This window comes from Callospermophilus lateralis, unplaced genomic scaffold, assembly GCF_048772815.1.
Source record: "Callospermophilus lateralis isolate mCalLat2 unplaced genomic scaffold, mCalLat2.hap1 Scaffold_550, whole genome shotgun sequence".
Taxonomy (NCBI): Eukaryota; Metazoa; Chordata; class Mammalia; order Rodentia; family Sciuridae; genus Callospermophilus; species Callospermophilus lateralis.
In genome coordinates this window covers 941,322-1,013,410 of record NW_027514478.1, presented here as the reverse complement: position 1 = coordinate 1,013,410, position 72,089 = coordinate 941,322, and positions in this window count along the sequence as shown.

The window sequence follows — 72,089 nt, the reverse complement described above, 5'->3', positions numbered from 1 at the left end:
CCTTTGAAGATGGGGTGCTGTTCCAGCTGAGGAGGAATCCCAGCCCTCTGTGCTCAGAATTCTCTTTGCACCCTCCAAGGACAGCTTCTCACATTCCACCTTTGTTTACAATGATGTTTTACTCACTAAGCCTACTTAACTAAAAGCTCCTTGAGGGCCAGGGCTACTTCTATTTCAATTTTACATTTTTCATGAGGCATAACAGAGTGGGCTGCATTTCTTGGGTCCTAAATAGATGCTTGTAGAATGAATAAAAGAGTAAATAAAATCCATTTTTTAAATTACTCTTAATCTCTCTCTCTCAGGGTTATTATTTTAACTTTATAGCAGGCTAATTTTATTGTGCTTCATTTCAAGTATTACATGAACCAATAAAGAAGAAAGTGAGTTCATCCATTGCTTTTCTTGTGTTCAGCTTGCATATTGGCTTATTGATCAGGATGCTAAAGTCTTATCCCAAACCCACTGTTTATTAGTTCTTATAAGATCTAGCTAAAAACATCCTGTGAGCCATTATCTTGTCATTTTTTATTGAGATTTTAACACTTCAGTGGGTCTGTTATATAATATACCATGTCTGCTCAAGGCATTGAGGAGACAATGCTTATGAGAAATGATTCTTCAGCAATAGAAACCGGTAGATTCTAATCTAATCAAATGTGGAAGATAATGATAACAAGACAAGGATTAAACAGAGTTAGGAGTTAGCACTAAGAAAGAAATGCAACTATAAAATGAGTGCTCCATCCATTTCCGGGTGGGGGATATGTTTTTTTCTTTTCAAAGAAATTTCACTTCCCATGTAGTTTTTCAGAATGAAATATAACTTCACAAATGCTCCAATCTTCATTCTTCCTCTGGTAATGGTGCTGCAAATAAAAACAAATAAAAAAGTGTCTTGTCTATGACAGTGTTTGCAGGAGACTACTTCCTGTCCAAAGGCAAATGTATAAAACCAATTGAATGTAGAAGAAATTAGTTAGCTTTGCCCCACTCCAAGATAGATGACTGCCTACCCTAATCACCAGGGAAACTGAGAGGAAAACATTTTTTCTGTGGATGCTAACTATGTTCATTTGTCTTAAAAGTAGACTGGTGTCCTTTCTTATGATGCTGTATGAACTGTGAATATTTAGCATCTCATACAATAGCCCTGTTAATATGCTTATTCATTCAAGTGTTCTTGAAATCAGTTTAGATATTGCATGTCTGTGGTGAGCAAAGGAATAAAATTTAAAATCCATACTGACTCCTGAAAACTCTTACTCAGGTTGGGCACAGAAACATGTTAACAAAATACCACAGCATAATATAATAACATAAGGGCTATCATACAGCAATATACAAGATACCTAGGACAACCAGAGAAAAGGAACACAAACAAGACTACTAGAAGGAGATGATAACTAAAGTAGATTTTGTGGGTTAAGTAGGAGTCTTCTATATAGACACAGATAGGAAAGACAATACCAAAAGAGGAAAGAATATGAATGATAATAGAAGAATAAATGAAAATGACATCTTGGTTATTGGCCCAGCTGGATTAAAATTGTTAGTTGTATCCATGTGGATTTTTTAAAACTCATAATGGAATGTGCAAAATAGGAGGGTATCCATTTAATTGTGATCATTTATCCCTAATCACATTTAGTGACTGGGTGTTTATGAGGTCAATTGCCAGGAATACTATAAGAATGATAGTTGGCATATTCTAAAGTAGGTATATTAGTCATGCAGAACAAAAGCTGGTGAACCCTCTGGAAAGAGAAGGCAGGGATTTACTTTTCTTGGAGCTGATCGAGGGGTCCAGTCTCTCACTTCCAAATTCTTTGCTGTGTTCTGAACTCTTGCTCTCTGAAGTCAGGAAAATCACTTTTAGCTCTATACTGGATTACTATTTATTTAAATATCATTAATATGTGAATGTATAATACTTATTCCAGCAATATATTTAACATCAAGAGAGACTGGCCAAGGACTAAGAGAAATCAGCACCTTAACATCTTTGAAATTAATGCTTTTAAGAATCAAAATATGGCATGAAGGTTTTGTAAGGCTGCACCTGGTGGTATACACACGTATTCCCAGTGATTCAGGAGGCTGAGCCGGGAGGATACCAAGTTCAAGTCAGACTCAGCAATTTGCCAGAGATTTAAACAAATTAGGGAGACCTTGTTTCTAAGTAAAAAATAACAAGAAGTGGGGGTATGCCTCAGTTGTAGATCCCCTGGGTTCAATTCCCAGTGGCAAAGGGGGGAAATAAAAGAAAATATGCTATGATGTTCAAAATGATTAATAATTATTTCTAAAGACATCTGAACCATTCAAATAAGTTTAACAGCTTCCTGTTCAACATCCCATCTATATCTTTATTTTTAGACTCAATAATTAATAACTTCAAATGCTGAAAATAGGAAACAATTAAGTATAAATACCTGCTGTCCCACCACCTTCTTGGAACAGAAATCACAGTCCTGTTACAGTCAGGCACCTATTTTCCTTAGCTAAATAGTTGACAGTACAATGATAAAAACCAGGAACTGTATTGGTACAATACAATTAACTATATGGCACATCTTATTCCAGTTCTATATTTTCCCCACTAGTATTCCTTTTCCAGAACCCAATCCTGGAACCTGGTACTCTAAGAGAGACACAATACAATAAAATTAACGATGCAAATACAATTCTAATGTGACTAATTATAAGTTTATTTTGATTTACTTTTTAAAAGATAATTTGCATATTTACTCTCCAAAAATTCTTCCTGAACCCTCTGGCAATTTGCATCTGTGTTTGTCCTTTGCAGCTGGACAACAGTTTATCCCATACTTCTGCTAGATCTAACCTTTACTCAGTAAATCCTTTGACCTTCTAAGATCTTGGTTGTCAATCTTCGGTTCTTGGGTTCTTACCCAGAAGTGTCATGTATATGCCCTCACTGTACCTGATCTCTACAGCGCAGGTGCCAGCTCAGTGGTAATCTTTTGTTGATTTTTTTCATTGGCTTGGTTGTCATTCTGTACTGTTATCTTGGGAGCAAGCCCATAGGGATATATGTGTCTCCTTAGGAGTTATACACTAAATCTTTGGTAAATGCAAGCAGTCATAATTGCAAATGCATACTTTAAAAATTAATCACTCACTATCACTGGACAACTTGAACCAAAGCAGCAAATAAAGAGTTTTGCTATTGTGGTAGCTTAAACGTGATAGAATAAAGTAAAAAAGAAAAAAAAAAACTAATATCTTTTGATTTTTTGTCATTCTGTAGGTTGCCTTTTCTTCTAGATTAAGCCCATTTCCTAATTAGAAAACTGAAATTAGTTAATTTTTTATTTTTTTAAAGAATTTTAAATGTTAAAAACTAAGATAAAAACTAAGCTATTACTCTTTAAAAAAGCTACTGGGTGATGGCATACAAAGTTCATTCTATTAATTCAGAGAGTACATTCTCAACTATGAGTATTCCAGTGACCTAAACACAGCCCAAAGGCTGTTTATTCATTCTCTAAAGCAAAATTTGAAGTCAGCACTTTATCCTTGAAATAAAACATATACTTCTTAGCATAGCATGGAAGTCTGAGAGATCACCAGAAGTATGTAATAAGTAAACATATTGCTAAATTTTTTCCATCTTTTTTCTTGCCTGTCCCTCTCTCAATCCATTCTTCAAGATTTACTAAATCACCTACAACTTCCAGAAAATTCCAAATGTCCTTTATCTTGTCCCTTACACAAGCCCCTAGTCCATTCCTGTCTATTTTCATAGCCGATTCCCTTTTCTCCTTGAGATTATTGCATAGACCTCCTTTTGCCCAAAATTCTTGGAGAACCCTTACCTAAGAGTCTGTACCAAGTTCTCATCCCACGGGATTGCTTCTCACCCATGACTTACCTTACCAAGTCATGTGTCTGGAAAAGTGCCCTAAACATCAAGGCACCAGTCAGACACCTGACCTGATGAATGAACAAAGGAACCTTCAAACACAGGGAGTTCTAAAATTCCCCTAAACAAGCATTAGACTCACCTGCTTCTGCGTCACATCTGTAGCCTGCATAATGTAGCGAGGTGGCAGCCCATGGCTCCTGGCTAGAATGATGGCTTGCTCCAGTGTTTCTCTCATGGTGCACCTGTGTGCCGAGGAAAGAGGAAGTGAGAACACACTGGTTTCTAAAACACTCTTCCAGACAGTGTGAACTATTGATTACAAGATCGGAAATCCACCAAAATCAAAGGGCTAGACAATGAATCACTGATTTCTTTCTCCAGAATCAAAGGGCTAGACCATGAACTACTGATTTCTCTATCCAGAATACCTGAAAACAGGTTATAGAGTCAAAACTAAGAATTCAAAATTGAAACAAACCTATAATGAGTTGGTTGCAAAAGAGCTCCTCCAAAGGCATTTAAATAACTTTTATAATTAACTATTATTTTTATTGATATTTTATGAAACTTAGAAGAAATGAATTTGTAATGTTTATCATTCATTTCTACATATTGATAGTTATTGCATTTAAATGCATGCACAAATATCTTAGAAAAATAAGCAGTGAAATCCACTGTTTCACTAAGTTCAAGTTTGATTTTAAAAAATTATTTTTGGACCCAATCTAAAACATTATTTGTAAAAATTTTAAAAGAAATTTAAATTAGTTATATGGAAATATAATGCAAGAATAGCCCTGAGAAATGTGTTTTAACCAGAAGTGAGGGGACTTGTCAGCCTTTGTTCTTTTCCTTCCACTTAAGCCTTTTTTTTAAACCTTTCCACCTTTTCTCCACAGCACCCATTAAAGCCCATGTTTATTTGTTACTATTTTCAGGTACTGGCCTCTGGATTGTTTAGGGTTATTTTTGTACACACTTTCAAAAACAAATGCTCATTATGTTGAGATGTTTTCCCTAAAATTTGTATTAGTGGATTAGTGGATTTTAATTCCTTTCTTGACTTGTTGATAGTTTGATTACAGTCTTTTCTCCACTCTGGCACTGACCCCTGTATGGTTTGGTATCCTACTCATGTATTTTTTTCCAGATCAGTCCAGTATTTTCTTCTATAAAGAACAGTAATAAGCAACAAACAAATAACAGTGGAATTGCTTCTGTGTAAGGAATATCTAACTCCTGATCCTTGGTTATGAGGCTGTAGCACAAAAAGTCCAATACGTTTGGTAGATTGATACTGATGAGTTGAGAAAAAGAGAGATTTAAAACATTACTGTTTAAATAATAGAATTTGACAAAATATGAAAAAAAAAAATATATATATATATATATATATATATATATATATATATATATATATAAAACATAAATTATATATATATGGAGAATTCTTTGGAAAACCTTAAATAATGAACTTTTTGTTGTACACGATGTTCACGAATATTTAGTGTATGAGTCTTATAGGAATGCATATTGTTTTCTGTGCAAATTCTGCAGAAGAATCCATGCTGATGAAGGCCAAGCAGAGTAACTGACAGTTCAAGTTTAAGAAATCAATTTTCTACAAAGCTTTCAATTGCCTCCCTACTCAACAGACCATAACCTTTTTCTCCTCTGTAAGGTCTCTTCTACTGTAACTTTAAATCTTTATTGATCCTAACATTTTAATCAATAATGCTCATTACACTAGCTGAATGACACTAAGGAAAAAAATCTTTACCTTTTTCTAATCATACTGAAACACGACTGCTTTCCTGGTAAAACTCTACTTTTGAAAAACACACACTATCAGGGTATTTTAACAGGCAGCCTATAATTTTTATCCTTTATCTTAATCCTTTCAAACTGAACTATTCCTCCCTTCCTCAAGCTGCAGTGAACAGCAGTACAGCAGCAAATTATCTGCCAGAGACTAAAAAGATTTTACTATGGCTGGGGATGTGGCTCTAGCGGTAGCGCTCTCGCCTGGCATGCGTGCAGCCCGGGTTCGATCCTCAGCACCACATACCAACAAAGATGTTGTGTCCACCAAATACTTAAAAAAATATATTAAAATTCTCTCTCTCTCTCCCTCTCTCTCACTCTCTCTTTAAAAAAAAAAAGATTTTACTATGATCAGAAAATCAATATGGCCAGTAACATGGTCCTTGACAGGGTACCTCAAAGTTTTCACTGCTTTAGAACCAAAGCACATCACCTCCCAGAAAAATCCACCATCAAACGGATACACATATTTTCCTTCCAAAATATCCAAAATGAATAGCTGCACCTACATTTGTCCTTTCATATTGAATACTGTGTATATCCAATTAGGTCCCAAGATTGTCTTGAAGTTTTTAAAAATATGTGAAAGTGACAAACATGTAAATGGTGGAAATATTTTCTGTATTTGATGCAGGATTGCCTGGTATTTTCACTCACAGCATCACAAAAATTCTGTCATCTTAAATTAAGCACACATATAAAAGCCTAGCAATATTCCGCAACTTTGCTGTCAATAGATCATTATTTGCCTCATAACCTTTTATCTTCTTTCAACTATATCCATCTGAATGCCTAGAAGAAGAAAAAAATCAGCTTTTGCAAGACATATTTTGATTCTGGTATTCTCTAAAAGCCTCTAGACCCAGAAAATGGCACATGGCTTTTCAATGGCACTTAAATGTATACACAAGAATCTGGTTTTATAAGGCATTTTTTGATTTTATAGGTTCTTTAAATTACCAGAGAGTGTGATATGGTAACCATGGGGAAGAGTGTGAAAGGAACATTCTGAAGACCAAGAACTCTAAGCAAATCCCATTCAATATGAAGTTTGTTACCTGACCAGCCAATTTCCTTTCTATTTTTATCCCTAGTTTCATATTAGTTAAATTAAAATTCATGTAAAGTTATATTTTTATATCATCTGGAAAACATGGACCTTCAAATTTTTCAGCTCCCTCTAACTGCTATGTCAGTAAAAAATTTTGGAAAACTCCTTTCCTAGATGTTGCAAAAATAATAGAATAAATGTCACAGACTAGCATTTATTCTTCCTAAAAAGACATACATATTCACTGAGAAAATTTTTCCCATAACGTCAGTAATAAGACATTCTAAGTACTGGCTCTGCCCTGCACTTGTGAGGAAGTGCACTTGATGGAATGATAAAATTGCACAGAAATTGTTCATTTCCCCACATAAAGGAAAAGAGTCAATGTAATTGTGCTTCTCATTAATATATTTTCTTGACATAATTTATATTGAGAATAGAGCCCAAATCACTCAGAGTTAACATAGTTCAATATGATAGATGAAACCTAGAGTTAATGGGTCCAATTAAATTTTATGTGCATGTATAAATATGTAACAATGGCACCATTGTGTATAATTGTAATGCATAAATAAAAAATAAAAGAAAGATGTTTAAATTATGAGAAAATGGGGTCAGAAGAACCTAAAATATTCTCTGAAATTTATACAATTTAAATAATCATTATAGTATAATTAGTTTTCATTTGCTATTCTTTTTCTTTTCTTCACAATTTTTTCTTCATTAGTGTGTGTTTGTGTGTGTGTGTGTGTGTGTGTGTGTGTGTGGTGGTTTTTTTTTTTTTGTGTGTGTGTGTGTGTGTTTTGCTGGGAATGAAACCCAGGGCCTCTACCATTGAGCTCCATCCCCAGCACCCTTTTCCTACATTTTAAAAGAAAATATTTATATGTTTATGTCTGACTTAAAGATATCATATGGACTTTCTCTGATGAACCACAGTAAAATATCCAGGTTTGAATTCTTTAGCTATCACAGAGACAGGAAGTCGCATTTGCCCATGCCTGCCTTCTTGAACAACATCTAGCAATCATCTGACACCTCCCTCGACTTCCTCCCTCTCCTAGAACTTGAAGTTCTTAGTCGTATTTCTTAGAATTAGTTTTCCTTTCTCTTTGCAAATGTCTCTAAGATCTTGATTTGAAAAAAAAATTCTCTATGCCCTATGTGCCGTATTCTTGACCTCCCTTTATCCAAACCCTAATCATACCTTTTCATACCATTACCAATGCAAATGACTGGCACAGGAACTTAGAATAGAACCACAGTCACATTGAAGGTCCTGACGGAGCATCCCACAGGGACCACCTTATCTATGGGGAACTCATGCCCTCTGCACCCCCTCACCTTCACAGTTTCTTCTGTTACATTCTTGTCCACTTTTGCTGCAGCACACTGGCTCATTATATGTAAGAATGCCTGCATGAAACAAGAAAAGATGTTATGAAGGGAACAGAAGGTTCATAAAAATGACTGCCTGTTGATCAAGATTCAATTCATTTTTTACAAAAAAAACAAAGCTCAAAAATCCAATAGTTGAGTAAAATGCTGTCCACTAAGCTTTGATGGGTGCCAAAAACAGTTTTGTTACCATATGTCAAATCCTGGTGTCTTGCTCTCTACCTGAGAATCAAACTCGTTTTATGATGTTGAACAGAGCCAAAAATGATCAAATCTATATGAATTAAATTTATCCATCATTCTTTCTAAGTTCTGAAGTAAATATTTAGGGCCAGGTGTTTCCTAAATGTATAAGCATTGCAAAGTACAAAGAGACCAAAATCTAATAAAAAAATAGTAATTCTGATAAAAAAAAGAGACAGGAATTCTGAGGTGATTCCCTTAGAACTTAGAGAGTCAGAAATAGATACACACACACACACACACACACACACACACACACACACACACACATACATCCTTTCTAATAACTATTTTCAGGTTCTAAATGGAATGAAAGAATTTCCTTTCCTCACTTCCACCCCATACAACACACTTTTAGGAAGCCAGAATTTAAATATCTGGGTTCAGATCAGAGCTCTTCATTTCCCTGTTGTTGATAGATGAGCACAATAGTATTTCAAAGATCCAGGCTCAAGCTCAGGATGTATCTCAGAGGTAGACAGCTTGACTAGCATGCTCAAGGGCCTGGCTTCCATCCCCAGATTGTGGAAGGGAGGGGATAGAGACTTCTCAGTGGCCATTAAGCTTTGACTGATACCTAAATAGAGCATAATGATTGATTGATATTGAGCTTTAAAAAACAAAGTTTTAAAAGACAAGTAAAAGGAGACATTCCATTTTGCAAATCTGGTTTATACCCTCAAAACACCATTTATTAACTATATAGTGACCAGGTAAGATCATCAAGAGCCTGGGAATGTTGCTTAGTGGTAAAGCATAAGCAAGAGTCCCTGGGTCCAATCCCAGAACCACCACCAAAATAAAATTCATTCCTTCCCTTGTCTAAGAAGTTTGCCACCACCCGCAAGTCAGGACAGGACAGGACTGTACAGGACATCAACTACTAGGGTGATACAGAAGCATAGGAGAACCTCAGGCTATCTCATCAAACAAACAAAAACCTAAGGCAAGAATCATACCTTTAGTAGGTTATATTTACTAAGATTTAGGAGATTAATAAAAACTTACAAAGACTTAAGAGATTAACACAGCCAACAATTGATCATAATGTTCCAAAATTATCATTGCTACATATTTCTAAGGACAATTTGAATATATCTTAAAGGGTTTTGTTTTGTTTTTCTTTTTCTTTCTTTTTAGGATGTAGGCATTGAACCCAGGGCTTTGTGCATGCTGAGCAAGCACTTTACTAATGAGGCACATCCCCAGCCCTTTCTCAAAAATTTAAAAGGGCATTTTTTAAATCTAGAAATCCTACTTCTATAAATTTATCCTAAAAATATTCAGACAATGGGTTTCAGAGCCTGGCATGGTGGCGCTCACCTACAATCCATTAGTTCATGATGCTGAGACAGGAGGATCACCAGTTCAAAGCCAGCTTCAGCAATGCTAAGGAGCTATGCAACTTAGTGAGACCCTGTGTCTAAATAAAATACAAAATAGGGCTGGAGATGTGGTTCAGTGGTTGAGTGCACCTGAGTTCAATTCCTACTACCAAAAAACAAAAGCAGGGTATGAGATGAGGGGTCAGAACATTGATTAGAAAAGGAGAAATACTGTAAACTATTGAAAGGTCTATCAATAAGGGAATCATTAAATACACTACAGTATATACAAATGATACTTTTGTAGTTATGACAAAAGTACAACCATAAATGGAATGTGAAGGGGCTGAGGATGTAGCTCAGTTGGTAGGGTGCTTGCCTTGCATGCACAAGGCCTTGGATTCAATCCCAGCACCATTAAAAAAAATGAAATGTGAAGAAAACTACATGTAAACACATATGCAAATGTGTATATAGGACAGATATTCTTAAAATATTTTCTGGTGAAACCCATGTATTAAGTAGCACACCTAATATATATGTATATCTACACACATGTATAATGTGTCTATTCATATTGAAAAAAATAGGTAGCATATATACCAAAATGAAAACAACAGTTACCTACATGTGGTAGGAAGGTGGCCTTTGTGCACCTTATTTTCAAAATATTCAGCATAACATGTGTTTTGTTAGAAAAAAAAACATTAAAAAAGAAATCAAACCAATGAGCCCTCAAGAACTCAATTCTAGCATAAGCATCAACACCATCCATATTTCTGATTCTACCAATTCATCTTTCAGATTCTATAACTATAAAGACATATCAAAACTAGTTGCCCCAGTCTATAATCCCAACAACTTGGGAGATTGACACAGGAGGATACCAAGTTCAAATCATCTCAGCAACTTAGCTCGACCTTATCTCAAAATAAAAAAAAAATTTAAAAGGCTGGAGATGAAGCTCAGGGGGAAAGTACCCGTAGGCTCAATTCCTAGTACCTAACAAAAATAAGATGCAAAAAAACACTATTAGCCCCAACTCTTTATCATCAGCTAAATTAAATACAATGAATAAGTATTAGCTGTAACCTTTATTTTTATTGAAAATATGTGATAAAATTGTTGAACTATTATCTGAAGTTATCATAAATGACCATGGAAAATTATTCTTGAGTACCATTTTAATTGGTTTTATTCCGTTTAATTTTTAATTTTAGTTTTGCTTTTCTTGAGTATTTTCCAAGGGCTTATACCAGATATTCTCTTTAGATCTTTTTATTTGGTCTTAAAATAACATGGATGGTTTATTTGCCTAGTTTACATTTTACATTGATCACACAGACAACAGGTAACCTCTCATGCAAGTAGAATTTAAACTTCACCTCTGCAATTATAAACCCCTTCTTCATAAATAGAACTCAGTCACATTATGAACTCAAAAATTTTAAAGCTACAAAGTTGAGTCAAAATGTAAGTTAAAAGGAAACATACAAACTAATAAGGTACACCACATCTTTATCTGACAATTTTTTAAACTTCTTATCCTCCAGGACAGTATGAAATATTTTGTTAAACTGTATATATAAGGAAACCTGGAACATGCTAGCATCTCTGACCAAGCATTTATTTTTCCTAAGGGCTTCATTTTATACAACATTGAAGGCAGATTTAGATGTTTTACTGGAAATGCACAATCATTAAAACTGTTGACATTTTTTAGAAAATGTTTAAGTCTTTCTTCCTGAAAACAAAAATAAATACATGTTTTCAGAACCACCCTTTAACAACCAGTATCCACAGAGTTATTTCAGTCTCTGGCAATTGGGCATTTAATCTTCATATCAATCAAGGAAGCACTAGTAATCTAGTTAAAAAAAATATATATATATGAGGGATTTTATACACTGTTTTCTGTCTGCATTCATTTATTATCACTTGTCCACAATTTCATTAGAATTAGACAATCTTCATTTTGAAACAAGTATATTGGAAAATAAACATTGGAAAACAGCTGTTAATGCCAGTGATTCTCAAACTCTATATTGTATTTAAGACTTAGACAGTTTCTCCTAAATGTAGATTCCTAACCCTAGTCCTGGAAGGCCTGATTCAGCAGACTAGTTTACAACTCAAGAATCTGCACTATGAGCAGGACTCCTCAGTGACTTGCATGTTGGTCAAGGGACCACCTTTTGATGGACAATCTCTGATGTTTATTCTTCCAGATGGAAAAAAAACAAGGCTTAGAGGAGCACATATATGACTCTTAATGGGAAAAACAGGTCCGTTTATTTCATTCTGACTCTGAACTCAAGTAATGGTTATCTTTGTCCATCACCTTCATATTCAACCTTGTGGGGCTTTTGGGTCCCTGACCAAGGATTGCCTTCCACCCCACCCCATGAAAATTACAACTTGAACTACACACTGGTCATGGTCATCTTGGAAGGCTTGAGAAATACAGAGATAGGTGGTTGAAATATGATAGGATGTGAAATTTGGAGTAAGTGAGGCTGGCAGGTGCCACTCCAAGGACTTTTCAACCCACAGGTGTTACAGCAATACACTCAGTACTCCAGCATTCCTCTAACAGTGGCATCATTCAACAACTTCCTAGGTACCATTCCAGTCATGAGCCACCTTTTTCCCACTCAGAGAACAGATTTTTTTTCCTTTTATCATGTATTTGATAAAAGCACATGTTAAATTAACTATCCTTATCAAAATTTCATAACCCTAAAAATGTCACCAATTTGCTACCAAGAGGTCAAAAAGAGGAGGAAACCCATTAAGAAAGAAGAGGAAGATGACAGCAATCTCTTTTCTCCTTGTTTGTACATCTGCGCTGCTGCTAGTTCAATAGTAAGGCCATGACATGCAAAAATTTCATTCTCCAAATACAATTTTCTTATCATTATAATGTTCTAAATAGTCTCCCTCAATTTTGTCCTTCCCCATTCTGTATCAATCCAGCACTATCAGCCAGTTTTTCATTGCTCTGACCAAAACACCGGACATTAAAATCTTAAAGAAGTAAAGGTTTGTTATAGCTCCTGGTTTGCAACTTTTTTCCATTTATTGCTCTGAGCATGAGGTGAGGCAGATTATCATGGAGGAAGGGCATGGTAGAAGAGAGTTGCTCAGCTCACAATGGCCAGCAAGCAGAGAGAGTGGGTGGAAAAGAAAGAGTGGGGGGGAAGGGACCAGGGACAAGACATAGTCCCCAAGGGCACAAACCCAGTGATCTACTTCCCCCAACCACTACAGTTTCCACTAACTCCCAATAGTGCATTCAGTTATCAATGAATTAATCCATAGATGAGGTCAGAGCCCTCGTCATCCAATCATTTCCCAAAATCCCACCTCTGAACACTGCTGTACTGAGGACCTAGCCTTCAACACACAAGTTGTGGGGAGACACTTCTTACACAAACCATAAGAGGCACACATAACAGATCACTCTCAGAAGTCCCACAGATTTTACATTTTGGATTCTAGACACATGATGCCAATATGAATTTCACAATGTCATATAGGCACTAATCATTATTTTTCCTATACATATTCTACATTCAGAATCATCTTACCAATACCCTATCATCTAGGAAATATGGCTATTTAGTGTGGACAGAGATAACATATTATATGCAATGGCAGAAAGGGAAAATTTCAAAGGGGCTACACTGATATAGAAATTAAAAAGTACATTCATTGTAGGAAAACAAATTTAAAATAAAAATTAACTGTATTTTCCTTTTATCTTTTGAATTTAAGTTAATATCATCACATCACAGTTCTTTAAAAGATCGACTTTTTTTCCTGAGAAAAAAATAAAGTCTTAATAAGTGAAAAAACTTGCCATTGAGTTTGCCTTAATCATGTACTGCCATTTTATTGGAACGGTAAAGACTGAAACAGGAGAAGGGTTTGGGATGAGAGAATCAGAGTTCGTTGTGGCCATGTTGAGTGTGAGATGTCTACTGGACACCAATACGGAGATCCCAAGCCCGGAGTTGGCTGTTCCAATCGGAGCAGTTCTGTGGGGGAGATCAGGACTGAAGATAAAGAGTGTCACTAGCATGAACATATAACCCAGGGAAAGAGAAAAAAGAAGAGACAACCAACCCCTGTCCGCTGGAGAAAGTGTATAGATGGAAAAGATAAAGGACCCCAAGAGAGAATCTTAGGGCAATCACATTTAGAAGCCAGGGCAGAAGAAATGAAACCAAAGAAGGTAAGAACAGGCTTAATAAGAAGATGGTGTCACAAGAACCAGGAAAATAAGGAGCTTTGAGAACAAGGCAGTGGTTAACTGCTCAACAGTGGAAAAAATCCAGTGAAATAAAACATATACAGGAATTGACCACTTGAAGACTGCTTAATATATCAGAAATTAAATGTGAGGATTTTTTAAATAATTATTAATTAATTAATCCATTTATTTATTAATTTATTTTGAAGTTAATAATTAAAATTTCAATGAAAAGTATATTATTTTAAATATTTGAAAATTTCTTCAGTGCTTAGCAGAATTCTCATGAATGCTCTGATTTGATTTGTTATCATATATGCTTTTGATAGAACTATATGAAGAAAATACACCCCATTGCACAAAATAGTTCAAAAATGGAAGAGTATGTTCCTTGTTATAACTTATTCAATTATGGGTATTATTGCTCCATGCAATGCCAAAACTCAGTAAATAGCAGTTTTTTAAAAGTCACTAGTAGTATGGAATTGGAAATCATATCTGTTAAATTTTAATACAGTTACATTAAAATCCATTGGTCTATCTTGCATGTTGAAGGGATAACTTCAACCATGTGTGGCTTTTTAAAATATTTTTTTCAGCATTGATTCACTGAGAATTATAGCTATCTTCCAAATAGTGTCATACTTCATCAAATAATGAAAGAAATTTATCACATTTATTAATACCGTAGTCAGCTAATCAGAAAAGTCATTATGTAGTAGAAAGCTGTCAAGCTCACAGAGACGAACACAAATTTTCCAAACCCCAAATTCACTTAAGAGCTTGAATTCTATTATCATCAACAGTATCAGTTGTTTTCCTTGAAGTGACAGACTCTCTTTCAAAACTTTTTTTTTGAGGAAATGTCTGCCAAATACCCAAATACTCTGAAATAGTAACCATAGTTTGTCCTGCAAACTATGATTTCAAGTCAATATGATGTTCCTAGTAACTCAAGCCGACACACAGTTCTTTTCCTGGAGACCATCATCATACTTGGACAAGCAACAGAAGCACTTCTGGATACACAGGATATTAAAAACGATGTGCTCTACAGCCAAGGTTTTAATAAAACTCATCTTTACAGTTTTAGCAAGAATATTCTTAAGCAAAACTGTCTCTCCCCCTACCCCTTACAAGTGGGTGACAGTAAAGTCCACAGTAATTACTTTGAGTAAAGGTTCATTCCACTGTTTTGATTCACACTAAACCATCAGTGTTTTATGCACCATTGCCTTTGCACCATCACTGCACATGTCAGAATAATAAAAAAAGAAAAACAAGTCCACAGCATTGCTTTGAAAATGGTTTTCACCTTGTGTATCTCCTGAAACGTTTTCACAAAATGCCCAATGTCTGCAAACTACTCCTGGGGAAGCACTGGTCTAGGCATATGGGACATAATAATAAACAACATAGCCAAAAGTCCCTGCTTCTATTCTGGGGGAATAAGCCAGATATATAATAAATAGTAAATCATCTGGTATATTAGTAGGTAAGAAGGTTAGTCCAGGCACAGTGGCACATGTCTGTGATTCTAGCTACTGAGGAGACTGAGAGAAGATTGCAAGTTCAAGGCTAGCCTGGGCAAGCTAGAGAGACCCTATCTAAAAAAATAAAAATAAATGACACAGGATGCAGCTCAGTAGTAAAGCACTTGCCTAAAATATATGAGACAAAAATAAGTTAAGTGCTAAAACTGTGTAATAACTTCACTATAATAACTTGAAAAACAAAATATTTGAGAACTCTTATAGTAATTCCATATTTAATGCTCAAGATTCATCACCATAAATCTGCGCCACTCAAGGCTACCATTTAATTGAACTCAACCTTTCTCTTGCCATGTCCCAAGCATCACTTCTCACACAAGTCAGCTTCATTTGCTCTCCTTCCCTAGGTCTCTCCTAGTCTGGCCCCTGCTGTATACCTAAGACTCAGTGTGAGGGGAAGCCCTAGGCTCCCTCTCCATTTCCTGATTACCCCCAAAGAAAAGGATACCAGTATTCTTCCATCTCATTTTTGGCAAGAAAATAACAAAAATTGCAAACTCATGAAAATGGCCAACTCAAAATAGTCTTATAATTATTTTACCATAGGTTTTAGACTTCTTATTATTAACTTCTAGACTCTATTCCCATCTCCCTAAACCTTTTCTCTATGCAATTGTCATTGATCATTTTTGAAAATGTAAAGCAGCCTGACTATCCAGCATAAAATCTTCAAAGGATCCCTTCCTGCAAAGAATATAATGTAGACATCTTTCCCAGTCCCCTAAGGTCTTTCTTAGTCCAAACAAACTTCTATGACAAAACAGCTTAACTTGGGTAATTTATAAAGAATAGAAATTTGTTACTCACTGTTTTAGAGGTTGGGCAATCCAAATAATTAATTTCCCTGGTATATCATCTTCCCAAATACGCATGAGCAACTTGGAACAGGACAGCACATCATCTCCTTTTCCCCCACGTGTGGCAGCATACCTGGATCCTGACACCACTAGCATTTGGAGCTGAGTAATTTTTTTGTTGTGCAAGACTTCCCTGTGCACTCTAGGGTGGTGAGCAGTGTCTTTCCCACTCAGACACACTAAGCAGTTGTTATAAAATAATATTGGTTTGCACTCCTGCTTCCCACCAGACCACAGATCCCTACAGAACACAGGCAGCATCTTTTCATCTTTGGAAGAGTCATTCACTGGTCCTTCAGCTGTCATAACAAGGCTCCATCCATACAAACAGCAACAATGTATGGATAATAAATCACTTGTTAGTTATTCAGTAGCACTTAAGACCAGCCCTCAAGGGTATTCACCTCTCTGCAAGCCATTGAAGGATCACACTTGGGTTACTCAAATAACTGCCCACAAAAGACTGCAGGCCAAACCCAGAGTGAAAGACTCTGATGGTCATTATGATTCACAATTATAGGGACTTGTGTCACTGTTACTTTTAATATCTGCTCAATTTCCCACAAAAGATGTTTTGCTCCTTCTCAGATCAACTAAAACTCATTCATCTCAGAAGCTGGGCAAAGATAAATTTTTATCTTATCCTTTAAACTTTCTTTTTTAAAGACTCCCTTAGCCAGGATTCAAAGACAATTAAAACATTTGTAGTGTAGTCTCTTTTACCTCAATAAGACAAAAAATAAATGTAACAAAACTTCAGAAGTTTTCAGGAGAAAAAAATTCACCATTTGTCCACATGACAGGTATATTTTATATAAGACACAAATTTTAAAGACATTTAATAGATGACTGAAAAAATGAACAGTGAAGTTGGAAAAGATGAAAGAGAAATCCAAAACATTAAACAATTACAGCTATGCATGAGATTATTAAAAGTCAAAGTGAAAATTGGGAAACATTGAGATGCCTATAGTAAAATACTACAAAAATGCAAACTTTTCTTAAGTGTGTCTTTTGTTATTGTTGTTGGTTTTGTTTAACTTTTTAAAATTTGTTTTTGTTTTCTGCAAATTCAATTCCTATAAATTCATCTCACAACTCAACCTGCAAAAATATTATTTTAATAGGACATTTAACTTTCCATTGTCCTAAAACCACAAACTCTAATGTAGAGGTCAAAAACAATGGAGGTATTTCTAAACATAGCACAATGCAATTAAAATATTGACTTAACTGCTACCATTTAAACTGGAGGGGAGGTAAGCATTCACAAAGAGTCATAATAACAGTCTCTGAACTTTCAAACACCTAGAGAAACCCAGGATGGGGCTTATCTATAAGCCTCAACGGTAGCAGGCTAGAGCTAAGGGGGTAACATATTCACTTTAGTTTGCCACAGTCACCACTATTTCCTATTAACTCTATATCAAAGTTTAATGTTAAATGGCATGCAATCACACATTAATATTGTTTTCTTTTTCTTAATGCAAAGCCTGCTTTGATCATTTTTCTGTAATCACAATCTTGAGTCTTTGCTAAGGTTCTTTGCTCTTACAATTTTTTAGTACTGATCATTCCAGAGTTCTAAGTTTTAAAATGGCACGTAAATTTAAAGTGTTTGTGAAAAAGCACTCCCATGATGAGAGGGAAGACATTAAAAACTCAAAAATAACCTGCAAAAATCAGGGCCTATTTTACTTAACTTTTACTTTCCCAAGGAATCTAATATTAAGTGGGATGTTAACCCTTAGAAATGATATTTGGTAGAGTCATCTCTGACAGGCGTGCATATGCCTAGTTTACACAAGGATTGGAACAACTTCTTGTTCTTTATTTTAAACTGTGTTTGTAATAAGGCAACTTGTTGGCAATAACCCCTGCTTAGTATATTCATTTGAAGGATCATTTGATTCATGAAGATCCTGTGTTCCCTATATTGTCTGGGGTGATTAATGTCTCTTTCCAGAACAGCCATGGATACATGAAAGTCTAGGGAGAATTCAATGGAAGAAAGTGAAGAAGACTCTTTGGAAGCCCTTCAAAATTTACTCTACCTCTCCCCCAACACACCTGGAAATATTCACCCAACACATACATAAACACAGATGTCTCCTGGGGGTGGCAATCTGTTCTGTGGTAAGCATTTATGAAATACCAAAGGCTCTGAGTCTCAGATTCCTCACCTACTATTTCAGGTTAGTAATAATAGCTGCTTCAGAAAGATGGAGAGGATTACATGGAGGTCTTTGTAGTTGGCTCTTGGCACAGTACAAAGACACAGCCAGGGGCCCAAAAAAGTGATAGCTGGTATTTCTGCTCCTGCCACTACCATCACTATCTACATCTACAGCCATATTTCTTAATCCTAACACTGAAAAGAACAAACCTACAAGGGAAATCCACTGCTTTCTCTTCTCTGCTCCTCTGTTAATACCAAATCAATCTAAGGGACTCTTACTTTTGGATAATTCCTTAATATCAAAACAAACATAATTCAGACCTCTGGTGGAAAATTTTACAAAATTTACAGAATATCCTCAATTTATGGAGGGGGTCACGTGTTGACAAACCCAATGTAAATTTGAAAATATCCTAAGTCAAAAATTATTTCGTTCACCAAACGTACAGAACATCCTTGCTTACAACAAGGTCCTTTGTACAGTATGAGTTGTTGTCCCTCATGATCAATCACAGAGGTTCATTTGGCTGCCTGGGAGCTGGGCTCAAGGTCACTGCCCAGCATGGTGAGAGGACCAGAGGGCACAGCACTACCAGGGAAATGATTCAAATTTGAAATTCAAAGTATGATTTCTATTGAATACACAATTGTTAAATAAAAAACTCCCAAATCAAACCATTCTAAATCAGAGGCTGTGTGTGGTCTAAAATATTGGATCTTTCACAATGTATTGGATTCCAACTCCCCCCCCAAATTGTGTATACATATCAATCTTTCTATTCATACATTTAATTTTTCAACATTCCATAAATTTGGAAATTCACCAAGAGTGGAAGTGAGGGGGGAAAAATCAGGATAAAACTAAAAGATCTCAGAGAGATTGAAGTCTGCCTCCTCAATCCTTGACAGGTCTTAGGGTGCAATGTACTAATAAAAATTGGGTAACATACATGAAGCACAGCTAGAGCACAGCTTTTATTTTAGTGAGATGCTACAAGGTCTAAGTTTAGATGAGAACCACATAGGCTGATTGAAGGAATATGACAGGCCAATCTCAGATGGCCTATTCAGAAAAAATGCATGACCACTAGTCTGGAAATTGCCTTTGTTCTTCTCTATTTAGCATCCAAAGAACAATGACACAGTGACAATTGCTCAGACTGGTTTACAAAAATTAAAACAAAATGTATTCCTTTATGTCTGACAAATCATTACTTTTGTAAAGGCATTTAACATTGGAAGAAAACAATAAACTTTTAATGAGGTTAAAAAAGAAAGAGAAAAAAAACACACACAAAGAAATAAAGAGATTTCAAGTACCCCATAATTATTCTGGTGGTATTTCACATAAAAGTGTGTTGCACAGTGTCAGATGGTAATCATCATGGAAGAAAATGGATATCTAAAAGTAGTTCACAAGCTTACATGGACATATTTGTGAATTGTTTTTCCTTCGTAAGACATTGGCAACACAGCCTTATATTTATTTTTACAGAAATATTCATACTGAGATGTCAGTGGACTATTGTGGCTCTGATATAATACTTTATATTGTGCTGGTCAGGAATTTACATGGATAGCAGATAAATAACACAGCACAATGAAAGAAAAGGCAAAGCAGGAAGTACGAAGTACACTATAGAGATAATATTCTCACACACAGACTTTTCTCTAGCACAGGAAATGGTTCATTTTCTAAATTTAAAGTGCAGAACACTATTCCTGTTTAAGTCCTTTTTCAAGAATTTGGTTCCCATGAAAAGGAAATGTTAGCAGAGGGGGAAGGAAAAGTATTTGATGCTGAAAAACAACCCAAAGAAATGAATCAGTAGGGCAATGTGAAGCCCTCTTTTCTCTCCCTCTACTCCAACTCATTTCCCAATCCTGTGAGGGACAGAGAGAGGATTTTCAAATGGCTTCATGATAGATGTTTGCTCCACTTAATAAAAGGACCTTTTTTATTTTTGAAATTTACTATCCACTTTGCCTCTAAGTTTTATACCTGAGAAATTTAGGTACCTACGTTACTGGTTCTTTAAAAGTGACTTCTAAAATTGCCTATCCTTTTCCTGAAAACCCACAACTATAACACAGGTCAATACCCTCTGGCTCCTTCTAACTTCATATATCCCTTCCTCACCTTTTCTCATGATCAAAGATTGTCTTTATTTTCTTCATTCAATATGCTGCCTGTTTCTTAGTCTATATTTTTGTTTCCCTTCCTTCTTAATTCTACTCATTCTCTATTCCTAAAAAGAATTAATGTATGATAATTGAAATGGTTATCTTTGGGATGATTTATATACAAAACATCAAAGGCATTAAGATGCTCTGGAAACATCCCAGGTGGTAGGGATTCAGTATTTGAAACAGAAAGCATTTCAAACCAGTAGAGAAAGAATGCCAGGTGTTGGAAAAATAAGCAATCCAATTTGTAGATCTGACTAAAATAGAACAAAAGATAAAACTGATTTTTAAAAGCTCAAACTCTGGCCAGTGTGGTGGTGCATGCCTATAAGTTCAGCAACACGAAAGGTTGAGGCAGTAGGATCCAAAGTTTGAGGCCAGCCTAAGCAACTTAGTGAGATTGTAAGCAACTTAACAAGACCCTCTCTCAAAACAAAAAATTTTAAAAGAGCTGGGGATGTGCTCATTATTAAAGTGCTCCTGGATTCAATCCCCAGTACCAAAAAAAAAAAAAAAAAAAAAAAAAAACCACTTTAGCTCTCTGGGTTCAATTCCAACTCTGCCAAATACTAGTTAACTTTACTCCTCTGAGACAGTTGCAAATTAATATGGCTTCTATCCCTATCAACTTGCTGTATGAATTAAATAAATTAATACATGTAAAGTAACTGGCATATCCAGGATCAATATATAAGTGTTTTCTGTTACTAATTCATTTGTATTTTCTTTTTATCATTAAAAACACTTGTTGGATGCTGTTTTCATTATTTTTCTTTTTTCTTTTTTTTAAACACTAAAAAATTTATTAGGAGCCTATGAAGTATTTATTTAAAAATTTATTTACTGACATATACAAGGGTACCATCTCATCTACCACCTTATAAAACTAACTACTTAGTTTGGCATAGATTAGTGATATTTTATTTTATTTATTTATTGGTGCATTATAATTAAACATAATAGTGGAATATATAATGCCATATTTATACATGCACACAACACAATTTAGCCATTATTTTCATTAATGACACAATCTCTGAAGTAATACTTTCAAGGAGAATCATGATTTTGTACAATATCCACACAGCAAGTCATCATCAATAGCATTAATCTCCAACTAAGAGGAACAGGTATTGAGCATGCATCAATATGTAAATTATGTTTTATCTGTTTTAAAGACATTCATAATTTATTATTCATAATTTGCTTTCTAAAAACTATACAAACAACCTATAGAAGGTCATTGCTTATGGATTCGGGAAATACATAGCTCATGTCTGAACATAGCCACAAAGATACAACAGATTTGCTTAACTGCTGCAAAAAAGCAAATATCTCCTAGCAGCAATAGTTTCTTGTCTAAATGGGACCTGAAAAATTTTAAGTTCACAAGCAGCAGCCATTTGGGGATGCAAATGAAATGGTCCCTAGGCTGAGTATGATCATTAAACTGGTTTAGGGCAATTATCTTCAGAGTCTGAAACCTGTAAATGCACATAATATGTAATAGAATATGGTAAACTGAAGCCTAATCTGAACAAGACTCAATCTTTGGGAGTGTGGACTGGAGGCCCTAAGCACCTCTGAAAATAGACTCCAGGAAATAGTAATAGTACTCTATTCAGGGAGAAAGAAGCAGATTGCATCTGGTCACTGGGCTGATGTTGACAGGAATTACATGCTTGCTTGAAGAAGAATGAAGGTAAGATGGGTGTGAACAAGGGGTTAATAGCTAATAGGATATTATTAATAGTATTATTAGTATTATCTTTTCCCAATGCAGACTGACTAAGGTTTGAGGCCCTGATCTGCTCTTAAGAGCTAGAATAAAACATTGGGTGAGGGTAGAATCTAATTTTAGAGACCAGATGGACACTATAGAGACAGATTGGTGGCTTACAGCTCAGTGGTGAAATTGGGACCTCTTCCCATCCCAGGATACCTGATGTTCCAGGATGGCAAAACTAATTTCAGATCCTTGCCTGCTAGATGAGGCTCCTCTTACCCTCTGCATGGGAGTAAGCTGTTCACACAAGAGCTTACAGGACCTGAAAACTGCTCATGAGCTGTTCCCTCCATGTCCACTGAAAAATCATATATTCTGATCAAAAGGATTATGGAATAAATTGATTACAAAATATATATGCAATAATATATCCTCGGATATATTAGAAGTGAGTGACTACAGATATATCAGGACTAATGCATATGTCCTGAAGTATCTGAACCATTTTACCCCTTGTCATAGATCAAAAGGAGCAATACTCTCATTGTTTAAGGCAGTCATTGTGTATTCATTCTTTCTATGCCAGGCTCTGTCTGGGAACTGGTAAGTGATGATGGAAAGTCCAGTTACCTGCCCTCAAGGAGCATGCAAAAGATGTATAAATTGTGGAGCACAGTGGTACACATTTGTAAGCCTAGTGGCTCAGGAGGCTGAGGCAGGAGGATCATGAGTTCAAAGCCAGCCTCAGAAACTCAGCAAGGTCCTCAGCAACTCAGCAAGATCCTGTCATAAAATAATAAATAAAAGGGGCTGGGGATGTACTCAGGTGTTAAACGCCCCTGGGTTCAATCACTGGTATAAAAAAATAAATCACTAAATGGAGGATGTAAGATTAGGTGGTGGTAAACATTTGGAAAAAATAAATAAAGCAAGTTAATGGGGAAGGATGAGGATCTGACAGCTGGAGAAGCTTTCTCTAAAGAATTATCACTTGAGAAGAGACATTGAAGGGAATTACAGGAATAGTGGACAAAGGTACCAGCAACTGAAGTGAAGGAAGGAAGGGCATGTGCAGACACCAAGTATGGAAGGCATGACTCAAGAGAGGAGGAGAGAATTGGTAAAAGCAACTAACAGTTAGACAAGGACAACTGACAGAGGGCTGAAGGGGTCACGGTAAGGACTTGGCATTTTATTCTCAGTGTGATGAGAAGCCATTGAAGGGCTGTAAGCAGAGGAGTTGGTCAAAAGACTATTCCCACTACTGAATAGAGACTGACCATGGAGGAGACCAACTGGGTTTCAATTGAAATAAGACAAGTAGAGATGATGCTGTGTGTGGCTTAAATGATAAGTGGTCTGCATGTGTTTTGAAGTTATTGTTGGAAGAATTTGCAGGTAGACTCATGTAGACTTGTAAGGGAAAGAGAAAAAGCAAGGTTGCCTCCTAAATTTTTGGTCTGAGCAACTTAGTGAAAACTGGAGCCATTTACTGGGAAGGACAGGGGATGGCAGAGTTGGAGGGAAAAACATCAACAGATCTAATCTTGCCAAAGCAGTACCTGAATCAGCAGGGAAAACTCAATCCACTCAAAAATAATATCAATTAATAAGCACTTATTCAAGGAATGTCTTTTCTATTTCTAAAAATTATTTTTTAAAACACCAACTACTGAACAGATGCATAGCTATTTCATTTGTTTTGTTTCTTATCTCATTAAAATACCCTTCTGTTCTACATACCAAATTAAGGGAAGTCATCAAAACATATTACTAGTAAATAGCATTAATAGTAATAGTAAATAGCAATTCATTTCTTATTTTCTACATGTAAATTGAGAATGAGATGTGATCATGCTTGGTTTAGAATTCTTATTCCGAAGTGACATAAATAAATGAAACCTCCTGATACCAAAAGTCCATGCTTGAGGGTATATGAATTCAGAAATGAAAAACATTGTGTATATTTTTATGAAATTACTAATATTAAAGAGAATATTAAAACTTATTTTCATCAAGAAATTGTTTCATCACTATGAAGTTGCAAATCTAAACTAATAGAATAGTTCAAATAAGTTGACATGGTCCTTTTATTAGTGGCCAAAAACAAAGAATTTTGAATTTTCAACAGACACAGTCAGTAAGGAAGGGTAGAGTGGATTCACACACAATCGCTAAACAGGCAAATGAAAACACATAAATGGGGGCTGAGATCATGGCTCAGTGGTACAGCGCTCGCATAGTATGAGTGGGACCTGGGTTCCATCCTCAGCACCACATTAAAATAAAGGCATTGTGTTGTGTCCATCTACACCTAAAAAAAATAAATATTTTTTTTTAAAAAGAAAACACATAAATGAATGGCCCAGAAATAACTACCCATATTGAATATCAGATGATACCCCATTAATATGAAAAATTTTATGATTTTTATCTATCAATTTTTTTTGTAAAAATTAGACTGAGGATTTATCTCAGTAGTACAGTGCTTACAGTGCTGGGATCTATCCCCAGCACCCCCAAAATAATTAAATAAATAAATAAATAAGCAAGCCCCAGCCTTATTAGATGAATAGAAAAAGCAAGAAAAGCAGCTACAGAAAATTTAAGTAATTAATAAAATAAAATTAATAGTAAGTTGACTATTCCAACTTACTCTAACATAATTAGCCATAGTAAAGATTACAATGTGCTCATTTCTTTACCAGCTATACAAACTATCTCAATTAATCCTCAATAATCCGGTGAAGGTGGAAGTCATTTTACCTCCTTTTTAGCAATGAAGAAACTGAGTCTCACAGAGGTTAAGTAACTCCTCCAATGTGAAATAACCAGGAAATGAGTCAAACAGCCGGGATTCGATGCCTGCCTGAGGCAGCAGAGAAATTTTTAAAAATTCTTCTGTAAGACTAACAAGACTGGTTGAACTGACTTTCTCATTAAAAAAAAAAATACAGAATTTGAGTAACCTTGTGTTTCTGAAACAGAGTGTTGCTTATAGAAGAAAATTCTCCAGAAATCCTTTCCTCTCATCTTAATTACAGCATGTAAGTTAAGAAGATTACTTTAAAAAACACAATGCCATTGAGCACCTACTTCTACTTAATAAGTTCCAGCCATTACCAAGGGCTGGCTAAAGTTTTCCTGGTTAACATACTACTCACTAGTTTCACCAGGAAAGGTGTCCCCTCCCCACCTCAATGATCTTATGTCTTTTGAGGAATTTAGATTTTAAAAAGTCACAATTTTAATCAGAAATTACCATATTAAGAAATTCTGGGGGGAGGGGATTCTCCATGTTACTTATTTATTATTATTATTTATTCTAATTTGTTATATATAACAGCAGAATACATTGTGATTCATATTATACATATAGAGCACAAATTTTCATAGCTCTGGTTGTACACAAAGTCACACCATTCATGTTTTCATACATGTACTTAGGGTAATAATGTCCATCTTATTTCACGTCTTTCCTACCCCCATACCTCCTCCCCTCCTCCCCCCATTTACTCTATCGAAAGTTTGTCTAATCCTTCCATGCTCCCCCCCCCAATCCCATTATGAATCAACATCCTTATGTCAGAGAAAACATTTCATATTGGTTTGGGGGGATTGGCTAACTTCACTTAGCATTACATTCTCCAAAACAATCTATTTACCTGCAAATGCCATGGTTTAATTCTCTTTTAATGCAGAATAGTATTCCATTGTGTGAATTAAGAAATTTTTACAGAGAAATATAGGAGCATAAAAAGAGTTTACTATATAGGTAGGATAAACCTCAAACCATGAAAAGAGTCTTTAAAAGTCTTAAAAACAATGTATGAGTTAATTAAAAATAATATAAAACTCTTTTTTGAAACAGACTAATGAAGTCAATGATACAAATTAATCATAATTAGCCAAGCATAGTTTTATATGCCTGTAATCCCAGCAGCTCAGGAGGCTAAGGCAGGAGGATCACAAGTTCAATCAACTCAGCAAATTGGGTTTCAAAATAAAACATACACAATGCCATTTTTTTTTTACTAAAGCTTTATAGTATAGAGTAAGGTCTGGTATTGTCATACCTCCTGCTGCACTCTCCTTGCTTTAGCTATTCTGGGTCTCTTATCTTTCCAATAAATTTCATGATTGCTCTTTCTATTTCTATAAGGAATGACCTCAGGATTTTAATTGGAATCACATCGAATCTGTAAAGCGCTTTGGGTAGTACAGACATTTTGATAATATTAATGTTGCCTATCCAAGAGCATGGGAGATCTTTCCATCTTCTAAGGTCTTCAATTTCCTTCCTTATTGTTCTGTAGTTTTAATTGTAGAAGTCTTTCACCTCTTCTGTTAAGTTGATTCACAAACCACTCTTTGGTCTATACCCAAAAAAACTTAAAATCAGCATACTACAGTAATGCAGCCACATCAATGTTCATAGCAGCTCAATTCACAAAAGCTAAACTGTGGAAGCAACCTAGATGCCCTTCGATAGTCGAATGGATAAAGAAACTGTGGTATATATACACAATGGAATATTACACAGCATTAAGAGAATAAAATTATAACATTTGCAGGTAAATGGATGAAGTTGCAGAATATCATGCTAAGTGAAGTAAGCCAATCCCAAAAAACCAAAGGCCGAATGTTCTATCTGATATGTGGATGCTGATCCATTATGGGGATGGGGGAGGTATGGGGAAAATGGAGAAACTTTGGGCAAAGGGGAGGGAGGGGAGCGAGAATGTGTGGTGGCAGGAAAGATATTGGAAAGAGAAGGATATCATTATCTTAGGTATATGTATGACTGCACATAAGGTGTGACACTACATCGTGTACAACCATAGAAATGTAAAGTGTAACTGAAATTGTGTATAATGAATCAAAATGCATTCTTCTGTCATATATACCTAATTAAAATAAATAAAGAAATTTTAAAAAATAAATACAACATAAAATGGGCTGACGCTGTGGTTCAGTGGTTGAGTGAACCTGGGTTCAATTCCTGGCAACACCCCCAAAATTAATCATAATTATCATAGTAATCATCTATCTTCTGGAGAGCTATTTGTTCCCTGTACAATGTTAAAATGTGAGTTCCTTAAACAACACACTCTACCTACTAGCACTTCTTTGAAATTCATAAGTTGAACAGTCATGTAACTAGATTTACTGACTCATCAAACTATGTAATATCTTCCACTTTTCACAAGCCAAGCATTAAACAAATTGTTTTCTACCATGCAACTGGCATTATGCTTTCAAATCTCTTAAATTTGGGAAGTTCTACATACATTTTGCAGCACATTTTTAGGAAATGCTGCTCACAAAAAAGAACAAAGAAAATGGAGTTGGATGGGGTGTAAAAGTCCACCTAAGGCTGGACACAGTGTTGCACACCTATAATCCCAGCAATTCAGGAGGCTCAGGAAGGAGGATAGAAAGTTCAAAGACAGTCTCAGCAACTTAGTGAGGCCCTAGGCAACTTAGCGAGACACAGTTTCAAAATAAAAAATAAGAAGTGCTGGGATGTAGTTCTACTAAACATTCAGGTTTAAGTCCCCAGTACAAAAAAAATCCACCTAAGAATGCTATCTAAATTTCTTGAGTTCACATATTACAAATATATTACCAATAAGCTCACATATTACAAGCAATGCACCAAATACTTTTACCAAGACAGGGACAAATGTATTAAGAAAATTAGTTTCTTCTCTGTGCATCTTAAGTGAATATTTTTTAAAACTTTACATTACACTTCCATATTTCAGTACATTCACAGATTTTTCAGAGAGCTAAATGATGCAAAGACACTTGAATTGAATGCATTCTAGAAAGTGATGCACCCTGACTAAGTACACATAGAGCTATAGCTGCTCTCATACCTGGAGACACAACAAGAGGAATAAGAACGTGCTATAGCTCAGGCTCAGGGTAATCAGCTACATGATTAAGGGACTTTTATAGGCTTCATCTAAAATTGGAATCCCAAGGAGTACTAGTCACAGGTTGATTTCCACAAGCCTTCACCAAGTGCTGAAGTGTGTTGCAGGCAGAGCAGCCCAATTGAGAAAGACCTACAGAGCCTTCTCCACTGCAAGGCAGGCACCTACTTAAAGCAGGGGATGGGGCAGATGAGCGGAGAGGAACCCTTCTGAAATCCTTCAGTTCTTCACAGGTACCATGCAGTAGCCCTCAGAATGTCAGACTCAGGAGTATTTGGACATAAAGAGAACTGCTAAGGTGCAGAAGCCAGCTGAGGGACTAACACACTACATAATAAACTGACAACAGGACTGCAGAGCATGCTGAACTCTCCCAGGCTGGCGGCTGGACTGAAAAATACAAAGGGATCTTCTGATCCTCACTCAATAGCACACCAAAGCCCAAGCCCAGCAGAAGAGGAAATCCTGACCCACATTCAAAACATTTAAAGATAGTAGTGAAAAATGAGTATAAGGTACAGCTTCTTTTAAATATCATTAATAAAAAGCTTAAAATAGGGGGTGAGGATGTAGCTCAGTGGTAAAGTGCTTGCCTCCTATAACTGAGGCACTGGGTTGAATCCTCAGCATCACATAAAAATAAATAAAGATACTGTGTGTTCATCTACAACTAAATAAATTTTAAAAAACTTAAAAAATAATGTTATAGTTTAAATTAAAGCAAAATCAAGCTATTGCAAATAATCTAAAGAGAGAAGTGAAAGATCTCTACATTGAAAATTATAAAACACAGCTAAAAGACATAGAAAATATACAAATGAATGGAGAGACAGCCAATGTTCACAGATAAGAGACCTATTTTTAAGAGTAAGATATCAATTTTCCCCAAAGATTTTTAAAATATTTATTTTTTAGTTGCACACAATAACTTTATTTTATTTATTTATTTTTTATGTGGTGCTGAGGCTTGGACCCAGGGCCTCGCACATGCTAGGCAAGCACTCTATCCCTGAGCTACAACCCCAGCCCTCAATCTTCCCAAAATTGACCTATAGATTCACCACAAACTCAATCAAAATTTTTGTAGGTTATTTTTTTAATTGACAAGCATTTCCAAATTTTATTGGAAAAACAGAAGCTCTAGAATGGTCAAAACAATATTTACAAAATTAGGAACTTAGAAAACATTATTTCAAGAATTATTGCAGAGGTACTATAATCAAAACAACGTAGCAAGCGCATAGAATAGACAAATCTATAGAACAGAATATCTGTCAAATGCAAACTAGATGATTCCTGGGCTTGAAAATGTCACTTTAATACACGTTGTCAGAGCTGTGTATATTCATATGTGGAAAATAAAATACTCCTCAACTCCTGCTTCATTCCTTACTAAAAATCATAGTGTTATCACAGACCTAAATAAATAAGGTGAAAATATAGAATTTAGAGAATAAGAAAAAGTAAAAAAATATAACGTGATCTTGGGATAGGCAAATATTTTTAGGACAAACATGTGCAACAGCTTTTATCATAATTGAAAACTTTTGTCATGAAAAACAACCCTTTGGGCCACAGATTGCATTACAGTATCATCAGTATCATTCATATATACATATATATGCGCATGCACACACACATGCACACACACACACACACACACACACACACACACACATATACATACATAAACACACACACATTTCCTTATGTACAATATATTTAAAATACTAAAAGTCAATACTAGAAAAAGAAAGCTACCCAATTTATAAATGTAAGAACAAGATAGAAATTAGTATATGAAAGGATGCTTCAGATGACTGGTTATCAAAAGTGCAAATGAAAATTAGAATAAGACACCACTAAATAAATACCATGAACTAAAATTATAAACACTGACATAACAAGCATTGGCAAGGATATGGAACAAATAGAACTCACACACATTGTTGCTGAGAAGGTAAAATAGTAAGCATGACCTCTTTAAAGAAACTGCTTCTTAAAAAGTTTAATATATAGTTACTGTATGACCCATCCATTTCACTCTTTGGAATTCACCTAAGAAAACTAGAAATATACATCAAAGCAAAGATTCATGTTGGAACATTCATAGAAGCCTTAATTCATAATAGATAAGAATTGGAAACAACATAAACATCTGTCAAATAGCGAATGAATAAGTAAATTATGTTTTATTATGTGCTATAAACATGAGTGAGCATGTCAATTTTTATCATAAATTGTATCCACTAAGATATATTTAAGTTATTAATGATTAAGTAAATATTTACATATCTAATGAAACAACTCAATAGTTTTTCACTCATGTTGACTCTGAAAGTTTTCCACATAAATAAAGTTTTCTCTAAATAGGTTCAGCATGGATAATGAAACACAGTGAAATAACAACCTAATTTGATCTGTTGTGCAAAAATAACTATCTTCAAATTGCAGTATTACATAATCAAGTGCATATGGCTTTTTTTAGAATACAAAAATAAGTTAAAGGGACAATCATCAATTATCTTCAAATCAGGGCCTTATATTCTGTTTGTGATTCATATTAATGAAAATAAAAACTTAAAACTAGTAATAAAAGGGCTTATAAAAAGAAAATATTAGTCATTGTATTCAACATAAAGAACATAATAATGAAATGCCATGTAAATTCTATTTGGCTTTACATAATTCTAAATGTATACTTTCATTATTCATAAAACATTTCTTAGGCATCCCTATGTTTGGAGAGCAGTAGACATAAAGACTTCATCAAGTAATCAGTCTTAAAATGGGAAATAAGAGAAGACTGTAGAAGGAAGAAAAAGAGAAATAAAAAGAAAATAAATAAATAAAAGGAAACAAAGTGGCTGGGGACATAGCTCACTTGGTAGAGTGCTTGCTTCACATGTATAGAGCCCTGGGTTCAATCCCGAGCACCACATACACACACACACACACACACACACACACACAAAGGAAATAAAGCCCCTCCCCTCATCATGCTTAAAATTCAGTTTTAGGTAGAGCTATACACATGTGGAATTATCTAAAATCTCATAGAACTGTTAGTATAAAATGTCTTCTGGGAACTAACCCCTAGGAAATCTACAGAGAAACTTCCTATTTCTGTTGTTATGTTTTCTTTTTTTTTGTTGTTTTCATTTTCATAGTTTATTTCTTTATTTTTTTTTAATTACCCCTAAATTTGACTGTGCCTGGAACATAGCATTTACCTGTGCTAACTCACTGCCTCCACCTTATGGTGAAGTTGTCTCCCTGAAAATGTAGTCAGGAATGCTAGGTTATTGATAAAATTCAAGACCAACATTAAATCTATTTCTCTGATTTGTCTACAGAATCTAGCACAACACTAGATAATAAAATCAAATGCTTAACACAGGCACGCTAAATTTACAGTATGCAAATATTTTCTTTCTCTAAGGTTTCTTTCTGAATTGATCTTTCCAACAATTTTTAATGCACTATTAATGTGACAATAGTTCATAACCAGCCTTATCTTCTTTAAGTATAGAAAGATACTTCATTCTATATATACGGAAACCAACTAGTTGAAATATAAAGTCTGCAATCAATGAATCTCCTCTGTTCTCTACCCTCCTCTTATAACTCTACCCTGCCAAATTTAAAATAACACATCCAGTAATAATTTAAGGTGATTACAACAACTGAACTTTTGTTTTTCTATCCACGCCAGGGTGCAATGTCTGCCAAATGCAAACAAGATGACCTGGACTAACACAGGCTTTCTTCTTTAACGGAATAGTGGTGATCACGCCACTTCACCTGCAGAGGCATGTTTCTGAGGCAGTTAAGTGTTGTCTATCATCTTGGACCAGAGCAAACACGTCCATTAGAAATATGCTTTATCAATGGAATCACCCAGAACCAGTTGACAATTACTGATTAATACTCATTTTAAAGATAAATACAATTGCTATGCACAATTTCTACAGTACTTAATTTGCCTTCTCAAACATTATCTATTACCTAATTTAATATTATCTTTAAATTACTTTCCTACAGTCACTCTAATCACTTCTGCCTTCAATCGTCATCATCAGTGTTACAGAATATTCTGAAATTTTCTTTGAAACATAATCCAACAATATTTTCAAGTGGCTCAAGTTATGAAATAAACCATTCAAATTCTTCAAATATCTATTTTATTCAAGTTAAACACTGATTAACAAATGCATCCACTTGTCTATATACCATTCAACCCATCCCTGAATCCCTAAGTCAAAGACCAGTTTCTCCATGAATATTTCTCCTAATTCCTTAACCCAGACATTTTTCTCTTAATTAGTTCACTGATAGAACATATTAGATAAAATGCTTATTTATCATTTAATATTCCATTGCTCCCATGGTGATTTGGCACTGTATAAAATATTCAATAAACAGCTACTGAAGTGAAGTAACAGTCTAAAATGTCAAAAAAATAATTGCAAGAGGTAGTATTCTAAGAAACTGCAAATTGAAACATTTAATTACAAATTAAATATATCATTCTCAGTCATAAATTCTTTTTTTTAATTTTTTTTCTCAGTCATAAATTCTAAAGGCATCCTGGCATAGGTGGATGATCCAATAAAACAGGTTGTGAATATTAGAAAATACAGCCAAAGCAAGGTTTTAATTTGAGAAACTATTTGTATTTAAAGATGCAGATTTGTACAGAATTATTAGTTATAACATTAATCTATAAATACTTAAAAATCCATAACCACTTTAAATCATTGTTTTTTCATTACTAAAAAAAATCCAGAACATTCTGAAATTTTCTTCTAAGCATAATCCACACTATTTTCAAATGGCTCAAGTTCTGAAATAAGCCATTCATATTCTTCAAGTATGTATTTTCCTTCAAGTTAAAAACTGCAATTTTTAATTACCTTAGAATTTTCAACTGAAATGTGTTTATCTGAAGTTCCTCCTTAAGAATAACTAATTACATTGCATCTGTTTTTGTAGGGTACCAGTTATGACCCCCTATATCCCCTGAAAGAATAAAGTTTGGTTCTGCTAACAAGAAGACAGCTACTATTATGTTCAGATGAATAACCCAAACTAAAGGAATCTGGACCATTGCTATAGCGGTTATGGAAATAAGCTTTTGTCCTCTTCAACATCAAAGTGCCAACATTCAGATCCTGTAGTTATATAGCCACTTATGATGTATTTGTTGCAACATACTGACTGTTTTTAAAAAATACCTAATGCATTATAATGAAAAAGATATGAATGTCTTAAAATTTGCTTTTGACACTCTTTAGTCTGAAATTCTTTTTATAAAAAGGCTCAAAATCTACTTCAGGAGACACTGTCTCCAAAAAATGGCTAGGAATGCAGTTCACTGGTAGAACACTTTCCTTGCATATAGTACCACTAGCTAGGTTCAATTCCCAGTACCCAGGGGAAAAAAGAAAAGGTCCACATCTGATCAAGTCAGATTTTAAGCAATGCCCCATGAAATTACAAATGCTATATTTCTCCAAGTTCTAAAATGCTTCTCAGCCTACATGCTTACTGAATTAATACGTGCTAGAGAAACATTAGTCATTCTTCTCAGCCATGCCTAATTAATATACACAAATTAGAAAATGATACAAGAAAATAGAGCAAAATCTATGCTCTGCAGTAAATTGATTAGAGGGTTGTATCTTTTTTTCTTTTTTGTTTGCTTTGTGTGTGTGAGTGTGTATGTGTGTTTGTGTGTGAATGTGCATGTGTGTGTGTCTGTTTCCATATCTACAACATTCTTGGTACTTGAGTTAAAATCCAGGACATCACACGTGTGAGGCAAATGCTCTACCACCAAGTATACCCCGAAACTTATTTTATTTGGGACAGCGTCTCTCACTAAGTTTCCCAGGTGACCTCGAATTTGTGATCCTCCTGTCTCAGCCACCCAAGTAGCTGGGATTACAGTTCTGCATCACTAGCCTGGCTAAAGGTTTATATCTTAACACCTGTCTATGACATTATAATATTCTCATCCTTGCTGACCATAGAGATGGCAAGGAAACTGGGCCTTGACCTTGACATCATAACCTTCAGAACATAATGGTTTTTCAGTATTCATAGCTCGACTTTGACTTCCCAGAACACTTGTCTATAGCAATTCCAGAGAAAGAAAGATAAAGAGCAAGTATAGGTCAGTATAGACCCTGTCTATGGGAAATATCTATCCCTCACCAAGAAAGTACAAAGCTTAATGTATTATTTGTGCTATCATTCAGCACCTCTGTCTTGGCTAGAGCTTTATTTAGCAAGAATGAAAAATAATGAAGAGAATGTAGTCTGTAATAAAGGTTGAATGGCTTGTTTTAAAGTTGTAAAATATTCATGCTTAAAATTTCAAACTCTTTATACTGTTTCCTAGAAAATGAGATGTCTCATCTATACTGGGGATCACGTCCAGGCCTGGTAACAACTGGCCAGAGCTGAGTGGCAATGAGCCTCTGCATTCCCCAGACCCCACTACTTCCTAAAGTCCAACCTTCATTTCTGCTCCCTGTCTTATATCAAGAATATCCTTAGTGGGTTCCCTTGGTGTGAAGGTGAATTATGTAAATGCTGCAGTCAGACTTGCTTTGGTTTAAATTCTACCATCTACTAGTTGTGTAAGCTTGAACATATTTCTTTCTTTGTTCATTCTGCCCTTTTGTTTTCTCCTTATAAAATTATAATTCTAACTACTTTGTAGGGTTTTTGGGAGAATTAAACATGATTCTGACAGCAAGTATATAGCTCAGTACCTCAATAAATTACCTGCTATTAAAGAAAACACAAATAAGTTTAGATGAAATTCCCTGTACTGCCATCTCTTGGAGATAACCTTGGGCCAAGGTGTAGGACTCAGAGCCTGGAAGCTTCGTCTTGTCTATGTCTGCTGCTGGGGTCTGGGGAGAAGTGAGCTGAGTGTTAAAAATCAAAAGACATTGAGTCTGTTTGCTAACATTCTCCTCCAAGGCTGATGATAGTTTTTACCCATGGATGCAAATTAAAACCACCTGGGTAACAGTTTAAAAACTAGCAATTCTCAGTCCTTACCCCATACCCTGTAAATCAGGATCTATTGAAATGTACCTAGATTTTTGTTAAGGTCCCACTGTGATTCTAATTCACAGATAGGCTTCAGAACCACTGAACCATGGCACAAAAAGCAGGAGGCCTATCCAGCAAGATTCATGAAGAGGTCTACATTCTTTCTTTTTTTTTAATTATAGATGGACACAACACATTTATTTCATTTGTGTATTATTATATGGTGCTGTGGATTGAACTCCGTGCCTCATGCATGCTAGGCAAGCGCTCTGCTCACTGAGCCACAATCCCGGACCCGAGCTCTACATTCTTAAAACAAGCAGCTTAGGAAGCTTCACAACTCAGAAATTCCTTGTTCATCTAGCAGAAAATACTGTTCTAAACATGCCTGCCCTGCGGTTACAACAGTTGCATATTTAGAAAAATATGAAGACAAATGTTTATGGAATGTGTTTGTGTTTTTTACAATACTGGGGATTGAATCCATGGTTGTTCCACCACTGAGCTACCCCTGTAGACCCTTTCTTAACTGTTTATTTTAAAACCAAGTCTCATTAAGTTGCTGAGGCTGGCCTCAAATTCAAAACCCTGCTTCAGCAGGATTTAAATTCTACCCTTTTGACCTTGACATGACCTGTGAGTCAGGCTCACAGTAGCTGGGATTACATGGGTGCACCACCACACTCCATGGTATACGGTATTTCTTAAAGTGTGTTCCCATGGGGGTTATTTTAAATACCGGTTCAGGCGCATTTACATAGATTCAGGAATAATAATTTTTAAACTTCAAAACATCACTGAATTTAGCAATACCATACTGAGTAAACAAGAAATAACAGATAAGGCTATTTGTATTTTATACTGAGGTAACTTTAAATTGCTGTAGTAAAGTCCTAAGCTTTCTACTTAAAAATGGCAAAATCATCAATAGTTTTCCATGAAATGTAAAGCAACATTCTTAAAACAACACTCATATATAAGTTAACTTCTACTCCAATTTTGCTAATATTTATTAAACTACAGTAACATATCTAGGATGGCAAAAAAAAAAAAAACACTAGTAGTTCAAGCAATTTTATGTCAATAAATAAAATGTTATTTTAATTCTTAAGTAACTAATATGCAAATTAACTCAGAATATTTAAGTTTAAAAAACATTGTTAAGCACAATTTAGGCAGAGAGATAACTAATTTTGGAAAGGGGGCTATTTTAAGAACAGGTCCATATTTTTTCAGGTCACTAAATTAGAATTCTGTTTGTATTTAAATGTAAATTTAGATGTGCTCTACTTATTTTAGCATGATTTTTTTAAGGAAAGAATATATTGGGATCACATAAACAAACCAAAAAAAATTACATAAGAAAACATAATGTAACAATTTTTGTAAGTACCTAACATGAGCATGTGCTTAACATCTAAAAACAAAAGGTACAATATTGGTACATTGGAGATATATATATATATATATATATATATATATATATATATATATATATATATATATATGACAAGGGTGCATTAGAGAAGTTTCTAATATAAAACATTTAAAACATGGAGAATACTTGATTTTAAAATACAGAAAATAAATGTTAAGATAGGCACACCCACAATTCTTACAAAAACATGCTTGAAAAGATAAAATTCATCTGAGCACTCATTTCTCAGATATACAAAAGCTATGAAATCAATCAATGAATATTGCCTCCTGCTTTTGCACTGTTTCACCACTGATTGGTATCAATTCTGAATACACAATTACTGTTGTTTTTCATCTTTCTGCCATGTTCTATATAGAATGCATCTACCTAAAATGAGTAGAACTTAAAACATCAACATTATTTGTATTACAGTCACTTCCGTCACTTCCTTATGTTATTTTTAAAAGGCACTATATTTAAAAAATAATATTACAACAAATAGTGCTTTGGAAGATCTGAAATTCCAAATCAATGTGTTCCATCAATCATAAGTAGAGTTAAGAAGCCCTAACTTAAATTATATATATATATATAAAGTTGATGGATTTAAAGATTATAAAATTGGTTTATTGTAAAAGCAATTCAAGAATAACCAGTTAAAACCTTATCCCCCTACTACCCAAACAACCAAAAAGCGTTAAACACTTTTACATTAGGAACAAGAACATAAAACAAGAAAGACCACATCAAAGCTATGATTCAAACTCAAAAAGAGAAAGGACTCTTAAATCTCTTCCAGATCACTACAATGGTATGATAAGATCAAAGCACTATGTCAGGTACACAGCACTGCTACAACACTGAGGTATAACTGGGCAAATTAAATTTGGGAGAAAACGAAGACTATGTATGTGCAATCCTGTATGTGCTCTGATATGTCCTATAAAGAATAGATCTTTTCTGTCCCAGATTAGACATTGTATAGTGAAAAACAAAGAGAAAACAGTAGAGGAAGGGGAAATCCTACCAACATCTTCAAGGGATAATATAGCATTAACTATATACTGACTATCAGAAAATAAATTAAATACAGAATCTTTAAACATCACAAAATCTTGTAATACTGCATTAAGCTCTACCTTTTGAGCTGATTGTTTGGGTACTGAAAATGTAAAAGTTTGATCAGGGGTAACTACTACTGCTGTACCATTTTTTGACCCATCAGTGAATATATTTGGAGCATTCATGATAGGTGTTTTTCTTGTCATTTTTGGAAAAACTATAGGATGGGAAGACGAAAAAGACAATAAAGGATTAGATGGTAAGTGGTTATCAAATTAAATATTAGATTTACAAATGATTATTGCCCAAGTATTTCACTCATTAGCTAACTCAACAATTTGATCCATAGTATATGGAGTAATAATTTTATTGGGAGAAATTCCAAACACTCCCTTTGCTGCTTTTTATTCCTACAGCCTCAGGATACCTAATAAGAATTGTGTTAGGAGAATAAGATAAATGTATCCACAATAATGGACCTTCTTGCCAAAATACTTCTGTAGGAATATTTTTTTGTTGGTGTTACAATAAATAATAAAGGCAAACTTATATCAATTCTATCCAAATGCATATTTTAAATGTATGTTTCAATGATTTTTAATGCCTCTCTTGCTTCAGGCGTTAACATGCAGGGTGAATTTGGATCTGATGGACCTTTTAGGATAGCAAATAAAGGTCCCAACTCTCCTGTTGGTATGCCTGGATAAGGTCTTATTCAATTTATGTCTTCTAATAATTTTTGAAAGTCATTCAGTGATTTGAGTTGATCTACTTGTATTTGAATTTTTGGTGAATGCACCATGGTTGAAGATAATAGAACTCCTAAATAATTAATTGGAAAATTTAATTGTACTTTATCTATTGCTATCTCTAGATTATAATTTTTTACTAAATTTGTAAGTGTAGCATAATATTCTAGCAGCGTGTTTTTAAGTTTATGTGCTAATAATAAATCATCCATATAGTGAAATATTTGTAGTTCAGGATTTTGATTTCTAAGTGGCTGGATTGATTTGTTAACAAAAATTTGACACATAGTTGGGCTGTTAGCCATCCCTTGAGAGAGTACTTTCCATTCATAACTCTGATCAGGAACTTCATGATTTAGTGCAGGGATAGTAAATGCAAAACGTGGACTATCCTCAGGATGAATTGGAATTGAAAAAAAAAACAATCTTTAATATCTATAGCTAAAACATAGCAGGTTTTTGGCAAAGCAGACTATTGGGGAATCCCTGATTGAGCAGGTCCCATAATAAGCATCTCATTATTAATTGCTCTTAAATCTTGCAATAATCTCCATTTACCAGATTTCTTTTTAATGACAAAAATGGGAGTATTATAGGGAGATATGGAAGGTTGTATATGTCCCTCTGTTAATTGTTGTTTGACCAGGTCATGGGCTGCTTGTATCTTTTCTTTAATCAGGGGCCACTGAGAAACCCATACTGGTCTTTCTGAATTCCAAGTAATTTTTATTGTCTCAGTGACCCCTTCTGAAAACCCAATCCATGTCTATTTATTCCTTGATCTATTTGAATTGGTGCTGCTATACCTTGTTCTTGTTCTCCTAATCTTTTTTCTTTCCTAAAATCTTGTCTAGCCCTAATAGTGGGCACATTTGGATTGCTATTATTTGTTAATTGCAAGCCTAATTGATCTAGGACATCTCGTCCCCATAAATTTATACGAAGATGATCCAATAAATATGGCTGTATAGTTCCTTCACATCCTTCAGGATCCTTCCAATCTAACACCATTGCATTTCTCTGGGGATTAGTTGCCACTCCTAGGCCTCAAAGTGTTTGACTGGCTTGTTGTAATGGTCAATGTTTTGACCATTCTTGATGAGATATGATGCTAAGGTCTGCATGTGACCAGTAGCCCATTAAATTCATATCCTTGAATATTTAGTTTTAGCATTGGGTGAGAATCTAAATTTAAAGACAGCAGAGACCAATCTACAACTGTGGAGCCTAATCCCCTGAAACCTCTTTCTATTGTACTACTGGAAATTTTATCATGTAGGCTGGGTATTATTAATAACTGTGCTATTCTGTCTCCTGGTGAAATTACTGATATACCCTTTGGAGCACTAGCTATAATTTTTATTTCACCTTCATAATCGGGATCAATTACCCTTTTGTAGTAGAAGAACTGTGTCCCAATAATAAGCCTACTGTTCCTTGGGGAAGAGGTCCTTTTACTCCTGTGGGAATGATTTGAACTCCCATCTCTGGTGTTAGTACTGTGCTGGTGGAGGTGCAGATGTCCAACCCTGTGCTCCCTCTGGTTTGTCTGATGAGAGATCTGATGGATAATGTGTCCTGGGCACTACCCTGATGGTGTTGCTGGGTTCCTCCATGGTGTTTCTGGGTTCCTCCAGTGACCCATATATTTGAGGTTGTGGGCTTTGTACTTTATAAAGAAAAGAGGTTTATATATTACAGTTTGGGAAGCTGAAAAAATCAAAATCAGATGTTCTTATTAATTCAGCCTCTGATGAGGGTTCCTTGTTTGGCTATATAACATCATGGAAGATCGCATTGTTGCAGGAATACAAGCAAAAGGAGAGATCACATGATGAGCTAGGAAGCCAGAGACTGTGGAGAAGTCTTACTCTTTCATAATGACTCTCAAGATGCAAGAACTAACCAGAGTCTCTTCTAAGGGCAGCATCTTCAGGTCTCCCTTTCTGAGCGCAGTGTCCTCAGTGACCTACCACTAGCTCCACCTCTTCAAGGTTTCACCATCCCCCATATCACCACACTCAGGAGCAAGCTTCCAACACAGGAACCCTGGGTGGACAAACCACAGGTAAACTAAGCACTTGGTTACTGTGCTTAGTTTAGCTGTGCACTGAAGCTTTGCACTCAGCGCACAAAACTCTCACAGTGGGGAGAAAAATCTGGAACTTCTGCAGAAGCCCAGAAGATTGGAGAGGAATCAACATCCTATAAGCATCCAGAAAGTAAAAGGGAAAGAATTAAGCTTTAAGATGATAATAGTAGTTTTCAATTAATTTATTTGGCAATGATAACCAAACACCTTGCTGGCTTAACTTTTACAGAGGAGCAGGGGAGGTTGGCTGCCTGTACATGGTTCCAGAAAAAGGAAAACATTAATGATAAAGAGGGAGAGCAACCAAACACACCAGAAATGAGTGCTTTTCTTTTTTAAAATCATCTTTTAGCTTTGATTTCAGTGAACCCTAAACAATGATCCAAGACATTACCTCTGTTCATCCTGATAAGAGCTGACAAGAGTCATGGAGACCACTTGAAGCCCTCTGCCTTCCTGTTCCACTCTGATCCAGGTTGATGACATGGAGATCTGCAAATGGATACAGATCCTAAATGGCAGGCATCAAGCAGGGTGCCAGGACACAGAATAGAACCCTTCCCTCCAGGAGGCTGCTGGAAGTGATGAAATGCAATTGATGACTTACACCCAATGGGACACTGCTTCACAGAATGCCATAGAGCTCAGGAACATATCCAGCCATACTATCTAGACCCTCCCTGCATGTCCAGGTAATGCAGTATACTGGCCACAACCAGAGACTGTGTCACAAGACTGCAGTTCAAATCTTAGCTCTGCCATTTACCATCTGGGTGATCTGGGCGGCTCCTCAATCTATCCACATCTCAGATGATGTCTACCCTCTGACATTATAGTGGGAAGTAAAAGAATCTGTACATACAAAAGTAGCTCATATTGTGCCCTGGATATGTAACCACGTTCATCAATCTAACCCAATTAGCCCAATGTATAAAAGCACATTCATCTTTGCCCCATTTATCCTATCTCCAGCCAAGAGAAACGTTATGAAAATGAACTTTTCCCTCAAACTTTTTTGCCAACTGAGTGAAACTAACCTTTAACTTCCACCTCCCAAGGGATGGCTGGTCTGAGATCTTTCCACCACTATGTGGATTTCTATTCACAGAGTTTCCTTACAACCTCTTAGGGAGGTGTGATCCCAGCTAGAAGCCTCATGGTCCTGATAATAAAATTAAAAGGTCATCACTCTGGACAGCTCTGGTGGGTGACAACAGGCTGCTTTTGTGGATGAAGCAGCCACTGTCCACAGGAAAACAGCTGCCCCACGTCCACCTGCACCCAAAAGTCCTACCTAGAACACCGCCCAACAATTCCCTGCAAATCTGTCTGACCATGCAGAGAAGAAGTGTAAATCGGAATGTCAGCACACATGAAGAGTCAGTCACAACAAGGCACTTAGGGAAATAGATATCAATAAAGATGTTAGGAGATCAGGCAAAGTACAAAATGATCAGGGATAATTTCAACAGGGGGATAGTTGAACACAGTATCCTTGAAAGAATCAAGTGTATACTCACCATAGGATTGAAATTTGAAAACAATAGGCAATGCAGACGTAGATGATTTTAGAAATCCATGCTCTCGTTAAAATGAGGCTTTGGGAGAAGAATAAGATAAGTGTGAGTTTTGCATTCTATGTCCAGAACATGATGTGATAAAGGAATATATGGAGCAAGTGACATGCGTATTTCTTCCACCATTTCTGAAAGCATGTTTTGAAACCCTATCATTTAGAGTTTGGGAATAAAAATAGGTGTACCCTGAGTTTATGTATATAGAGATGATGCATGAATAGACCATATGGTAAATAAAAAATATAACAGGTTACTATTTTAAATAATGGATTGAATTTATATTTTAAAAAATACATAAAGTCTGGTATTCACATACAAACATTCAATCCAAGTGGTTATACATGTAGTGGTAATATTAGGGTTACTAATTATAACCAACTGTGTTTGAGTTTTGCTTCGAAAATGATGATGGAATTCAAAAGTTATGTGATATAAAAGAAATCTCATGAAAAAGCAAGAAAAGCAACATGGAGAAATACATGGGATCTGATACAGGGAGTGAATGAAAGTGAATCATATGCATATCAATTTGTGAATTGTGGATGAAATGATACATCCTATGATGTACATATACTTAAGAAATAGAAATATAACAATTTTGAATAAAAATTTAATTCAAAATACACATCATGTCCCATATGAATATACTTCCATTGATCTTAACCTGGGTCACTTACTGTAGAAATATTAGGGTTAGTACTCAATATTCACTGAAGTTCATTTTGAGCATTCCAAAATGAATATGTATGTCAATAAAATGAATATTTCTGAAAAATATCTCCTGAAAAGTTGATTATAAATCCACACAGATGGACATAAAAGAATCAAGGTAGTATAAGTATATGACACATATAGTTCATGTTTGCAAATTCATACTATATATATATATATATATATATATATATATATATATATATATATATATTTAATATATTAAAATGTAATAGTATGTATGCCAATCAAAATTCATAAGGGGATATATATCCTTCACATATGTACCCAAAATATTCATTTTCCTCTACATTGTTTCATGTCTAAACTTGTTGAAGTATAAAGCTAACCACAGCTTGAAATTTCAGTTACCTCAGTGTATTGGGGGGCAGTGATCTCTTCATGAAATTCGTATTTACCAAAGTGAGAGTACTCTCAAGAATATACCTGTGAGGGCAGTAGGATTATATATATGTATATAAAAACATACATTGTGATCCAGGCGACAGAGACAGGGAGTCAGGAAGTTACATATTTGTTAATTTTGAAAATTCATGGAGAAGTAAAATGAGAAAAATGTGTCACAGGTTTTATAATATGTATCTCTGATGAAGCAAAGGCAAGTCCAAGTATACACCATGCGTCCTATCAAATGCCTCTACTTCTATTCCTTTAGGATTATTTTTATCGATGTTAGAATAAGTAGTCAGAGCCTAGAAGGTTATGGGTTAGTGTCAGAGATTCAATATTTCAAATGGCAAAATGGAAAATGAGTCTAATACATATGAGAACACGTGGCACATAAAAATCTTCCACTGTCATCCACCACAATGCCTGGACATTACTATCACCCCAAAGAAGACACAATGAGAGGAGAAGAGGAAAAAAATCTGTGAATACATATCTGGAATTGGAAATTCTGACGAGCTCACAAACTTGGGTGTGGCAGAAGAGATCCCAAAAGTAGAGGACAGGGTAAACATTCCACAAACATGGAACTTTGCTGGCCTAATGACTTCTTGACTATCTGCCTCTGACATTCGTCCACTAGAAATATAACTTTGTGTTTTAGCTTCCTTTGTAGTGAGATCATGAAACCTTGGTCTGAGTCTATGTGAACAGGAGGACATGGGTTCATATTTTCCAATAGGAACAGGAGGCAGCAGAGCTGAATCCTCTCTATGCAGGTAACTGTGGCCTTTGGGATATGAATGTCTCCCTAGGTGGATTGTGAAGCCTTTGGCTCACCGCCCAGTTTTAATGGCATTTCTTACAGCTTCCCTGGAAAATTGGTGTTTGTTTTTGAAATACAAAAATGTCAACCAGGACACAGTGCTGGAGGGAGCTCTGTCACGTGGGATGAGTCAGGGTCTGAAGGCAAAAACGCAAACTGGGCTGCTACCCCATATATCTTTCCCACTTGAGCGTACCAACTTGTTTCTGAGCATCGCACCAAATCCTCTCCCCACAACAACATGCCTTTATATTTTTGGGTCTCCTGGATGCACCTTGTCAGTCAAATGTCATTTGGAAGCCAATGACAGAACCACAGGGGCCCACCACAGATGTTGGATCACACACCTGCACTCCATTGCTCCAGGCCCAGTTCCCTGCTGGCTCTTACTCACTGGCATCTCTTTTCTTCACCATGGTCATGAATTCCACTCAGTCAAAAATGGCACTCTCTGGTTCAGTCATGATGAGCAACAGAAGATCTAAAGGTTCTCCAGGGATTTCTGGTCATGGGATTCTCAAAAACTTCATGGTATTGGCCTAGCCATATTTCAAGAATGAAGAAGTTGACACTGTGGGTTTTGATTCATTCAGGAGCCACTAAGTGTTGAGGAATCTCCTGTCAGTAAAAGCTCTGGATTTCACATGCAGGCAAGGTTCCCAAGGAGTGGTGAATGGTCACAGGAATCCAGGCTCATTGGGGTATAAAATATGAGGTTCCTGTGAGTTTGGGCTCTCAACTATAGCTGAGAAGGCTTTAACAGCAAAATCATGTGAAATCCTGGCTGAGATTCCCAGTGCTGTGGAGAAAGCCACCCTCGGCCTAGATCTCCGTTTCCAAAGGCTCCTCTAATGCCTGGCCTTCTAAAATCCCAACACAATTCATGGCAATAGTTCTCTGAGATCAGTTCCAGAACTCAGTCTCTAATGGCATCACACCAGAGTTCAAGCTGAGGTGGACCCAGTCATCTTTTCCAACCACCACACAAAAGACCACTATTCTAACAAAAACACTCCACATGGCCCTCATCTTCTTCCACATAGACACTCATCATAACATTCTGGCTGGGGGTTTCTATAGGGTGAGCAGTCTAGAAGGTTTGCAAACAAAGCTCTCATGCCCATCATATGCCAAATGTCATGGTGGCCTGGACACCCATCCTGAGAAACAGGATAGATAAAATGGGCCTGTAGTTAATACTGCTCTGCTTGTCAAGATAGAGGCCTCCTGCCTGCCAGGGGTAGCTTCTTTATGTGTACTGGACTCATGAAAAAACCCAAACACCTGTGTGCTAGATACTGGAGGGCTTGCAACAACTCATTTGTCCCAGAGGATCCCTGTTCTGACTTCATAGTGGTCAGGAGCCTGATCAGAGGAAGCCAAGAGACTTCATCCAATAGTACACTTCTTTTTCATCCTTTTAGATTGGGATGGACACATGGGATTTTTCTTGAGTTTCCTGGGGTGCTGAGAATGTAATTCACAGCCTCACATAGGGCCAAGAGAGTGATTCAGACACAGCTTTTACAAAGCACTTTACTTCAAAGGCACAGATTAGGCCTCTTCATTTCCATTTGAAACTGTTTTCCTGAGGAGTCCCAGAGGAGTGCCCTAAGGCAAACACCTCCCTGACATTCAGGGGAACAGAACAATAGGGAAGAAAGAAGACTGAAGAAAAACTTTTCTTTAATTGAACACTGTGTCACTGACAGCTCCTAATCATGCAACTTGGTTACTATCTAATCCAAGCAGGGATTCTCCAGAGAGATCCTTACCAGTGTTAGACCAGGACGCAAGAAAAGACCACTGACTCCAATTAAAATCAAATTAAAGCAAGCTTATTATTTCGACCGGCTGGGCTGCTTCTCCCTCCCAAAATGGCGGGAACAAGACAGAAACCCACCTTTCCTACAGCCCAGCATTATAGCCCAGAAAGTTACACAAAGGGGGGTTACAGATAACAGAACTCTGACAAGCATCACACTAATGGTAGTTTACATTTTTTGCTGGCCCCAACATCAGAATTTATGAGGACCATTAGAGCCTCAGAGAGGGTCATTGTCTGCCCAGGGAAAGCCAATATATTTGAGGTGTCAATAAGTTTCAGAGAGAGCTGCTATCTGGTCAGAGAGCCAGGCATGGGTGAGTTCAAGGCACGGGCAGGCATTCCAAGCAGGTTCAGAATTTGCAGGAATTTATAGTAAAGCCGAAATTATCTTTTCATGGCTTTGTGGCAAGAAGGCTCCCAATTTTAATAAAAGATCAGGTTGGGTCTATCAACCAGTCATGCTAATTTTTGATTTTCTGAGATGCTTGTCATGACCTTCAGCAATTCAGTCCATGGCCATGTCACAGAGCTTGAATGTGGTACACATCTTGGACACAAAACCACGAACCCCTTCAGAGAGAGGCCAAAATTCAGGAAGAATACAGGAACTTAGGATCTTGGTAGGTGTTGCCCATCTGCAAGGCAAGCAGCAGTCCATTCATAAATTGGCCATTAGGAGTTCTGCAAAGATATCCACTAGACAGGACACATTCACGGCTGCATTCTTCTCTTTACTCTCTTTAACCACAACCCAGTGGAATCCACTAACATAAAATGGCTCACTAGTAAACAGTCTATTTCAAACCAACAACAACAAGAAAAAAAAAAAACAACAAAAAAAACGTTTTTCCTTCATGTTCTCAGAACATGAGACAAAACGACAAATTGAAACACACACCCACTGAGACACACAAACCACCCCTGTATTTGGTCTGCATCTATCTACTCTGTCTTCTGAGTGGTGGGTAAAAATATGTTTCTTAGCAGTGGCCTGTCCTGTCTCAGCTCTGGTCTCCTTGGCCATCTCTGTGTAGTTGTTAGGAGCCAGCAATGAGCCAACACTTCTTTCTCAGGAAAGGCCCCTGTTGAGACCATTCAAGGCATTTGGCTATCCACACATCACTAGGTACCAAAGAAACAAAACAAAACAAAAGAAAAAGAATCTGATTTTTCAGCATATTTCCCAGAATTGAAAACAAAATAAAACCCAAAAAACTATACAGATGACATGCTATAAATGAATAATATAACTATTAAACTTGATTCAACTTATTACATTTTGTCTTTAGTACAATCTGACTACTATAACAAAATGCCATAGACTGACTAATTTATAAATAATATAAATTATTTCTTAGTGTTCTGGAAAGCAGGAAGTCCAAGATCAAGGTGCCAGCAGATAAAACGTCTGGTGAGGGCTCTCTTTCTAGTTCTCAGATTGTGCCTTCTTGCTGTGTCTTACATGGTGGAAGGGGCAAGTCAACCCTCTTTTAAGAGCACCAATACCATTCATTAAGTCTTATCCTTATAATCTGCTTATCTTCCAAAGGCTCCACCTCTTATCATGAGCACATTGGTGATTAGATTTCAATGTAGGAATATTGGGAGGGTACAAATAAACATTCAGATCACAGAACAATTAAATATAGAACATTTTATGTATTGAATAGACATGTACATATAAACAAAATATATTTAATCATTCCATAAAACTTTTACAAAAATGAATTATGTGCTTAACCAGAAAGAAACCTTTAACAAATCCAAAGAATTAGAAAGTTTATGGGTTACATTGTCATCACAGTCCAAAAAAAGTTAACAGGAAATTAAGAAACACACAGTGATTTATGTCTTGTATGAAAGAGGAAATTAAAGAAGAAATATAAAAATGTCAAGAAACGTTGTAAAATTGGACACTTTTAAAACAAGGAGGTACCATAAAAACAATGAGGCTGAGAAAAATCTGAACTCAGAAGAAAATACGTGATCTTTAATTATGAATGCAAGAAGGTGAAAATAAAGAAAGTAAGTACTTACCTTAAATTCAAGGAAAAATGACAACACCAAAACAAAAGAAATTTTGAAGAAGTATTAATAATGATAAAGCTGAAATTATTAAAGTAGATGAGATAGTAGAAAAAGATAATAAATTTAAAGACTGGTTTTCTAAAAAGATTGATAAACACCATGTGAGCTTACTAAGAAAAATAGAATGAAATTAAATTAGGCAAGATTAAATATATAAAAAGAGTAAAGAGATTAATAGAATTCTAAGTAAATTCTAGTAGTGACTTGGTATCAATATATTAACAACAACAACAACAAAAAAAAAAACAAAACAGAAAAATCGAACACTTTCCTAGGAAAATGCTCATCAGAACTGACACAGAAGCAGTGAAAACCTGCATAGACCAATTTTATAGAAGAGATTGGAGAAATGATTAATGATATACTATTGCAAAAGACTGCAGGCAGATGAATTGATAGCTGAATTTTTAATCTAACTATTAAAAATAGATAATTTCAATATTATTTAAACTATTTCTGCAATCTTTGTAATGTTTTGAATAACCAATAAAAAAATAAAATAAAATAAAATAAATAAAATAAATAAACTATTGTTAGAAAGATTGAACGTTCTTCAGTTAATTTTATGAAGTCAGAATAACTCAAAGAAGAAAGCCTAACAAGAAATCCAACAACAATTAAAAATACAGGCCAATGTCATCTTGACATAGATGACAAATATTTAAATAGCATATTACAGAATACAATGGAGGAATGAATAAAAAGAGCAATACACTACAACCAAACAGGCTTTATTAAAAGAATAAAATAGCAGTTCCATACCAGGAAGCCTAGCTACATATTGATTACATTAAAAATTAAAGGATAAAACCCCCTGAGCATTATCAACAGACTGTGAGAGGAAATCAGATAAATATCTAGTGACCAATGCTAAGTGTAACTCTTAGCAAAATATGAACAGAAAGAAGTAAACTATTTAAATAATAAAGGTAAGCGACCAGCCAACACCATTATAAATGGAAAAAATTAAACTTTTTAACTAAAATCAGGTGTCAGATTTACATTGGTGCTTCAAGCAATCATAAATGAAACAACTTGTATAAATGACAGAAAAGAAGATAAATCTCTTGATAATGATCATATACCTGTTTTCTTTGAAATCCAAGAAACTCTCATGAAAAGGCATATAAAAGCATTGGATACATTGAATGAATGCAAAATAAATTGTAGAAATCACCAGCCTCTCTCTAGTCAGGCAAAATTACTTAGAAAAGAATATAGAAATAACATTTGATTCAGAAGACAAACACTAAAATAATTTGATATAAATTTGGTAAGAAAGAAGCAGGATACAGTATATGAGCAAAACTGTAAAAATATTATTAGGAGATGTGAAACAAAATATAAACAAATGGAAAAGCTATCATATTTTTGGATAAGATGACTTAATATTATAATGCTAACTCTCAAAAATTAATGCATAAATCTATGCAGTTCTAATAGTCTTTTTTCTCTGTCATAAAATACAATATAATAACTGAAAAGGGCTTAAGTTGTCTTCAAACAACAGTATACAGTGTCTATAGCAGTAATTATTAATAATTTTAATCTTTAATTGATTTCCATATGTGTTTGTTGGGATCAACCTAACTACTATATATGACCATAAAGCTCTAAAATAAGAAAAAGTCTTTATCTTGGAGCTTTGTAAAGCCTTGTTGAGAATCACTGAAGCAACACTACAAAAAGGTTCTAAAGACTTGAATAAAAACATTTCTATTGGGGATGGAGTTGTGGTAGAGTGCTTGCCTAGCACATGCAAGGCCCTGGTTTGATCCTCAGCACCACATGTAAATAAAATAAAAGTATTGTATCCAACTACAACTAAAAAATAAATAATAAAAAACAGTTCTATACAAAAAATGTCAAATTATATATGGTAGGTTTTAAATATTCATCTCCTATTTCCTGCTCCATAAATGGTGGAGTTAAGATTAAGTCTAGGAGGCTGGATTTTTTTTTTTAGTCCACATTGCTCCTTCTCCTGTAGAGTGTAGTCAAACTTGATTGATGGATTGTGTGTTAGAGTCACCTATGGACCTTCATAAGAATATCAACTCAGGATTTCATCTGAGTTCATTCATTCAGAATCTGCAGCAAGAGTTATAGGAATCATAGGCAAAGTTTATGCTGTAATGATTACTTCTATCAAGATCACTTTTCTGATCGCAGAAATCTAGAAAAGGGCACTCAAAGTTTCCTCTAGAGGATGGTCATTTAAATCTTCTTTGTGAGAAATGGCTCATTTTCTTTTAGAAATGAGTGTTGAAAATGAATTTACAAAATATATACATATCATTTTTTTAATTAGAGAAATCTGCAATGTACACCCTGCTTTCTTATATCAGGAAGCAGTAAAACTATGTTGACAGGAACGATTTGTGTTTGAAACCATATTTGGCTCTTTTTAGTTTACCTGTTTGTAGAGAATCAGATGTGACTGTGTTACTATTACTGTCCTTGATGGAGTCTGCCTGCAAACGGGATATTCTGTCAAGGTATAGATAGGTAACAGCGGACATGCCTGCTCGCAAACGAGAGGCTCCTTCAAGGTTTAGATAAGGTAACAGCGGACATGCTTGAAAACGAGGTGTTTGCTGTCCTTGGGAGGACTTGCCTGCAAATGGGATGTTCTGCCAAGTGGGCTAGGAGGGCGCTGAGAAAATTTTTATTATCTGTTCTTAACAAAGAGCAGAGCTCAACATACTCTGGGCCGAAAGTAGATTAGCCATGAGAAGCGGGTCACTTCTGATTAGAAAGTAAAACTTCTGTAATTCATTTCTCCCCCTTATATTTTAGTAGAGGGGGTAGAGAGAGAAGAGGGAAGGGGAGGGGGGAGGGGGGATAGTAGAGGATAGGAAAGGCAGCAGAATACAACAGACACCAGAATGGCAATATGTAAATCAATTGTTGTGCAACTGATGTGATTCTGCAATCTGTATATGGGGTAAAAATGGGAGCGCATATCCCACTTGAATCAAAGTGTGAAATATGACATATCAAGAACTATGTAATGTTTTGAACAACCTACAATAAAAATTAATTAAAAAAAAAAGAAAGTAAAACTTCTGTATGCTATGTTTAATTAGCTGAAAGACCTGATTTATTGATGTTGAAAGGCTGCCTTCTTTGTTCACAATACTATAAAAAGATTGCTTGTACACAATAAAGGACTTTTTTTCTGCTGCTGCTTCGCTTGCTATGCTTCTTCTTCTTCTTTCTTTTCCCATGCTGACCTGCAAGTGAATTACAGCTACATTTGGCGTAGTCGGCAGGATCCAGCACCGAAAGGGTATGCACCCCGGGTTAAGAAAACGAAAGGGGGACTTTCGGGATTAAAAAAAAATATTGAAAGGTATCGCCCCAGGTTGAAAGAAACTTTAGGGGGACTTTCAGAACTAACAAATATCGAAAGGTATCGCCCCAAGTTGAAAGAAACTTTAGGGGGACTTTCAGAACTAACAAATATCGAAAGGTATCGCCCCAGGTTGAAAGAAACTTTAGGGGGACTTTCAGAACTAACAAATATCGAAAGGTATCGCCCCAGGTTGAAAGAAACTTTAGGGGGACTTTCAGAACTAACAAATATCGAAAGGTATCGCCCCAAGTTGAAAAAAACTTTAGGGGGACTTTCAGAACTAACAAATATCGAAAGGTATCGCCCCAAGTTGAAAGAAACTTTAGGGGGACTTTCAGAACTAACAAATATCGAAAGGTATTGCCCCAGGTTGAAAGAAACTTTAGGGGGGACTTTCAGAACTAACAAATATCAAAAGGCATCACCCCAGGTTGAAAGAAACTTTAGGGGGACTTTCAGATCTAACATGGAAAACTCCCAGTCCTTAAAGGAACAATATGTGGAGTTACTACAGGGATTATTATATTCCATAGGTGTGAAAACATCTCATAAGAGACTCAAGGAGTTATTTAAAATTATAAAATGTCATTGTCACTGGTTCCAGTATCAAACTAAAGTCCAGTTAAATTTAGGGGACTGAAAATTGGTTCAGAAAGAGCTCCGTAAACAACATCAGGCTGGAAATGTTATTTCTTTAAAGATTTGGACATTGTGTAACGCTATTACTCAGGCATTACAATTATTAGAGAGCAATACTAAAAAGGGTTCTCTATGTGAAAGTCAAGTTTATACATCAAAATCTGATAATAAGGTTAATAAAACGGAACCCAAGAAAGATATTTGTGATACTATAGATGACTCTCCTAAATAAGATCTGGGTGATAAGGAAGATTTAAAAGGTTCAGATAGTGACTCCAATATGAAAGAAATTATGGAGGTCTTTGTGGATAAAATGAAATTAAAAACAAAGGTCTTTTCTTAAACCTACTACTCCTTCTAATGCTTCTCTCTTTCCAATGACAGAGTATAGAGTTGATGAGGGTAGAGAACAACAATGTTTTTCATTTCCTCTTACTATGATATATGATGATGATGATCTTGCAGCTCCTCCTGGTTGTTTTGTTGATCCACCACAACAAAACCTTCAAAATCCTCCAATGATTGATGTTCACTATACTGCAGTGGAATACAAGTTTATATAGGATTTAAAAGCTACAGCCTTTCAATATGGCCCTCAGTCTCCTTTTGTGTTAGTTATGTTAAAATATTTGGGAACTTCTAAATTACTTATTCCTTTGGATTGGGAGACATTAGCCAAAACAGTTTTGGAGGGATCTCAGAGGTTACAATTGAGAAGTTGATGGAAAGATGAGGCACAAAAAGAAGCTGGAGAGAATGAAGCTCAAAATCCCCCAGGACCTATGGAGGATAAGTTTATGAGGGAGGGTAATTACCGTGCCTATAGAGAGCAGGTTCAATATACAGATCCAGATCTTCAACAAGTTTGACAGGTTTTCTTAAGAGCTTAGAGATGTGTGATACCCACTGGTCAGTGATATAATTTTTTTTTTAAGGGGCTACTGAACCTTACACTGATTTTCTTGCAAGACCCTGTACTTTTGTAATGAGGGCAATGAGTCAAGATCAAATAACAAAGGTATTATTGGAAACATTAGCATTTGAAAATGCAAATCCTGAATGTAAGCATATTTTGGGGCCATTAAAAGGGCAAAACACTTCATTGAGTAAATATGTGAAAGCTTGTGCTGGAATGGGAGGAATTGAACATCAAAGTTTCTGCTTTTGCTGCAGCCATGGCTGGAGCCCTTAAACCCAATAAATCAGGAACTTGTTTCAATTGTGGAAAAGCAGGTCATTTTAAAAGGGATTGTAAAAAATAATAATAATAATTAATTAATTAATTAAATATATAAATAAATAAATTTTATGATACTTTCTAATTACCGGCCGGTTATTTTTTCTAAGACTCTTGCTTTTTCCTAGATTCTGTATTTTTTGAGCTCATAATTTTGATCCTACAGACCTCAGTTAATGTTTTTCTGATCAGTTCTATTTTTGATCAATTCTGGAATATTTAAACAGTACAATGGAAATTTCACCTAAAATAGCTACAAGGCCTTTATTGTGTTATGTGTGCACCTCTGTATTATATGTTGTATGTCTGTTTGTGCGTATGTCCGTATATCATGTACATGATATAAAGATTGATATATATGTAAAGAGCGCTCATAAAATATTTTTAATTCACTGATTTTAATGGTTCAATTTAAACTGGGTAAACAGATAAAAAATAAGATGTCTTTAACATGTTAATGACTGATGTGCTTTGGTTCTAGGACTTTTCTTCAACAACAACAACAACAACAAAATGGCTAACACTATTCATTATATTTGTCTAATGTTTTGATAAAATTAGTAAATTAATTATATATAAGATTACTTGTTTATGAGTACTTTTGTTAAATATCTGATTGATTTACAAGGTTAATATGCTAAATGTTAAATATACCATTAAATGCTTTTAACTCCTTAAATTACATTAAATAACATTATTAATAATTTTTTAAGTTGGTAAATAATATAAATAAATAAATAAATAAATAAATGGTTCTTTATCATCCCTAATATTTAGACACTATATTTTCATAATATAAACAAATGTGATTAATTGTGTACTACAAATAACAAAATATCTCTTATTAAAATAAAATAATTTACATAAATTCAAAAATTTACAAGGATCATTTCAAAGTGTAAATAAAGAAGGGGTTAACAAAAAAAATTTAATAGGTTCTAAGTATGGATTTAATAAAAAAAATGTGTTTCTAAAAGTGAGTAAATAAAAGGATTTAAACAAGTGATAAGGAAGGACTATGTACGTTGGCTATATAGTTTTAAGTAAGTGATAAAAAAGGTCTGTGTACGTTGGCTATATATATATAAATTTTTGAACAAATAATCTTAAAAAAATTAAAGATTATACAAATATGGTTAAACAACAACTGTTATTTTGCAATATTCTAATATGTTATTTCTTTCAAAGCTAAATTTAATTAATATAAAAACATCAATAGTAATTATGGTACTATTACTCTTCTTTGTATATAAATGTGTTCATATTTTCCAGGTATATAAGTCATTAAGATAAAAGTTTAAAAAAAAATTATATCAAGCTGGTGTTCTCCAAAAGGTTGCGTGGTAATTTTAGGCTTAAAAAAATAACATATTGGAGATTTATTTATATCATTTAATGTTCTATAACTGGGCCTATTATCAATAAGATATATAAAGTTTTATGTTACTTTTTACACTGAGATACAATTTAAATGTATTTTTTTAAGTTAATGAGAGCCTTATCTACATAAAGGTTAATATTATACAACACAAAAATATTTTTCTATTTTTCTAAAAAAAGGCTAAAAGCTTTCAGCCTTTCTTTATTTCATATTTTAGATGTGTTATCATATTGTGTTAGTTTTTACTCAAATAAACTTAAACAATTATTTATATAAAATTTATAATATAATATTAAAAATAAATAAATAAATAAATAAACTTTAAAACTACAACACTTTACTTAAAATTTATAAAGAGCCCTACTTACCTAAAATAAGACTCTATGTCCTATCTGAGTACATGTATAAATAACAACAAAATAGGTAGGCCAAATTTCAGTATATTTTACTCATATTAGAACATATTCTAAACTGCCAGGACCATAAAAAATAAATAAATAAATAAAAATATTGATCAACTATTATTCCCCTTACAAAAGGCTCATCTAGAACATGCTTTACACCATACAAACACTAAAGGACTTTATAAAAAATACAAAATAACTGTTCATATGTGCTCCTTTTAATATTCCTTACTGTCCTCCTGGTGTTAATCCAAGGGGACTCCATCCTAATGCCCTTTGACAAATGGATGTTGTTATAATTCAGTCATTTGGAAGACTAAGATATGTACATCATACTATTGACACTCATACTCATTTTCAATGGGCCACAACATTATCTTTAAAAAAAAGCCAATGCAGTCATTTCTCATTTATTATCTTGTTTTGCTATCATGGAAATTCCTAGAGAAATTAAAACTGACAATGCACCTACATATACATCACAAAAATTACATTCATTTTTACAAAAGTATGACATTACACATACATTTGACATTCCTTACTATAGTCAGGGTCAAGCTATTATAAAAAGGGCTAATCGTACGTTAAAAATATATTTATTAAAAATAAAAAGGGGGGATATGGCTATGGCTTATTCACCTCAAAATATAATTCATAAAACTTTACTAACTTTAAATTTTTTAAATGTCTAGTCAGCTTCCAAGGTTCCTGCAGCTCAGCAACATTTCTCAACATTTAAATCTCAGCCATTATTTCTAAAATCGGAAATACCTATATGGCACAGGGATGATAATAAAGAATGGATTTCTGGGTTGTTGCACCACTTGGGAAGGGGGTTTGCTCTTATTTCTACAGGTGAAACACTTTTCTAAGTACCTTCAAGACTTATCAAAATACAGAATGAGCGACCCATTTGTCAAACAATTTCAGGATCTGGCAGAGAACTAAATGCAGAGAACTCCTATGATGCCAACGAAAACAGCAGACCCCCCAACATGGGCACTGATGAAAAAGTTGACTCAAGAAGCTGAAGAAACCCTTCAAAAGGCAAATCAGCCTTTAAATCCTGTTAATCTTTTTTTTAGCTCTGCTTGCCATTATTAATTGCCAGGTAAGTATAGTTTCTGCTCATTCTTTTGCTTATTGGGCCTATGTTCCTAACCCTCCTTTGGTGCACAGTGTTTCCTGGGGAGAACCTGAAGTTCGTGTGTGTACTAATAATACTAATTTTTTCCCCGCTCCTGTATGTGGGGGAATTAAAGATATTCCATTCCATAAAAATCTGTATAATATTTCAAATATAACTGTAGCTGTTGAAGGAGTCCCATTGTACATAGGGGCTCATTCTTTCTGTTTGCCTCTTATAGCACATAATGACACTCATTCCTATAATACTTGGGGAGTTAATTATCGTAGTTATTCTACTGCTGTTTTTACTGTCATGATATCTTCCCGAGGATTTAATACCTCTGGTGTATATGTTAATCAATCATCCCTATCATCTGAAGAATGCTTTGTCAGAACTCATCTTCCTTTATGTTCAGCTAAATATTTTGAAACCTTTTTAACTCATTTAGAGTGGGGAAAAGGCCGTGATCATCACCCTAAAACAGTAGTCAAATATCAAAATATCACTATAGTTGATTGGAGTCCTGATCATTCTGAATTTATAGAAAGTTGGTCAAATCGTACTTTAAGATGGCATCGACATTATGGGACAATAAATGCTTGGGGTAAGAGACAATTAAAATGCAACATTATGCTTTGGTCCCTCCAATGTTACAACATATAAAGTTTTCCAATATTCAAGGGGATATATGGAAATTATGGGCAGTATCTGGGAAACTCACTGTATGGACTGGAAAATTCACGTTAGATGTGTCCCGTTCCTCTCCTTTTGAAGTACATCTACATAATAATCTGACTTATTTTACTTCTACGTGTGTTAAATTCCCTTATTCTCTTATGATTGGAAACTGGGAATGAAATGTAACTTGGGGAACAATATCATATATAGACTGTTATCTTACTCAATGTGTAAATAAAGCTAATTGGGAATTAATAGAAATTAATAATTATTCTTTAGTTATTGTTAAAGCTCGCACAGAATTGTGGGTGCCTGTTAATTTGACTTGTCCTTGGTCTGATTCATTGTCTGTTACTCATTTGTACAATGCTGTTCAAGTTTTGTTACATCGCTCTCGACGATTAATAGAAATAGTTATAGCTTCAATCTTTGCAGTTGCTTCTGTAACTGCCACTGCTGCAGTAGCTGGCATTGCTTTACATCAAGGCATTCAAACTGCAAATTTCGTGAAAACATGGCATCAAGATGCTCATTTATTGTGGCAACAACAAAAGGACTTAGACTCTCAATTGGCTACAGATGTGATCAATTTACAACATACTGTTTCCTGGCTTGGTGATCAAGTGACTATCTTGGCTACCAGAAGTGTACTGAAGTGTAACTGGAATTCTTCTCGTATTTGTGTGACTCCTGTGCCATATAATACAAGTGATTCCTGAAAAACTGTTAAAAGATGGTTAAATGGACGTCAAAATTTAACTTTAGAAATTATAAATTTAGAAAAAACTATTATGGACACCTTTAGTAAGACATTACCTGAACTAACAGGATCTGACATTTTACAAAAATTGTCTTCAAGTATTGCTAATTTAAATCCTTTAAGTCATTTTTCTACCTTGTTGTCAGCTTCTATAGTTAACACTGTAATAATTCTTGTTTTGTGTTTTGTTTTGTACATAGTCTTCCAACGCTGAAAAAAGCGAAGACAACTGAAACATAAAACCTCTCTTTTCGCTTCTGATATGGCTCTTTTACAAAAACAAAAGGAGGGAGATGTAGAGAATCAGATGTGACTGTGTTACTATTACTGTCCTTGATGGAGTCTGCCTGCAAACGGGATATTCTGTCAAGGTATAGATAGGTAACAGCGGACATGCCTGCTCGCAAACGAGAGGCTCCTTCAAGGTTTAGATAAGGTAACAGCGGACATGCTTGAAAACGAGGTGTTTGCTGTCCTTGGGAGGACTTGCCTGCAAACGGGATGTTCTGCCAAGTGGGCTAGGAGGGCGCTGAGAAAATTTTTATTATCTGTTCTTAACAAAGAGCAGAGCTCAACATACTCTGGGCCGAAAGTAGATTAGCCATGAGAAGCGGGTCACTTCTGATTAGAAAGTAAAACTTCTGTATGCTATGTTTAATTAGCTGAAAGACCTGATTTATTGATGTTGGAAGGCTGCCTTCTTTGTTCACAATACTATAAAAAGATTGCTTGTACACAATAAAGGACTTTTTTTCTGCTGCTGCTTCACTTGCTATGCTTCTTCTTCTTCTTTCTTTTCCCATGCTGACCTGCAAGTGAATTACAGCTACACCTGTTCATCTATAAAATGCGCATGATAACAGTATTTACTTTGCATGATAATCACACCTAAAATGCACAAATTTTTTAGTAAGTTTTAGCTAAAAGTAGACAAGCAGAAGCGCTATTAATCTCCTAAACAAGAGTTATTTGAAATAATGTTAATCATAATACATGTCTCAACATGAGGCTAACATATAGTAGATACTTAACAAATATTCTTGAATCAAGGTTCAACATTTTATGATTTATAATGAAGTTTTATCAAAGCCATTAAGTATTCTTTTTCTGATTTATTATTGGTATCATTTCAATGAAATATTTTCCAACATCTCCAAGTCATGCTACTTTGTGAATACAAATGAATTAATATTAATACCTTAATATTAATAATTAATACCTTAATATTCAGTGTCTAAATCAAATTTAACAATCAGCTTAAGTAATAATTATTTCTCCAACCCAGGCACCCTCATACATCACAGGAAATTCTCAGCTACGTGTCTAAGGTGCTCAGGAACAATTCTACTCCTTTTCTTCACTGCTGTTGGATTCGAGTCATTTCCTTGACCTTGTATTGGTCACAGAGTCCTTCCTGAGAATATGCCCTTGCTGGGCAGAGTATTTCTTTATTGGTGTCAAGGCTGCATAGAGATCTACGGCAGACTAGTGGACACAATGGCTCTGTGCTGTTACACTTTGTCACCAGACTCATAGTAAGCAGTTAATAGACTGGAAAACTCACAAATTATATATAGTAGGTTTTAAATATCCAAAGTGTTTGTGAAAATGATTCCTCAGCTTCTGGACCTACTGTCTTTCCTTAGGGGGCTCAAAACAATTTGAAGACTCTGAGGGAGAGTAGAGACATTAGGTACCATGCAATCAGGTCCCTCCATTCTTTTTGACAGTTTTTCAAGGCTACCATCACAAAAATTCTATTGTTCCTTTATTCAGAAACATAAGTTCTAAGCATGTCACCCATAAAATAGATGGCTAAAAATGACATCAGTTCATCAGATCCATAAATGATAAGTTGTAAATCCCATCTTGGTTTTAGGTGGATCACTCAAGGCCTCATCTTCCTTCCGATACTCTATCATCCAGGATCTGACATAAGGCCCTAATTGAAAAGGCATCTTGTCAGCCCTTGCTCTGGTCATGTCATTGCCTTTGAAAGTGAAATAATGCTCATGCGGATGATGATGATCGATTGGAAAGTGTTCAGTATCCCTACCAACTCTACATTGCTCCTTCCACCAGCAGTACAGAACGACCAAGTCCAAATGGTCCAGACAGACCTTTTCAATGTCCATCCTGTGGGGTGTGATTCACCCGTATTCAGAACCTAAAACAGCACATGCTCATCCACTCAGGAATTAAACCATTTCAGTGTGACCGCTGTGGGAAAAAGTTCACCAGGGCTTACTCGCTAAAGATGCATCGCCTAAAGCATGAAGTGATTTCCTAGTACCGGACTACTTAAACCAGGAGCAAGAAGAGACCCTTGTTCAGTATGATCTTGGAGAACACGGTTTTGAAAGCAACTCCTCTGTTCAAATGCCTGTAATTTCACAGGTCTCCTCTACCCAGAATTGTGAAAGCACTTTTCCCTTGGGGTCTCTTGGTGGGCTGGCAGAAAAAGAGGAAGAAGTGCCAGAGCAGCCAAAGACCAGTGCTTGTACTGAGGCTACCAGAGATGACCCCCCAAAATCAGAGCTGTCTTCTATAACTATTGAGTAATTTTGTGATTTGGCTTCATTTTTGGTTTTTGGAAAGTGCCTGTGCTTGGTCTTGTACATTTAAAGTTAATTTAATTTTTTAAACAAGAAAGGGTTTGGGAAAGAACTTCCCTTTTCACTTTGTAAGCCCTTTGACTAATGTTTTATTTTTCATAACTGAGAGAAAGATTGCTTCTGTAAGTACACAGCAACATGATACTTAAGGAAAACCAGTTGACTTAAACTATATATCAGTTTTTCCTTCCATTGTTAAAAGTAGGCTGACAACGGATCATTAGGTAAAGAAGAAATCAGATGACTGTTGATCCTTCTGAGATGAAAGGGTACTTGAGTAATTATTAAACAGAATTTGACAAATGGCTCAAGTAGATGTTTGCTCCTATACACAGGAAGTTGTAAAGCCTATTGTTTTGGAAATATTTATGGTAAGCCTTCTTAAAAATTAAGGTAAATACTTTTGAAATCCAGCATACTTTTTTTTTAAGCTTTGTCATTTCTATTATGATTTTTCATGGTGACAATTTGGTATTAGGTAGGCATTCTCTGTACCTTTATAGTACCACTCCAAAGGTAAAGAACCATGATTAAGAAAAGTCAGGCTATCAGGAATGTAGAATGAAGCATGTAAATCCCTGCTTCATAGAAACTATTTTAATACTGCTTTTCTAACTAAAATTGATGTTTACCTGGTTTTTGAATGTTAATGCCTGGCTAACTAGGTCATTGCCCCAATCAATTTTCCCTTTGCCCCATCATCAATACTTTCTCTTGCATATACTGGTATGCTACCATATAAAGGAAAAATATTGAAGATATTCTATGTTTTATATATAGATTTATGTATTGGTGGGGATGTTTTTACTGTGCTGTTTTGGACAAAATAAAGAATTCTGTGTTGAGGCTACGTTCTTAACCCAACTAAGAGTGTTTACAAAGCCCTATATGAAAGTGATATATGCTACTTGTTCGAATATTTTTAGACATTGCCAAGTTTATTAAGAGCAATTATAGTTTTTACACAATGTAAGCAATAATGTAAAAGATGAGAAGAGGCTATAAAATAATGACGTATGACTCATAAATCGGGGAGAGGGGGATTAAATCTTAACAAAAAACTAAAAACCCTAAATAATGAATATCATCTTTTTTGCTGCTAAAAAGTGAAATTTATATGATGCTCTAGGCTGAGGTATACTTTTCATCTGGTGCCATTAAAGTATCTCTGACTGATCTGAAAAAAAAAAAAGAAAGTGAAATAAGTGCTCATGGAGAGAAGAATCACATTTCTGAGATTGAGTCATTTGGCCCATAGTTGCTGCAGCCTGGCTTCTCTGGGGACCTGGTGCTTTGTCTCCTCAGCAACATGGATCTCTGGGGATTTCTGTTGTGCTGGGATTGACGTGTGAACATTGACAATAACAGTTTAGATAATAACAATATCACACCGTACAGAAACAATTTAATCTTATTCTTGATTTGTGAAAAAGTTTTCTTGAGAAAATGTGAGAGTTGTTAGTGCCCTGTTAACCTGTTGCTTTTTTTCCTTGAAATTTTGGTAAGGTGCATGAAGAACCATGAGAGTAGGTTTGTTGTAAAACTCTTGCTCCTTTCTGGGATTGGAAGAATGAGAGCATAATATGGTTGAAGTGCAGCATAAAGTGTCATCTAGTGCATCTACTGTAAATGATCACGTAAGACTGATTAATGGGAATGCAATGGAGAACTGCTCCTCATCTCACTTGATCCTAGCAATGCATTGCTCACATTGATGTTTCAGTCTAATTCTGGGTGAAGTCCAGGCTTTTCTTTCTAATTCCTATTTCTACATCAGGGTGATGTGTACCTTAGATACACTCAAGGTCTCATCTCTCAAATTAAAACCCATTTCTCACAAGTGAAAGTTAAACAAATTCACATTAGGTGCCAATCACAGATGTGATAAGGCTTATTATGTTATCTCTCCTATAGACACTCTTGTGGAAAGGCATTAGTTGAGAAGTCCAGGCAGCAAAGTCTTCTCTCTTCCACTTACAGTCTATGAGAGTTTAACCCAGCACTACAAACTCTTGAGTCCAGTTTCCCCATGTAAGAATTAGGGAAAATGTTACCAATCTTACAGTTTTTAGAAGAATCATGAAGGGTTGAAATTGACAATACTTTCAGTACAATGTTTAGTTTATACTAGATGCTGAACTTATGTTGATTTACTCAAAATAGAACAAAACTTCAATCTTGAGAAAATTACTTTAAATTGTAAAATTTCGTATTACTTGTGATGCATTTGAAAGGGCCTCCCCCCACACTTTTATTCACGTTTTATAGGTAATTGTTAATTTTGAACTCACTTCTCTTTCTTTCTGTAAGGAAAACTGTACAATTGTATTGATCTTTGCTATGGTCTGAAATAAGCCTGTGTAAGTTTTTGGTTGCAAAAGGGGCCAGAACTACAAAAGTCCAAGAAATGTCATGTATGGGAGCTTTTCCCAGTTTCTATAAAGTTCATTTCATATTAAGGACATGATTGTCTCCCACTTCCAGACATTAATATTTAACATGGTGAACAATGAACCTAAAATATTCCTGAATTTTTTTTCCTATAACCTTTTGTAGATCTCTAAATGGAAACAGGGTCCTAATCTTATACATTCCAACTGCTGCAATTCAACATTTTGCTTAGAACTAAGTGTGATTCACAACTCTTCCTCACCTTCCTGTAGGTGCCTTGTACCTACAGGATGGGGCTGCACCTGTTTTTTATTTTCTAACTTTCAACACGATCTTGGATACCCCTTTTATTCTTTTGCTTCACAGAGATGCTTCGTTAAAGGATCTGAGGAGCACCTTCAAAAATTCGAGATGCTCCACTGTCTTGTGGTGAGCTATCTGTGCTAAGCCGCACACCAGGACCTGGTGCCACCGGGCCTCAAGGTAGAGGTGGAGGTGGCACGCAGCGCAGCACGCAGGCCAACGCCCTTTCGCATCTCCTTGGTAGGGGACACCGCCCAGGCGCTCCCTTTGCTAGGTCTTCTGTTTGCCGCCTTCTAAAGAATCCCTGAGGGCGACCAAGGCTAAAGGGGAGGCGGGGGGGGGGGGGGGGTGCCAGGAAAAGCTCGAACACTGTCTTCAGTAAACCTCGAGGAGAAGCAGCGGCTCTTCCTGTGGTCCCTCCTGTCCCCAAGCCCCCACCGCGCTGGGGGCGTCGAGCTTTCCCCTTGTTTTTGGTCGCCCCCAGCATTCGCGGGCCCTCAGCGCCCTCTGCGCCCGCGCCTCTCAGTACGATGCGCACCCCCAGTCGTGGCGGGCTAATGGTCTGGCCCGTCGGTAGCCACCACCCCCTTGGGCAGCTACAGCTGTTCCAGCAGCTCCTGGTCAAGCGCAAGAGTCCAGAGCCGTGGCTGCCTCCGGCGGTGGGCGGGCGGGGTATCACCGGACCACCAGCGAAGCTGCCCAGCAAGGGGCAGCCCCCGCTGGCCAGTGGCGGAGCGCGGGAGCCACCGAGGGACCGCCTGCAGCGGAGTGGCGAGGACCGGGGCGGGCTTCTCTCAACCCGGTGAGTACCTTCTGCCGCCATCCTCCCTGAGTCCCTCCTACCGTCCCCTAACCCCCCGGAGGTCTCGGTCCCTATCCTGCCCCCACCAGCGACCATCCCCGTACTCTGTCCTCGGCCTGAGCCGGGGGACAGAGAGCTGCTGCTGTCAGGCTAATGATTCAGCACCATTCCCGCGTAGAGGTTTGGGCAGAATGGGGGAGGGGGAAGGGGACGAGGTCAGTTGCCGGTCTCACCTCAGTTTCTAGGCTCGCTGGGCGCCCGGGTCGGGTAGGGTGAATAGAGAGGAGCTCTGCTGGCTTGTTCTGTAATTCCGTGCTTTCCCCACAAGCTAATGCAAACCTCCGTGAGTATGGGTGCATTCTGGAAAGTGTGTCAGATTAATGTCTTTTCCCCACATCCAAGTGAAGTATAGGGTCCTTGGAGGTACCTCTCAGTTTCTTTGCTTCTGTCTCCATTGGGTTCATGCCATCATTTATTTTATTTTATTTTATGCCACAGCATTCCTTCCACTAGTGTGAAAGATGTCCTATCAAAGTTGTATCGTATTCTGGGTGGGTTTGATTGGTCCTGGCACAGAAGGAAAAGATTTAAGGGAGGTAGGAAGTAATACTGTCATATCATAGGTTCTTATTTTTATATATAATATTTCACTAAGTCCTCACAACAACCCAGGAACAAATGTGGAAAGTGAGAATCAGAGATGTTGAATTACATTCTCAAGGTCACAGAATAGGAATTTAAATTCAGGTCTCCCTAAGTCCAAAATCCATTGTCCTTACTGTACTAAACAGTAGTGGGTCCAAAGTACTAAATATTTAATAGCTAGTAGTGTGTACATATATACACACTACTAGCTATTAAATATAGTGTTTTCATGAAAGTGATCTCAAACAATAGCACCAACAACCTGAAAACTTTCTGTATGTGGAACTATTGCTTTTTTAGTACAAAAGAACATTTTTCATTTTTCACATGTAAAAAAATGATTTTCTTAGAAAACATTTAGCAAAAAATAATATCTGAACAACATTGTAGAGGAAGACTAGGTCATGATGGATGTTTAGCACATTTTTGGTAGTGAAATTTGATGGGTGCCCATGGGGAAAGTCATGAAGAAATCATTAGGGCAATAAAAAGAAATCTGGATTATTTTTTTTAACTTTAGGTAACATTTTAAATAAGAGCAACCATTTGGTTCATGAGCCATGTGATATAATGACACACAATAGGGTAACAGATAAACCTAGACTCAGATCATGTGATTTGATTCATTACGGCTCTATAATTTGACAGCAATAACTCCATTTTGTAAACTAAGGAACTGAAAAACAGAATGTTAAAGAGTACTCAGTAAGTGGTGGTATGTGGACAAGGATTTACTCTTAGGTGCTATCTCTCTCAGTTAAAAAATATTATGTAGTCATAAAACAGAGTTCCTTATAGTGCAACATTGAATTGATTTGCTTTTGCCCTACCTTTCAGAGTCAACAATTATATTGACCTTGTATATGCCTTCTGTAAAAATAATGGATGTGATGTTCTTTTTTCTTTATTTGGTGGGTTATTTGATTTGCTTTCATTCATGATTATGGTGTTTCTCTTAAAATGCCCAATCTTGTTGATGTCTCAGGGAGCTTGCTATAGGACAAATGTTTATTTTCTCTAAGTATCAGCATAGCATTTGATGGTAGATAGCAACATAGTCTTTTAGTTTATCATTTCTGAAGTGTTGAGCTATTCACATTGGCAAATTCTTTCTTAAGTTAGTGGGAGATTGATAACTAAAACCCACTGCCTACATAAAGACATTAAATGAGAACACATATTCATATTTGTTGTTGAGACAAGACTGTAAGTGAGGTAGGGTCCTATATTTACTCTTAAATTTGATTCCTAGGAGGTCATTTCTTTTTGTGTTTATGTGTCCATTGGCTGTACACTGAACCTTGGTGAGGCATTTTGCAATCCAATCTCTTGAATCCCAAGGGGACAACCAAATTGATTTGAATGAATAAGCAAAAATACAGCATCACTGCTGTTCAAATAAAAAAAAGGAAAGTGCATGTCTTAGTGATGGAAGGTTAGTAGCAACACTTTAAAAGGGAGACATCATGTTTTATTTAGATAACATCACTGAAAGTATGAATGTAATATCAACCTGGCTTTAGAACTATACTTTCTGTCTTTCCCTGTATGTTTTTATCCAATTTCTGCTGTCAGCAGACCATCTAAATTCCTGACTTAAGGAAATTAAAGTCTAGTTAAGGAGATATTTACTTAACACATGAGTAATTCACAACAAAATAACTTAGAATTGGCTTATTATTGGAAAGAGGTAGTACAGAATTAAGTGTTATAGCAATATCTTAGGAAAATTAGAAATAGCAGAGGTGGGGTGATCAGAGGATCAGCAAAGTCTTCATGAATGGAAGTGTATTAAACCAACCTCAGAAGTGTTAAGCATTTCCACAGGCAGGGAGAATGGGAGACAAAGATTCAACTGAGAAGTGCTCATCTATCTTTTGGATACATGGTGACAGATTATGAAGAACCTTGAATGTCTAATGTGAGATCTGTTTCTGATCTGGTAATAATAGAGAACTAGGGTAGATTTCTAAGCAGGTCAAATTTCTCTTGCTCATGTTCTCCATATCCCTTGCCCCAAGTCTCCTTCCAGAAATCCAAATATTTCCTGATAGTAAAATAATTTGATATCAATTAAATGAAGAAAAAGTTTTTTTTTTTCAAAAAAAAAAAAAAAAGAAGAAGAGGAAGAAAAAGGAAAAAAAGCTTTCCCTTCCAAATAAATTTGCCTTAAAAAAATTCTAAAATTGGATATGGGGGCTATAAAGATGGTGGAATGTGATGGACATCATTACCCTAAGTAATGTATGACTGCACATATGATGTGATGCTATATTGTGTACAACCAGGGAAATGAAAAGTTGTGCTACAGTTGTGTACAGAGAATCAAAATGCATTCTGCTGTCATATATATACCTAATTAAAATAATTAGATTTATTATAAAAACCCAAATTATAGAATTATGAGTAATCTAAAAACTTCAAGAATATGAAAAAGGAAAAAAAATCATCATAATCTTACTATGTAAAGACAACCATGGTTAATAATTTGATTTTTTTCCATGTATAGTTTTAATCATGGTATATTAATTAATTTTTATATATATCTTAATTTGTTCTATTTAGATATATATGACAAGAGTATATTTTGACATATTATGGATACCTGGAGTATAACTTAGGAGCCTACTCTTATCATTGTACTTGATGTGATGTTTCAGTGGTTGTGTATTCTTACATGAAAATAGGAAAGTTATGTCCAAGTCTGCTGGGAGCCATCAGCCAAGTAGGTATGACAATTTCCTTGCCAGCATACCCCCATATTTCTTTAGTGGAAGGACTCATGGAAATAGGACATTTTGCAGCGACATTGCATGTAAGGTGACCTTGCTTAAGGACCAGGGCGGATCCATGTTTAGGGTGTTCCCGGTTTAGCATAATAAGAGATTAGGGCATTCCTCCTTTAGAATAGGGCATATCCTACTGCCTGAGTTCCTCTTGAGTTCTTAGGGTCAGACAGTATATTTGGGAGACAGAAGCCCATGAGTGGTGGATTTGGGCAGAGAACGTGGATTTCCCCAGAACGTGTTTGTAGAAGGTCGGTGTGAGTTCCGGAATTAAGAGTTGCTGTTTGAATCTACAAAGCTGTGAGTGGCTTGTGATTTGTGCCCAGCCAGACTGCGGCACAAGTCATTCTACTCTCATTCCTATTCCCATACTCCTCCCTTCCTTTCATTCCCCTTTGTATATATATTTTAACTTTTAACTCTATAACATTAGTTTTCACTGAATAACAATTAGGCAGTAACATTTAAAATTAATATAATCTTGCACTAGGTAGATGTACTAGAATTTCCTAATCATTCCTGTCACTATATTATTACATCTTTGTTCATAAAAATTCTTTAGGATAGTGTCTCTGGATATAGGGGTATGGATTCTTAGATTTAGACTAGTTTAAGCAAGTTTTGAAACTACTTCCATTTGCAATATATATATATATATATATATATATATATATATATATATATTGAATATAGAATATTTGTATGTTACTATTGAAGATACTCAAATATATTGAAGATACTCAAATATAGAACATTTGTATGTTACTATTGAAAATACTGTCTATAGCTCCTTAGATTATACTCTTTCAGGTAACCTCTTCTTTTGATTAGGAAGATTAACTAAATCATAGTAACTCAGAGAAAGGCGGGTAGTTGGGACTATAGAAGAGAGAAGCTGTAATTAAAGTGGGAGAACAGGTTTGGGGAAAGTGAGCAAGAATTTATAGTCTTAGAACGGGCATACATGATCATTGACTTTCTGATCCTAGGCTTGTATTTGAGGACCTTAACTTTACATCTCTACCTCCCTTGTCCCACTACACACTGTACACCATATCGGTCTCCTTCAGACTTCAGCTTCTGTCCTCTTGTATCAGATTCTCAACTCTCCAGCTTCATTATCCTAGTAATTCAACGCACAAATATGAGCTCACTCTTTTACTCTAATTTGGAGAATTCACATTGTTGATGATAAGAATTTGGGATCTCTGCTCAAATCTCAGCAGATACCCTGGGTACAAGGTACAAGGTACAAGGGTGTGTGGGAAGCACACTTGATGGACACGTGAAGATTCCTGTCCCCTTCCTTGAGCACATTTGCCCAAAATGACCTTTTTGAAAACAGTGGCATAGCGTTCCTAACATCATCCCCAAGCATCCAGATACTTCCTTCTCCTTGTTCCCAATATCTCTTCACCAGAGAAAGTTCCCCTCATGGAGGAGAGAGACTTGCCTCAATTAATCCTGTTGTAAGGACATATGGCATTTGCTCCTTATCATGAGAAGGACAGGGACCCAGTTTTGGACATGTGCTTTGGTCAGACCCCTGACTTACTCTCCCAAGTTTTCACTGAGCTGCTTTTGGGACCTGCTTCCACTTACCTAGGGCTACAAGGATGAGAATATGTTGAGGCGCATTGGCCATTCAGTATCTCTGAGTACCAGTAAAAGGGGTGTCACAGATATGAATGTACCTTGAGAGCACAACTGGGGAGCAGAGGAAGATTATTATAACATGCCATCATTCTTGGGGAAGCCTGAAAAGAAACAATGACAACAAAAACATCGTGTTATAAACCTCAAAGAGGTCATTCTCCCCCTTTATCAAGTCCCAAGAGATGATTTCTGATGGAACTGGACATTTTGTGGGCAGAGTACTTTAGATAGAATTTCTCCTGTGTTTAGTTGGGACCTATTATTAAACAATTTTCTTAAGCTCTTAGAAGGTGGTAAATCTGTTTCCATTTCCCTCATGCATTATCTGTCAAAACTGAAGTGAGATTCAGAAGTTTCCCTAGTGTTTAAAAGAAAAGTCAAATTTCAATACACTTTCCTATTTATTCTCTGCTAGTCTTTATTTCCCATTTGACATTTATCTACTAACACTTCTATTCTTAGTAAACATAGTAGTTGACAGAGCTAAGTCACTGGGATTGTTTAGGCTATCTGAAGGTGAGTGATAAATAAATTTCCTTCTTTTTTTTTTTCTTTTTACTTGAAAGTATCTGGTCATCACACACATTTCAGTGTAAATCTTTTGAAGATTTAGAGTTAAGTGGTCAAGTGCTCACTGATCTTTTCTCTGGCTGGCCCAAAGATCTCTGAGAATGCATTTCTTGATGAAAGTGATGATATTGTTGGTCCACTGGGTGTGCTGAAGTACCTACATAGTTTGCTTTTTCTAAATTGTGGCACTGGAGCTCCCAAACTTCTTTGTTATTTTTGTCCTTCTGCCTAGCCATGCGAAATGGAATGCTATATTTGACAAAGGGTTATTTTTGAACATTTCTCTTACCCACTGTTTTGTAAAGTATGAACTGGTGCCACAGCTAATTTGACAGGATGTCAGTACCTGTTTCTGTAAAAAGTTGTTCTTGTTTCTCCTTTTGTGTAGGTGCAGTGACATTATCTTTTTTAAGTAATTTGAGCATTTGTAGATTTGGATGAGAGAGCACCAGTAATCCAGGCAGCAGCTTCCAGATCATTTCTAGGCTTAGGATCAGAATATTAATGGATGCTTATGTATAACTCTTGTTTAAGGTAGTACTGTCTTTCTTTTATAAGTGAAGTAACCCTACTTAAACTTTGTGTAAAATCTGTTTTAACTGATTTGGTCCTACTATGTCATAAATGTGTGGAGTATTGGTAGAAAAAGTTAGGAACTGTAGATTTAATTTGAATTATTGCATTTGTTGGAAAATTTTCATGTGTAATTTTCTCATCATTATTATTTAAAATCTTTTTTCAAGGTATGTATCAAATAAAATCTATGCCTATGTGTAATATTCATAGTGATTGCTAAAAAATTAGGACAATAATTTCAGCACGTCTCAGTCTATATTTAGAACACTCTGCAGCTAACCAACAAATACACGATAGTTCTATGGAGAAAAATGTAGGAATTGCACACATTCTATAATCAGTTTAATATTTATGAAATGAGATGAAGGCATTTTCATTTAGCTTTAGGTTTGATCACGTCCCAGATGATATTTTGTTACCTAGCATGTCTTAATCTAGAATCCTGAAGATTGACACATACTATGTTGTCCATTTTAACAATGTGAAAAAATAGAGCTAGAGAGGAAAGAAACTGGCAAAATTAACATTTAGAATCACAGTGATATTAGAAATTGGTCTGCAGCTGCCCCTTGATTGGATAGTGTTTTTTTGATTTATTTCTTTAAGGATTTTTGAGGAAAAAGTAATTTTATTGAATGTTTTTTACTGATCTCTGACATTTATTTTCAGTTCTCATCATCTTCTACTTTGTTCAACACACACAAATTTCAACTCATTATTTTTAGAATATATAAACAAGTTATTTTTACATCTTGCCATAATAATTAAAGGAAAATTGACTCTAAAAATACCAAGGGAAATTTGAAAGGGATATTTGTGTTTCTCAAAATTAAGTAGACTATATATATGTGCCAGTGATTTTTCATATGTCAAACATCGGTGCCAAATAAACAATTTTGCCAGAAAGAACCATATTCTACTACATATTTTGTGGTATTTTCACTTTGAAATAAGTGGCATTTTCTCTTTTAAAAATTGTTTTAGGTGTATAATACATTTTAAGAGCTATTTTCATTCTTGATTAAGAATTAAAAATTAAATATATCCTTCATTGGTTATAATATGGCATATGTACTTCCATATTGTATTCAATAGCATAACTCTGAATTTTGATTTTAGAATTTACAAGTAATTAGAATAATCAAATATAGGAATCATAAAGGTAGTAAAATGTAGCATCTACTGGGAACAAAGTTAAGCAAATTCATTGAGCAAAATCTATGAACAGAGAGATTTAGATCTCTAAGAAAAATTAACTACCGATGTAGCCCAGGTTTTTTTTCTCTTCTTATTTAACTATACATATTCTGGCAATGTGAAAGTTATTATCATAGTTCTGGAAGAAAAAAATATAATAGTCTTATTATATATGGTATCATTTTCCAGGGTTTCAGTTACCTATGGTCATCTATGGTCCAAAAATATTAAATGAGAAATTCCAGAAAAAGCAATTCATAATTTTTAAATTGTATGCTACTCTGAGAAGCATGATGCAATCTCATGCTCTCACATTCTCTCCAGCCATGGATGGGAATCTGTTCAGTGTATGTAGGCTTCATATCTATCCACTGTTAGTTACTTAGTAGTCATTTCCATTGTAGCAGCCCAATGCTGTGTTCAGGTAACCCTGCTTTTACTTAATGGTCCCAAAGTGCAGAGTAGTGATGCTGGCAATTTGGATAGGCCAAAGAGAAACTGGTTCCTTTGAATGAAAAGATGAAAATTCTCAACTTAGTAAGGAAATAAATCATATGCAGAGTTTCCTAAGATCTACAATAGAATAGACATTTGGAGAGGGAGGAAACAGTGGGACGTGGGGGATGGGCACATTTATATTATTTTTACTATAGTATATTGTTATAATTGTTTGATTTTATTATTAGTTAATATTAATT